This window comes from Mercurialis annua, linkage group LG8, assembly GCF_937616625.2.
Source record: "Mercurialis annua linkage group LG8, ddMerAnnu1.2, whole genome shotgun sequence".
In the NCBI taxonomy this organism is placed as follows: domain Eukaryota; kingdom Viridiplantae; phylum Streptophyta; class Magnoliopsida; order Malpighiales; family Euphorbiaceae; genus Mercurialis; species Mercurialis annua.
Genome location: NC_065577.1, coordinates 32,244,111 through 32,305,902, shown reverse-complemented (window position 1 = coordinate 32,305,902; position 61,792 = coordinate 32,244,111). Strand labels below are relative to the sequence as shown.

At 32.1% G+C, this 61,792-nt stretch overlaps 4 protein-coding genes and 2 long non-coding RNA genes across 7 annotated transcripts; 4 read left to right on the top strand and 2 right to left on the bottom strand.

Moving 5' to 3' along the window:
• Nucleotides 1–5,527: 5,527 nt before the first annotated feature.
• On the top strand, nucleotides 5,528–10,290 carry LOC126660614 (uncharacterized). The gene is made up of 9 exons (XM_050354186.2): nucleotides 5,528–5,923; nucleotides 6,560–6,746; nucleotides 6,846–6,979; nucleotides 7,372–7,484; nucleotides 8,116–8,362; nucleotides 8,903–9,058; nucleotides 9,354–9,433; nucleotides 9,518–9,567; nucleotides 10,007–10,290. Exons 1-9 carry the CDS (start codon nucleotides 5,531–5,533, stop codon nucleotides 10,141–10,143), a joined length of 1,497 nt encoding a protein of 498 aa, XP_050210143.1. The 5' UTR covers nucleotides 5,528–5,530; the 3' UTR covers nucleotides 10,144–10,290.
• A 3,273-nt stretch (nucleotides 10,291–13,563) lies between these two features.
• On the bottom strand, nucleotides 13,564–18,347 carry LOC126660616 (SEC12-like protein 1). Its single transcript, XM_050354187.1, has 10 exons — nucleotides 18,134–18,347; nucleotides 17,955–18,055; nucleotides 17,260–17,392; nucleotides 17,052–17,143; nucleotides 16,662–16,761; nucleotides 16,503–16,575; nucleotides 16,308–16,428; nucleotides 15,526–15,645; nucleotides 14,082–14,152; nucleotides 13,564–14,000 (listed from the first exon to the last, which is right to left on the bottom strand). Exons 1-10 carry the CDS (start codon nucleotides 18,293–18,295, stop codon nucleotides 13,813–13,815), a joined length of 1,161 nt encoding a protein of 386 aa, XP_050210144.1. The 5' UTR covers nucleotides 18,296–18,347; the 3' UTR covers nucleotides 13,564–13,812.
• Nucleotides 18,348–22,482: 4,135 nt separating this feature from the next.
• LOC126661908 (uncharacterized) lies at nucleotides 22,483–22,934 on the bottom strand. Its single transcript, XM_050355790.1, has 2 exons — nucleotides 22,727–22,934; nucleotides 22,483–22,682 (listed from the first exon to the last, which is right to left on the bottom strand). The coding sequence occupies exons 1-2, from the start codon at nucleotides 22,932–22,934 to the stop codon at nucleotides 22,483–22,485; spliced, it is 408 nt and encodes a 135-aa protein (XP_050211747.1).
• Nucleotides 22,935–29,134: 6,200 nt separating this feature from the next.
• On the top strand, nucleotides 29,135–29,853 carry LOC126660619 (uncharacterized). Its single transcript, XR_007635392.2, has 2 exons — nucleotides 29,135–29,166; nucleotides 29,614–29,853. It is a non-coding gene; the product is annotated as an uncharacterized LOC126660619 (long non-coding RNA).
• Nucleotides 29,854–37,432: 7,579 nt separating this feature from the next.
• LOC126660620 (uncharacterized) lies at nucleotides 37,433–38,151 on the top strand. The gene is made up of 2 exons (XR_007635393.1): nucleotides 37,433–37,464; nucleotides 37,912–38,151. It is a non-coding gene; the product is annotated as an uncharacterized LOC126660620 (long non-coding RNA).
• An 8,111-nt stretch (nucleotides 38,152–46,262) lies between these two features.
• LOC126660618 (probable phytol kinase 1, chloroplastic) lies at nucleotides 46,263–49,836 on the top strand. Of its 2 annotated transcripts, XM_050354189.2 has the most exons (6): nucleotides 46,267–46,605; nucleotides 46,721–46,788; nucleotides 48,172–48,303; nucleotides 49,024–49,139; nucleotides 49,225–49,339; nucleotides 49,438–49,836. In XM_050354189.2, exons 1-6 carry the CDS (start codon nucleotides 46,348–46,350, stop codon nucleotides 49,622–49,624), a joined length of 876 nt encoding a protein of 291 aa, XP_050210146.1. In that variant the 5' UTR covers nucleotides 46,267–46,347; the 3' UTR covers nucleotides 49,625–49,836. The 2 variants fall into 2 exon arrangements, with proteins under 2 accessions (XP_050210147.1, XP_050210146.1); XM_050354190.2 differs by lacking the exon at nucleotides 46,721–46,788 and having other exon boundaries at nucleotides 46,263–46,605; nucleotides 48,167–48,303.
• Nucleotides 49,837–61,792: the final 11,956 nt, after the last annotated feature.

The following is a 61,792-nucleotide window of genomic DNA, read 5'->3' as shown; positions in this document are numbered from 1 at the left end:
TTTATTTGTTCTCATTAAAAATCTAATAAAACGGTTTCAAACAGTTTCAAACACAGTTTCAAATGTAATTTCAAACAGTTTCAAACAACTTTTAAAAGACATATTTATTATCATTTAAAAAAAATTATACAATGGTTTCAAACAGTTTACAAACGTATCAAACAGTTTCAAAAAAGCAGCTTCAAACAGTTTACAAATGTTTCAAACAGTTTATAAAGGTTTCAAACAGTTTCATAAAACACAATTTATAACCTTTATCTAAAAACAGTTTCTATTAATTTAAAAATATTTCAAACAGTTTACAAAAGTTTCACCCTTTTCTAAAACAGTTTTTAAAAAACTCTTTCAAATAGTCTAAAAATAACAGTTTCAAATAGTTTCAAAAAACAAAAACAGTTTCAAACCGTTTACAAAGGTTGTAAACAGTATAAAACAGTTTCAAAAAAAAAAACCAGTTTCAAACAATTTCTAAAATTATATTTAAAAACGTTTGAAAACCAGGTCAAAACATCATTAATCATTGATGAAAAAAATGATAATTTCTTCAAAGAAAAAGAGAAAATACTAGAAAACGATATTACAATAATTTAAAACAACATAGAAAGAAGAAGAAGAAGCAGAAAAAGAAGAAGAAAATTTTGAAAAAAAGATCAATGATGGCAATGACGATGGCGGAAAAGTTCGTTATTTCTTGAGACGAATTAGGTTGAATTTTTCATATTAATTCTTTTATATTGTATTTATAGATATAATTTGTTAAGAAATTTCATTAAAATGGAAAAAACGTAAAAAAAAAAAAAGAGTTCCAAAGAAAGGAAAGAAGAAAAAGAAGAAGAAAGAACAAACAGAGAAAAGAGAAAAGAGAGAAAAGAACAAAGAGAAAAGGATGAAAAAAATAAGAGTCTACATATGTCTTATATGACTGGACTAAAAATGTTAATAAGTTAAAATTTCAATTGGAGTAGAGATACAAACATTACAAAAAAGAGTAAAAATATAAATTTTCAAAATTGAGATATTTTAAACAAGTGTTTTAAAAACCGAACCGGTGACTGAACCAGTAAAACTACCGGTTTCTGGTTTGACCGATTCAACCGGTTCAACCGCCAACTGAACCGGTTCGACCAACAGTCCTATTATTTAAATAAAAATAAAATTATATATATAATATTTAATTTAAGGCCAACTAATTTGTAATGGCAAGGAAACTGAAAAAAAAAACAGGCCATTATTATCATTGAAATGAAAAAATAAGTGTAATAGTGAGGTGTCTTTATTAAAGCCACAACATTTTAACATAAACAAGCTACTTACCACCTTATCCTGAGTCCTGACAATACAATCCCTATAGTCAGCCTTTTTTAATTCCTTTTTCATATTCTTAAAAGACCTAATTACTTAAAAAAAAACCACCTTGAAACAATTTTCCGTTTATACCCTGACCTAGGAAAAAGTTCATTTGTACCCTTTTTTTAATTTTTTCGTTTTCAATTGTACCCCAAAATTTTATTTTTTGACAATTTAATTAATTATAGGATGAAAATATTAAAAATAATTAAATAGAAGGGTTATATCATCTTTTTTCTATTTGAAAAAAATACAAATAAGTTAAAAAATGAAGGATTATTTTAAGCTTTTTCTAGATAAAAAAAGTTCAATTTAGTGCTTTAAGGTAGAGTTGAAAACAAAAAATCAAAAAAAGGGTATACATGAATTTTTTCCTTGGCCATGGTATAAACGAAAAAATATTACAAGGTGGAGGTTTTTTAAATAATTAAGCCTTCTTAAAACTTTCAAACCCATCTCTTTTTACCATTGAAATTAGAGTGAAGTTTTTACACAATTCTAAAACCTTCAATCTCCTCTTCTTGATCGTTGAACCAGTAAAAGTGACTGAATTTAGAGCTTCTCAGTTCAGTCAATGGTCGTCAAAGGTTACGAATCTAATTTTTGAAAGTTTAAAATCGAAAGAATTCATAAACCTTATTAAATTTTCCGACAAAAAATGAATTGCCTTCTCGAAATTTCCGACGTTTTACGCTCTCACCTTATAGATGTGATAATTGATAAGCTCAGGATGGAACTTATAACTGATGATTGAGATTTGAGATTATAATTTTATTGGAACTTTGAGAAAACTTGTTATTAATGAAAGGTAATTGTAAGAGAAAGAAAAAAGTTTAATATGCAAAATGAAGGAGACGGCTCACAGAGACAACAAAAATGAAAAAAACTCTAATTTTTTTTGTTAATTATGTATGAAAAGTAAAGAATCGGGCGGTTTATAAGAAATGAGTGGTTTAGCGGTTCAGTCCGGTTTTTCCGGTTCTATCCGGTCCAATCCGGTTGAACCAGATTTTCGGTTCGTAATGGTCATTTGGACTGGAGAGGCTTTCGATTCGCGGTTCAACCGATCAAACCGCCCGGTTAGATTTTTAAAACACTGTTTAAAACAACTAAATCTAAAAACGGTTATCTTGTGCAAATTCCTCATTTTTTTATAGCAATCTACAGAAGCTGAAAGGTTTTTAAGCTATCCTATAGTTGCATTTTTACAGAATATTACGAACTCACGGTGCTGATGCAGCATGCCACACATCAGCACCACATAAGTAAAATTGTGTAATTGGATATAATTGAAACGAAATCGTGCTTTTAAAGATAAATTTGATAAAATTAAAGATTTAAATTTTTGTGAAATTTTCATAAAAGGTTTGGCCCTTTTCAGTCATTTGGCCAAAAAAAATCATATACAATTATTTTAGAAAAAAAATATACTATACGACTCATTATGTAAAAAAAAAGGCCTAGCCACTCAAAATGCCCCCAACTTTAGCTCCTTTTGCAATTGCATTCTAACGTAGAAAAATCTTCAATTTTACCCCAATTTGTTTTTTTGTGTTTCAATTGCACCTTGAATTGAAAATTTCTGTCAATTTAATTACTTTAATGATGAAAAATTGAAAACAACTAAATATAAGGGCAATAGTATATTTTTTTCTATTTGAAAAAATACAAATAAGTCCTTAATCTTTAAAAACATTCAAATAAGTCTTAATGAAATAATAAATTAATTTTTCAAAATTTATTAAAAAATTTAATAAATAAAAAACCACTTTCGACCACCATCATCCACCATACTCCTCTGATATACGAACCCGCTGCCGTCCACCGGAAAAACCGCCGCCGTCCACCGAAAAACCACCATCATCTCGCCATTGGGTATGTTCTTCAATGGAAGAACATAAACAATTTGAGTATGTTCTTCCATTGAAGAGCATACCCTCATTTTCGTGGTCTGTTCTTCAATGGAAGAATAGACCAAGTTCTGTTCTTCAAGGAAAAACAGACCCATATCTGGGTCCGATCTTCCTCGAAGAACAAATTCAAATGTCGTTTTTTTTTCGGTAATGCGTTTCTAATTTTTTTTTTGTAAATCGACTTCATTTTATTTTGTGTAAAGGGTATTTTTTAACGGTTTTTGATTTTAAAAAGTTATTGATAATAAATATAAAATAATTAATATTTGCTGAGTTTAGTGATGAAGAAGGTTTTTTATATTATTAATAACATTAGCGTCAATTTGAAATATAAATTAAAAATGAAGGATTATATTTTTTCTAAGTAAAAAGAGGTTAATTTAATATGTTGGGTACAATTGAAACACAAAAAGACAAACTTAGAGTAAAATTGAAGAACTTTTATGTCAGAGTGCAATTATAGAAGGAGTTAAAGGTGCTTTTGAGTGATAGACTTAAAAAGAAATTACATGAGTAAACCACAAATTTTTTACCTCATACAAATCTCTCAATTTTTTTGAAAGTTTATATTTTTTTATTAATAAAAAGTCAATTGATTGAAATCAACTCTATGTAAATCAACCCCATGTCAATTTATAAATTAATTATGATGCATAAATGTAACTTTGATTTGTTTTTTTTTTAAAAAAAATTGTATAAAAAATAAAAGGTTTATTACATATAAAATTACCAATTTTTTATAAAATCTTAAAAATAATACGACTTTTAAAACATATCAATTTAAGGCACCACCTTTTGTATTTTTCAAAAACAACATCGATAATTTTTAGTGGCATTTTTGTTGACGTCGCATGACACGTGGCACTCCCATCGGATATCCAAGTCAGCAATATTTTAACTGAAAATATGCCCATGTTATTTTTGAAAAGAAATGAAAGGTGATTCCTTAACTTGACACGTTGTAAAGGTCGTGTTATTTTTGATATTTTTTTTAAAGGTGGTGATTTTATATGTAAATAACCAAAATAAATAAATAACTGTCTCTTAACTATAAATGGAATAAAAGGGTAATTGATTCTGTTGGTCACTCAACTTACCCAATTTATCAAAATGGTCACTGCACTAAAAAACGCTACAAACTGGTCATCAAATTTTGCTTTTTGTAACACAGGGAAGTCATTAATGAATTCCAGTCAAATTTATCCACTGTGGCAGCCGGACTTTATTTACATCACATATCACAAACCACATCACCTGGAAAAAAAATCAATTTACACCCTTCAATTTTTACATATAATTTTAAAATAGAAATTAAACCATTTTTTTAAAATTCCACCATCTCCTGTCACCTTCACCAGCCGCCCCTATCCCCACTCCAAGACCACCACTGCCATCGAGACCACCATCTCCCTCCGCGACAACCACCCGCCTCCTCCAGAAGAAGTACCTCTTCGTCTGGATCAAACCCAAACAAAATCGTCGTCTGGGTTTGGACCAGACGAAGATCTCTTCGTGTGACTCAAACCCAGACGAAAAGATGTCTCGGTTTGAAACAGACGAAGCTCCACTTCGTCTGGTTTAACCTAAATAAAAAATGGGGGCTTTGGCTAAGCATGGTGGCGGCAGTTAGGCATCCGGCGGCTGGTGGTGCGGAATGGAGGTGGTAGGAGGTAGGTAGAAAATGATGAAAATGTAAATAAAATTAATAATTTTTATTTTAAAATTATTTACAAAGCTGATAGATGAATTAAGTATTTTTTTCAGGTGATGCGGCCCAATAGATTGACAAGTCTGGTGTCCACCTATACAAAAACAGGACGGAAATGGACTAGTGACTTTCCTTTGTTACAAAAAGCAAAGTCCAATGATTAGTTTGTAGTGTTTTTTTTTTAATGCAGTGACTATTTTGATAAATTGGATAAGTTGAGTGATCTACAATTATCCGTAAAAAGCCAATATATTAGTTAACGGTATTTCTTTATAGCAATTTACAGAAGCTGAAAGGTATTTAAGCTATCCTATAGTTGTATTTTTACAGAATATTACGAACACAAGGAGTTTGTTATCATTATTATACATTTAGATCATCTATAAGAAGTTAAATACTACCACTACAATATAGTATATATATATATGCACGTATTTAGATAAGATTAAATATTTTCATAAAAAAAATATAACTAATTTTAGTTGGAATTAAACTCTAATTAATCACAATATAAATAAGAACAACTTTTAACCTAATTCGTGTATACTACAACATCAAAACAATGGCCATTCGAGTTTTCAGTTGGCTTCAATGCCTTCTAATTCTACTATTTTTGGCAAAATCAATTTCATGTTCACCAATAGGGAAAATACCAAGACTTGGAGTGATCAGCAAGCATGAAGCAGCAGCAGCTGCTAATAATTTTAGGGCATCGGAGGAATTGCAAACTTACTATTATAATCAAACACTTGATCATTTCAATTATCAACCGCAGGGTTATGAAACGTTTCAGCAAAAATATGTGATTAGCTATAAGCATTGGCGAGGCGGAGATGCCTCTGCGCCGATCTTTGCATATATGGGCGAAGAAGCTCCGTTGGATGAGGATATCGGCGGTATCGGTTTCCTTTATGAGAATGCACCTAGATTTGGTGCTTTAAATGTGTTTATTGAGGTTAGTATTATTTCATACGAGTGATTATTCCACGCAACAAATGTTTAATTATTCGTTTTGCAATATTGAAAAATGTAATGCTAGCTTGTTTAATTTTTATTATTAAATATCTTAATATTTTATTAATTTATTATACAAATAATATGGTACAACCGCATTAATTATTTGTACATTTTATTTTATGATGATATTTTATTTGGTTAACGAATCGGTTCTTATAGGTAAGAGGTAGTTTTAGGGCTTGAACTCCTAGAATAAAGGTATATACAATAATTATCTTTTAAAATATCAAGTATATTCTATATTATAAAGAATGTAAATACAAATCTTAATTCAAATAAGATTCTTTAATTTTTAACTTTTTTTTGTCTTCGATAAATATTAAATAACATTAGTTTATCTCTTTTTTTATCTTTTTATTTTCATTTTCATAAAGAACTTTTTATTTTCATAAACAAGTACTACGTACATTCATTTGAAATTAAAGTCTGGCAAAGTAATTTTATTGAGAGTAAAAACCAACTTTGATTTAAAATTTGTAAAATAAAAAGAGTATTAAACTCATAATTTATTAATAAACTCTCTAAATAAAGTGAGAAACATATAGTTATTGACATTAAATTTGGAATAATGTAGCACCGGTTCTATGGGGACTCAATCCCATTTGTATCAAGAGAAGAAGCATTAGCAAATGCAACTCTCCGAGGCTACTTCAGCTCTGCTCAAGCTTTAGCAGATTATGCAGAAATTCTTTTGCACATTAAGAAACAATTATCAGCCGATACTTCTCCGATTATCGTGGTCGGGGGATCTTACGGTGGAAGTATGTAATTCTTAAACTCGTCTACTAATCATTTATAGATATATTTAATATTACTCATAATTTTTAACTGATTAATTTGTTGTTGGTTTTATTTTTCAGTGCTTGCTTCTTGGTTTAGGCTGAAATACCCTCATATTGCCTTGGGGGCACTGGCTTCTTCTGCTCCAATTCTTTACTTCGATAACTTAACTCGTTCCGATGCATATTATTCCGTCGTCACTAAAGACTTTAGGGTAAATATATAATAGGCTTAATTGCTTTAAAAATCATGATTTTTAGTATATTTTGTAATTTTAACAATTTAATACATGAACTATCAGTTATTTCCAATTTCAAACACCGAGCAATTTTCCGTCAAAAAAATGTTGATATGGACATCGGAATTCCAACATCCACATCAGCATTTGTTTGACCGAAAATTGCTCAGTGTTTAAATAACAAAAACATAAAATAAAAGTTAGTTTCCGACGTTGTTAAATTGAGAATTCGTGTTAAAATTACAAAACACGCTAAAATTCAGGACTGTTAAGCAATTATGAGCTTATATAAATGGGCAATGTTTGGTAATTTATTCCATTTGCTTTGTGCAATTATTGCTTAAACCCATTTTTGGTTTGAAATGCAGGACACAAGCGAAAGCTGCCTAAATACCATACAGCAATCCTGGTCTGAACTTGCCCGAGTTGCTGATCAGCAAGATGGCCTCTCCATTCTTTCCAAAAAATTCAATACTTGCACGTAATTATCCTTCGCTTTACATCTTCTCTCTAAATTTAGACTGGGTTTATATTTTTTTTCTCTAACTTTTCAACTTTTTTCAGTTATAATTTGAAAAAGGGTTAATTTGGTCCCTGAACTTCTAACTTATTGTCAAAAAAGTCACTTTCGACCATTTTGAGTAGTTAAGGATAATATTATCTATATTTAGGTTAATTGAAGACAAAAGTGTGTAATATAAACAAGTCCATAGAATAATCTAATTTTATATTTAATTGACCTAAAAATATAGAATATTAATTGGCGTAAAAATAAATATTATTATCTTTAATTAATTAAAATGGCCGAGAACGAATTACTTGACCCCGAGTCACAAGTTTAGGTACTGGAATAACTCTTTACTTATTACAATCTACATGTTATGTTATATTCAAGTAGTTCACAACTTTAACTGATTTTATATTTATTATTTTATTCTCGATGTATATTTTGCTATAAATATATAATTTAGTTTGAATTTCATATAATAAAGTTGGATCAAGGTCAATTTGAACTGAAATTGTGATCGGAAACCATATTTTTTCTATGTATTGAGACAAATCATATGGCATTGTTGAGATGATAATGATCTTAATAATTTGTGATTGTTCAGGCCATTGGAGAATGCTTCAGATTTGGAAAATTATTTAATACAAATATTTTCGGCTGCGGCTCAATACGACAGGCCTCCGAGAAATCAAGTGAGTCAAATTTGCAAAGGAATCGACAACGCTGCGAATGGATCCGACATACTTGACAAGATATTCTCAGGAGTTGAATCTTACTTTTCGACAAAACGTCCTTGCTATAATCTTACTGAATTCTGGGCACCAGAAACCATCGAGGGCTGGAATTGGCAGGTACGTGTATATCGTATTTAAGGATGTGTATTCGATTCAAAACCAAATCAAAGCGGAATATATTTTGATTTTTCTTTTGTCGAACGAGCTGATTATATAAAAATTTATAATTGTTAAATCGAATTAATCAGCTTCAGTTTCTTTTCTTCATTCGATTTGTTTTTTTTTTAATTCTTTTATAAAAGTGAACTTTCTAATTTTTAAAATTGGACTGAGCCAAAAATTTGAAATTTCTAGCAAATTTGTCGCTTTTTTTTCTTCGATTTGTGCACATTCCTATTTAAAAATTGAAAAATAAAGTCTCAAAATTGAAGACTTGATTATTCAATGAAAGAATGTTGAATAATAAAGTCTAAAATTCCTATATAAATATAATATTAATTTTCTTGAGATAAAATTCTCTACAAATGCTAAAACAATTATTCCGTAATGATAAAAAAACATTATATTTATATTAATGCGAGTAATGTGTCATTAATGTCCTGTAGGAATAACTAATATTGAGAGATTTTTCAATTATTTTTTTCTTTTTTTTTGCAGGTATGTAGTGAACTAGTGATACCAATAGGGGCGGATGGGAACGATACAATATTTCCAGCGGCACCATTCGACATGAATCAGATGAACGACTACTGCTTTCAAGCTTATGGTGTTCTCCCCAGACCTCACTGGATCACTTCTTATTACGGCGGTTACGTACGTTTTTTATCTCTCATATTTTTTAAAATATTCTCTTTCTAATTGGTACGCTAGAACTCAATAATATGACAACTGATGTTCCGTACATTTTTTATCTCTCTATATTTTAAAAATATTCTCTTTCTAATTAGTACGCTACAACTCAATAATATAACAACTGATGTGATAATATATTTTTAAAATATAGTCCAACTGACTATTAAATTAATTTAATTTAGTCGGTCGCAAAATATGAAAATAATTTTAATTAAAGATATTGTACTAAAATATTACATTTTCCATTGACTTGCAGCACATACGCGAGGTGTTGAAAAGGTTTGGTAGCAATATTATCTTCTCTAATGGATTAAGGGACCCTTATAGCAGTGGAGGGTATGTTGCACTAATATTATTTATAAATATATTTTGGTTATTTTATCCATATTATTAATAATTTTGTTTTGCAATTATGTTCAGGGTATTGCAAGATATTTCAGACACTATAGTTTCCTTGAGCACAGTACAAGGTAATTCAATTTAAGAATGTAATTAGGGTCTTATTTTATTTAGATAACAAACGAAAAATTAAATAAAAATTAACGTATTTATAGGATAATTCATTTAATTTCTTTAAATCATCTATTGTCATTAAATCGAATCCGAAATAGTGTTATTTGTAAAAAGATTTGGGAAATTTCAAAAACTAAACGCAATATAACCTGACATAAAATAAACAATTTACGCTAAAATGTGCACTGTTTAATTCGCAAGTCTACTTACAAAAATAAAAATAAATTATCAAATTGTTTTACTAATAAATGCATCCTTGCCATCTCCCGCAAAGATGCGAGGAAATAAAATTAATGTATTTATAGGATAATTCATTTAAAATTGTAAAATAATTTGTGTATAATAATAATGTAAAGCTATATTATTTAATTGTATGATTATAATTTTTTTGCGTAGGCTCACATTGCATGGATTTATTGCCAACAAGAAAAGATGATCCAGAGTGGTTGGTCTTGCAAAGGAACACAGAAATTGAGATTATCAGTGGATGGATCCTTAAATATTATCAAGATCTTCTTCAAAATAATTTTTGAATTTCTTCTTCCAAATCCCAAAATTTTATCTTTATTTGTTTTTTCTTTTATTTTACATTTTATATTAAGAGAAGTTAACTGGTTGATTTTTTTTCATTAGTTTATTCTTTTTTATTATTTTGCAAAACCTAGCATTTCAACCACTAAATTAGTGCAATTTTAATATTTAACTCTCTAAACTTTTGATGTTCATGGATGCTCATTATTCTATTAAATCTTGATGTTATATACCGGATTGAACCAGAAACTTTGCTCGGGAGGTGTCAAATTATTGGCCAAGCGAGTTTTTTGAAAACAAAAAATTAGGTTATAAATAAATTATTTGGCTCCTTTAAAATTTTAAAATAAATTATTGGTAATTACAACTATTTTTTAAAATAAATAAATTATATGGCTCCTTTAAAATTTTAAAATAAAAAAAATTAAATATAAAATTTATTTATAAAATATTAAATATTAGTATATTAAATTGCTGATCAAATATCAGCTATTTCAGCATAAACACAAATTTCTTGGAGTTGTAGATCAAACAGGGAATAAAGATGATTATCAAAGTAATTTGATACTTATTATTAGAGGTTAATGCTACTTAAATTTTTTAGAGATTGAATAGATATTGCACAAAAGTAAGTTAGGTCTATTAATATAATATGTGTTGGTACAAAAATTGAATTTGAAAAGATAAGAAAAAGAAAAGTGCTAAGTGAGAGTAAAGAGAGTATTGTGGAAATCCCACATTGCTTAGGAGAGCTCATTTAATTGAGCTTATAAGGGTGATCTCTCACACTTGGGTTTGGGCCCCAAGGGGTACCCAATTTTGTGAACCGGCTAGGAGTTACATCCTACCCGATTTACCACACGCGCGCGCCGTCCGTCCGGTCCGGGCACTTAATAAATTTTTTATTTCTGAAATCTTTTTGTAACGGTTTTATTTTTGAATAAAACACAATCCCTGATTTTTCTCCCACGTTTTGACTGACTGCTTTAATAAAGGAAAACGTTTTGATTTAATTTTACCGTTTCAGTTTTATTATTGCTATAAAACTGCTGTCTTCCCCATCAGAAAAAATAACTTTCACAGAACAGCTATTTTCCTTACAAAAACAAAACTGAGTTCTTGAGCAATAGACAGAAAGGTGTAATTGACCGCTGAATACAGTGCAGTATTCATCGGAGTTCGGCTGTTTTATCCTGGGGGCGACGTGGTACGTACGACTGCTTGCACAATCAGAGGCAGAGCCGCGAAACGTCTTAAAGAGAGCGACCTAGTCCGCGACTCAGCCAGAAACATTGTTTGGTAATTTCGTTCCATTTCATAAACTGTTCCAACAATATGATTTGAGAAAAATGATAAATTTGATTTAAAATTTGTATACTTTATATATATTGTCATTTAAATTAAGTACATTTTATTATACAATAGCAAACATTATCGAATTATAACAATAAAACATCTTAACATTAGCACTAAAATTATAGGTCATCCTCAAAATCATAGACAAAACTTTAAGTACTAAACATACTTCGAATCTTCAAAGAAAACTATTTTCTTCGTCCTATAAACTTAATAGTACTTTTGTTTTATTATTAATTAAAAGATAAATGATTCATAAAAAAAAAGATAAATGAGAGAATCGATTCAAAAATTTGAATAGTAATGTTCCTCACATTATGCCAAATAACAATTGTTAATAAAATAACTTAAGCTAATTTTTATTGAATACGATAAAAAAGATTACGACATAAATTAAATTATGTCGTAATGTGTAAATCAACAAAAACAATGACAACGATGTTTATTTCCGACCATTTTGCAAGCGCCTCCTCTACACTCGTCACTGCAAAAATCGTTACATCTTTGATCATCTTCTCCACCCGGTATGCATATTCCGAAATCATTATTCTCCCGACAACACTTTCCGTCAAGATTAGCATTTGGCGTATCAGCTGAGCTAGCTGCTGCAACATTCATGTTGTTTGCACATAATAATAGTGCTAATATAAGAACAAATGAAATAAATTTAGCTTGTGCCATTATTTTTTATAAATCAACAAAATAAATAATGGTTAATTGTGTTTTTGGTTTACAAGTTCTTCTCATTATATAGGTGTCAAATTGTAACCCCTAATATGGAAATTCAATATAGTAATAAATAAAATTTCAATTGAGATTCACACTCAATTAAAAGATTTGACTTTTTAATTGGCATTCTCTTAGAGTTTATAAGGAAATTATAACAGTAAACTTTTATAAAGGAATGAAAATAACCAATTAATTAGGGAAAAGATCCTAACAATCACATTAAAATTTATGATATATTCTAAAGTATCAAACACATATTTCATTGAATTAATAAATTTTAATTCTTAAAAAAGTTAAACTTAATTATAATTAACCATATATCTTGTAATGTGAGGATCTTTGAATAATAAAATACTTTTTTTAGAATATAAAATATATATCTTTAGAATAAGGAAATACTTACAAATTTATAGCAAGACAATTGGCTAAAGAGACAATAATTTTATTTATGGAATTATATTTAGTTATTTACCTTAAGTATCGTTATTTTTAAACCTCAAACTTCTTAATGTTTTTGGTAATATTATGCTCTAACGTCCTTAAATTTTGGGAATGTATTGATTTGTTTTTAATTGCATTTCTTTCGTTTCTTAACTCTTTAACACATGGCTAATTAATAGTGCAACTATGAGTACTAATTTAGAGTCTGTGACATAATTTATTATTAAATGTTCATTAAGACAGTGAAAAACTTATGTTACGTTCGAATTTAAATTTTGATTTTCCTTATATTCTTATAAAACTAGTGTGGTTTTACGTGTTTCACACGTAACTCGTAGTGTGACTCGTCACATTATGATAATTATATTTATTATAAATTAGGGTAATTATTTTATATTTAATTAATTATTTATTTCTATAATTATAAATTGTATTTAAGTATAAAATATCAAATAATTATCAAAATAGTAGTTAATTAGTAATAAATTATTTATTTATAAAAAAAATAAATGAAAAAATATCAAATAGTAATTAAAATGGTAATCTATTAAAAATAGTTTACTTTAGTTAAAATTCTATATGATTAAATAATAATTAAAATAGTAATAATTAAATATTTAAGGTATTTTATTTTAATTAGTACTCTAAATAATTATCTTAATATAGTATTATAAGTAGTTTATTTTAATTAGTACTCTAACTATAATAACTATCTTAATAGTTTTTCAATTAACAATGATATTTTACAAACTATAACGAGCATTAAAGTAAATGTGCTTCTGTGCTTTTATATATAGTGTTGATAAACTCCTAAATTATATTTGAATTTGATTCATTTAATTAATTTTAAATAAATGAACTTGAACAAAAAAAATTAAAGTCGATTCCAAATAAAATAATTTACAAACATCATGAAAAGAATTCTCATTGCCAAGTTGAGTGTCTTTATAGCAAGTCTATGTTTGGTTAAATGTTTCCTGAGAAAACAAAAGGAAAAACAGCAACTACATGCTACACTTTATTTTCCTAAAACAAACTCAATCTGCAAAAACTAGCAAATGGGTAAAGCTTATGCTGAACCATGATGCAAATAGTATCTAGCACTTTCCACAACTTCTGGAGCGATTACGGAATCAAACAAATGCTCAGAGATCGACAGGCCCGAATACATCATCGGACTGCGGATCTTGGAAAACTGTCTCGAACTTTGGTCTTCCAGATTGATGTTTTCCCATAGGAAAGTTCCAAAATGAATCAGAATTCTGAAAGAAAATGTAAAACGCCACGGCAGATGCCAAAAATAGTCCTATAAGCAGCAAATAAATCTGCCACTCTGCACCAAGGATAATAAAAAAGACATCAGATGTGTTGCACGTAATGGGCGAAAGAGAGAGGGAGCGAGAAAGAGAGAAACCTTTCCAATCTGCAGGTACATTTAGCTTAGTGACTGCTGCCTCCCATTCATTAGAAGTAGTAAGCACAACTCTGAAAAAAGACGGCCACATTAAGAAATAACTTCTTCAGCACCAAAAGGTGGAAAACGTAATGATCAAACTTGGTTACAATCAGCCTATAATGTAGGTCCAAATAAGAAGCATGTCGCGGGAGTCGGTAAATTGCATCATATAGGAGTGTGTAAAAACCAAATCAAATCAAATAATGGAACCGACATTCAGTTCAGTTTGGGTTGACATTAAAAAAATTGAGTTTTCAGTTCGGTTTTAAAAGTAAAAAACTAAATTCTATTCACTCATAACTAGCTACGTTTTATGATGCAGGTGCCTGGTGCTAGTCAACTGTTTGGAGTAAACAGAAGTCGGGTATTGCAATGCAACGAGATGAGAAGAATTATTTCAGGATGTCTAATTCTTTTGGTGTAAAGCATTTAAAGTTAAAATGGGGAAAGTTTAATAAGTTGGCTGCACAAGTTGGTGGCGCAAAGAATGTATTTTGCAATCTGATTTGGGGATAATAATGCTGAAAAAACCTTTTGGTTGGAAGTTCCTCAATAGAAAAGGATTTTCTTTTAATGCTAGTCATCTATCAATAAATATTTCGTACCTTATCATACTTTCAGTATTTTAATGCCCGTAAGCAAGATTTTAAGTATTTTTTTCTTAAATTATACACGCATCTTGCGACCCTAACCAATTCTTACATTTTTTTGGCTTCTACTAAATGTTGTCTCCTATGATTAGACACCATGACTTCAGCATGGTAGGAACAATTACTTATAGTCATTACTTGGTCGAGTTGTACTCCTATCTTTCATTTGGCCCTTTATTTGTACTGAAACATGCGTGGATAGGCATATCTGAATGTGTAAATTCATGCGTGCAATGTGTTGATGAAATAGATTGAACGACTAAGAGATCGAGACAATATTGGGATAACCATACTCAAAGAGAATTGGCCCATAAACCTACGGACAAATGTCATCAAAAGAGAGGTTATTAAGAGGATAAAATGAGATTATTTCCACAAAGCTAACAAGAGGGATATGGATTTCCAAATTACAAGAGAAGAAAGGCTGCTGATTAAATAATTTTTCAAATAGCTTGCATCTCTAGATAATGGAACTTGGATGAAGAACATGAATACAGCTACAAAAAACTCGCAACTAGCAGAAAGCATATGATAAAGAAAATGCATTTCAACTAAGCTAGGAATCTGGTGTAAAATAACAGAACACTTTTTAAAAACAGTCAAGGAATCATTCTCTCTTTTCTGAAACATATCGAGGAAACTGTATTTCAGAATTCCTTGCAATAACTACGATGATTTAGCATAGAAGCACATTCATTCTAGACTATTATGAGTTATCTTTTTTAAGCAAGTATAAATTAGACTATCCTTACCTTTGATTAGGACAGAACTCTAGAGATGTAATGGCTGTACCAGGGTGTAGCCTCCTGCTCCAATGGCTAACAACCATTTTCTTTGTTTCAGCTACACAAATGTCTCCATCCTTGCTTCCTCTATAATTAAAAACATGCATGTTAATACATTCAATTGGTGAAATATCATGACCACACGATTTATTTGCTACCTTTCTCCCTATGTTGCATGGAAACTTCTCAATTCCTAAGTTTTAGCGTTTCGTTTCTCGAATGGAAACACTTCTAAACCTATAAACTCTACGTTTATAACTTATTCTTCTAAAAAATATTATATCCCCATTATTCAGTTCGGTGTTTTCTGTTTTCGTACTACATAAAGGATGTTGTCAGTCAACAAACACATTCTTTTGAAATGCTGCCAAGTGCCAACTATATTTAAAAGTTCAGATCTCATTCCGGATTTTGCAACAAAAAAATGGAAAAAAGATCAGCTGAATTCTAACTCTAAGAGGAAAGATAAAACAAATTCCTGCTGATATTAGAAACCCATGTGTTCACATATCAAATGCTCAATAGTGATAAAAACAAAGGCTTCTGAACCAAATTATATATTATACCTCAATATCAAACATAATAAACAAGTTGCAAATATTGATAATAGTGACAAAAAATTCAAAGAACCACATCAGAACAAGAGACTCATGCTTCGCTTAAATAACAGTAAAATAGCAGATTTTAAGCAGAACCCCAAATAACGATAAAAAAATTGAAAAGTGCAATCATCTATGTTAAGCGCTTACAGAGCAAGATATTTCCCATCCAAGCTGACTGACATTATACAAGCCGGTTTCCTAAGCAGCCTCTTATACCCAATTTTATTCCATGTACTTATGTCATATACAGCAGTGTAAGCTTTATCACCTGATTCAATAACAATATTTAAGTTTAGAGGAACTTATATTACGCTGTTTACTTAAACCAACAAACTAAAATACCTCTCTGAACAGCACAAAACAAAAATGGTTTTGTCCCATCTTTGGAGAATCGACATAATTCAATCTTTTCGTCCTGTATACAAAAAGTACCAAATCAGCCTCAAAATAGGAGAAATATCTATAGCACACCCTAAAAGTTGCATGATGAAGAAAGCATACCGAGGTGCGGGTCAAAGTAGTCAAAGGCAAACCATCTTCTAAATTCCATATTCTTGCAGTACCATCAGTAGATGTTGAAGCTAAAAATGCTGAATCTAGGCTAGAATATGATGGAAAGAAATGGTGAATTAATTCAAATACAAAATTGGAGGCAAGCAATCAGTACTGCACAATTTTAGTTCAGCCAAAAGGAGAACGAAAGCAATAAGAGCTGTGAATAATCATGCAATTTCACCCAATTTTATGAACAACCACATGACTTCAATTGTACAAATTGAATTTTTTAAAGTTATCAAACAAATTGCATTCATCCGCATATTCAGAGGAAAATGCGCAGTATTGCTGGGTCTGATTGTCATGCAATTTCATTAAAAAGGACAAGAAACCTACCTAACATCCATATCCCGAAAAGATTTATGTGCTTTTCGTTCATCAGAAATTATCCGTTGGCTTGGCCATTCCAAAATTCTGAGGCGTCCATCCTACAATTAATTGTATCACAACATCTAATAGTTAGCCATACAAAAACATTTTAGACTCAACCAAGGTAAAAGAAAACAAATAAAAAAGTAAATTTATTTCAAATGGTATTGCTTACCACTCCGCCAGTAACAAATCTTGATCCATCAACACTAAAAGCTAGACATTTTTGTGGACCGACATCTTGTAGAGGAGGTAATTTTTTAGCCGACAATGTTAAATTTGTTGCTTGACCATGCAACTCAAATAATCTGCAAATAAATCAAACTTCAATTTCAAAGATGTTTTTCAACAATACAAGGGGAGAAAGAAGCATCTTCAGTTAAGATATTAAAATTTGAATCTTTCAACTTATTCAACTGTGAAAAGCAAATCATTGAAGTTCATATAGAAATATTCTGAGACATCTTAAGGTCTCATTCACACAAAGCAACAATCTTTACTTAGCACCTAGGTAGCACGGACACTTCACTAAATCAACGATTCCTGTTTCGGAAACATGTCAGACACTCGCATTTCGGACACGAAACTTCAATTTTTAACATAAGAAATCTTAAAAATAACGTTGTTTCGCCTTGTTTGCATCCGAGTGCCCCGGTTTTCCGTTTTCCGTGTCCGTGCTACCTAGCTTAGCACTAATCCCAATATGAGAATCTCCTTAACAAGTGCATAAATTTTTCAATTTTTGGTTTCATTCCATTGAAATGGGTATTCATCAAACCCAATAAATTTTAACATTGTTTCAACCTTGGAATTCATTAAAAACTATAAAAATTGAAACTTTAGTATAAAAAAAGAAAAAAAGAAACTTACTTGCAACCACCTTTAGTAGTGGAACAAACAAAATAATCTCCACTAGGATGCACTGCAATTGTCTCAGGATCACCATCACTTTCTTCTAGCACATAACTACCCTACACCCAACAATTCAACACCAATAATAAACCAAACAATTCAAAAACAAAATCCAATGATACAAAACGACACCGTACCAGAGGAGAAGAAGACAGAGACGTGGTAATGGAATCAAACGAGAAAATCTGAAGAACTGGAGAAGAAGATTTTGCTGACTTGCCCAGAACAACCCAATTGACATTTTCGGGTCTTTTGATCCATGACCCGCATGTAACCTTTCCGTTATTTGCAGGCTCCATTGAAAATTCTCAACTTTTTCTATGAATTTGGTGTTGGATTAACAGAGATATATATAAAAAAATTTGAAATTTTTGACAAAAACAATGTTATTGTTTTAAGGCCTGGAAGAATAACTAACTAAACCCTTTATAATATTCAGATCTCAATTAACCACCTAATGTTTTTTAAATTTGACCAATTAGACCCGTATTGGTAACAGAGTTAATATTTAACATTGTCCCGTTAGATCTGTCCACCACAAATTTAACGGAGCTATAGGTTCTTTAAACAACGTTAAAACGGAGACTTTAATTGTTTTTAATAATTTTAAAATATCATAAAGGGCTTAGTTGTTTCCTTCTATATACTATAAGGGCATATTTGCACCATTTTCTCGTTACTATTTGTCAACTCTCTTGTTGTTGTTTTTTTAATTATTGTTATTGTTATTTTTTGTGGATATTCCATCAAAATTCCCACGTCTGCCTATAACTTTGAAACGCTTCGTGGACTATGGGATCCAATAAACTATAATACTTTAAAATATTAAAGTATAATACTTTATTTTTATAATTGTTAAAATAAATATAAATATAATATTTTAAAATAAATATAAATATAATATTTTAAAATAAATATAATAATTTAATTTATTAATTCTTAAAATTAATTGACATCAATAACATTTATTTAAAATTTAATTAACTAATTTATTATAATTATAATAATATATTTTAAAATTTATAAAATATATAAATTAATTGGGGATTTGTTGGATTAAATTTTTTTTATTATGAGATAATGCCGCTTTACGTGTTTTACACGTGACTCGCAATGTGGAACGCGTCAATAGTAATATAAAGAGTCACCACCATGCCTCTACACAGAAAACAATTTTAAAGGTAATTTCATCATTTTTAAAGGATAAATTCGAATTTTTTTCTTCAAAAAAGTTATAGGTATTCGAGTTATATTTCAAAGATCATTTAAATCTTTTAAATAAGACATTGTGAAAAAGTATTATGCCACAATGGTCAGACATAGGTGGATATAAATTTGGTGAAGAGTTGCCCTATCTCTACACATGCAGGAAGTTTAAAGGCGATTTTATCCTTTTTAAAGGATGAATCTGAATTTCGTATCTTGATAAAAGATGCAGGTATCTGAGTTAACTTTTTCAGGGCATTTGAATCGATTAAATCGGATATAGAAAAAAAGTTATGCTATAAATAGTCATAATGCACATGTGCGAAGAAGAAATATTTAGTCGGGGTGTAGGCTCAAATTGGCCTTTTTGGGGAAGTTAAGCTCCTCCTTTCTTTTTTGGCGCAGACGTTTCAAGTCCTCGTCTTCTTTCCTGATCATTGTTATGTGTCTGCTTCTCCTCCGTTCCTCTCTATTCAGCTGATTCTCTAGTCAATCCCACTAAATGATCGTGGAAGTCGTGAATACTTTTCATCACCGCTTCGTGGTAGAGCGGAGGTAAAGGTGTTCCTTGAGGTATGTACGGAGGAACATGCGTGGTGGATGTTACTGTTTCTTCTATGTCTATGGAGGGATAGGATGAGTCCACGGGCAGTACACTGGATACCATCCCCTTCCTGGTTGCTAATACACCATGGGCATTTCGTACAAGGGTGTGTAGTAACCCCAGGGTGAAGCTGTGTTTCCTGGAAAATTCCCTCCATGAATACCTTTAAGAGTCTATGGTGGTGTGATATCGTATGCGACTCTGCTGGTTGCTGGTAATGCCCCGCCCGTTACTGGTGCAATTACTCTAATTCCTCCGGTGAGACAGGTGGAAGGATCCGGCCGGTACTCACGGGTAACCCTCCGGTTGTCACGACCACTCCTGGAAACGGCGGTTGTTCTTTGCTATCCATTCTGACAAGGAAATCAAAATTGAATTTTTATTTCAAAAATGAATAATAGTTTCCTACAGACGGTGCCAAATGATGGTTTTTCCGTGGCCTAGATGATCTTATTCCAACTTATCAAGAAAGAGTTGGTTAGAAGGATTCGTGACGGTCATGGCTCGAACACGCTCCGATGCCTAAGTCAGATTATTTGATAGATTAAAGTGAATAGTAGTAGTTGAATTAATGAATTAAAGTTCGTTTACCTGATCTAAGCTCTTCTTTATATATATCATTCTGTTTAGTTCTTATTAAACACTTCTTCTTCGTGTTGATCTTTTATTAAGGGTGGATACGCTTCATCATGATCCCTCCTTTATCGAAATTTTGTTAAGCTAATCTTATTTGAGTCTGCTGAAAAGCTTGTTGAATTTAGTCTGTGATCGTTGACTAAGTCTAGTTTATGGGCTTTGGCTATAGGTTTTATTGGGGCCGCTGTAAGACTGACAGCTAAGTCTCGTTCATGGCGTATTTATTAGCGTATTTGTTCTATGTCCACCTTATATATATATATATATATATATATATATATATATACACACACACACACATATATTGACATGTTGAAAAATTCATAAATAAATTAAAAACAAAGCATTTCAATGATAAAAAAATCACGGAACAATTGAATACATGTGTATTTAATAGGAAAAGATAATTAATAAAATGCATCATTTTATCTATAAATTTAACAAAAATAACATATTATAAATTTTAAAAATATAATAATTTATAAGTAATTATTTAGTTAACAAATCTGTTTTATGACTAATACCACTGGACCATAATTTAACCTTATTAGAGCATCCACAATGGATTCTTTATAGATTAAAATTCTTTAATTTAAAGAGTTTAATTGAAAAATACCGCTCCATTAAACTTTTTATTTCTATAAAAAAAGTCAGTTTGGCTCTCCACATCTTGAGAACCAAACCAACTCTCTAAATTTAAAAAGAACGTGCTTTTTATCGCTCATCTCCCCTTTTCCTTAATTTTAGGAAAATAATATTCTCTTGTTTTCATCGTGTTATCAACAACAATTCTACTTGAACCAGTTCGTGCCCACTGTTTCCATACTTCTATTTTCATTTTAAATGGATTTTCAAGGTTCTATAAATCAAAACATGAATAATTTCAATTTAAATTCTGAATTTTCAACCCAACTATCAAATCTAGATAATAGTTCTGTTTTTACAAATAATTCAGAGTTTGGTTTTTCTATTCCAGCTGAAACCAATTCTACCAATTCGAAAAGAGCGCATAGCTGTAATTTTACGGTAGAAGAAGATCTACATATCGTGTCATCGTGGCTTAATATCAGTATAGATGCTTTGCACGGGAACGAACAAAAACATAGAATGTATTGGACAAGATTATGGGAGTATTTTCATAAATATAGAGGTTTTGAATCCGAGCGTACATAAATTTCTTTGATGATCCGTTGGTCAATAATTCAGTTAGCTACAAACAAGTTTTGCAAATGTTATGCTCAAATTGAATCAAGAAACCAAAGTGGAACCAATGAGCAAGACAAGGTATATATCATTTCATATTGTGAATTGAAAATACAAAGACACCAAGTTCACATAAATAAATTTTTAAAAAAGAAAACACACACTTGCATCAAATTATCAAGAGTAGTTCTAAAGTTGTTCTAAAGTCATCATTAAACTTTAAGCAATTGTATCAATACTCGCATCAAATTACCAAGGGTAGCCATGAAACTATTCAATTCAATCAATCCAAGAAATTCTTGCATCATTGTGATTTAGATGATATATAAACTAATTACTCTAGAGCTGCAAAAGGATAGTATGGAATAATGCTTAACAAAGTTTAAATATTAAATCACTCAAAATTTGAAGTGTTCAAGTTAAACAAACACAAACAAATCGATAACCAAATTCTCAAGGAGTAGAAAGTAATAAACATGCCGAATTCGAATACTAACTTCAAGTTGGGAAGTCAGTGATCCAGCGTGTCCTTTTCTAACACGTTAATATAAAATACATGATGTGAGGATTAGCCCATCTTTCTGTTTAGAACACAAAAACTCCATACAGTCTGCACAAATTAAAAATATAGATCTAGAGGTTGGAATTGTAATGGTTCCAACAATACAAAAGAAATCATGAATATGTACCGTTATGCTAGAAAGACCAATACTGAACTTTAAACTTCTTAGTGCATAATAAAAATCATAACATAATAATTATAATGAAAATCATAATACTAAGTTACCTGCAAGTTCCAAGCTGAAAGCAATATTCAGAAATATTGCCATTTAGTTATCAACTTCCATGTGTTTTCCATATATGCTCTATTAGATCTTGTTGTAGTTGAAAGTGAGTATCTCTATCCCTAATCCGACGATGACATTGAACAAATTCTAAAAGCTCCGTTGAACGCTCTGGTGAGACTGATATTTCAGGAATGACATCAAATGAATCATAATTATAATCTATATTTTGAACATCTCTTTCATCTTCAACTATCATATTATGTAATGTAATATAATACAAGCTTTCATAATACTTTTGAGAGTTTTGCGATGGAAAAAACGTGCTAGTCCACGAATGATGGATAATCTTCCTTGCAACACTCCAAATGCTCGTTCAACGTCTTTTCTTGCCGACTCTTGAGTTGTAGCAAACTGTTTGTGCTTATTAGTTTGAGGCGATGGAATTGTTTTTATAAATATTGACCATGAAGGATATATACCATCAACAAGGTAATATCCCATTGTATATTCATGGCCATTGATCGAATAGTTTACCGGGGGGCTCGTCCTTCAGCAAGTTCTGTGAATAAGAAAGATCGCTCTAATATCATTGTGTGATCCTGGTAGTCCAAAAAATGGATGCCATATCCAAAGATTATACGAAGCGATAGCTTCAAGAACAAGTGTTGGCTCACGAACATGACCAACATACATCCCTTTTCAAGCAACTGGACAATTTTTCCATTTCCAATGCATACAGTCAATACATCCTAACATTCCGGGAAATCCACAACTATCCCCTTCTTTTAATAATCTATCTGTATCAGTTTTGGTAGGCGATCTCATGTATCTTTTTGAAAATATAAAGACTATTGCCTCAACAAATTTTTTGAGACTTTCAATCGCAGTGCTTTCACCAATTCTTACATATTCATCAACATAATCAGCTGCAACACCATATGCAAGCAGCAATGATTTTTTGAAGAGAAGACAAGCCCATAAAACCAACAGCATCCCTTTTATGAATAAAATATGGGTCATAAGACTATGGCAGATTGTATACGAAGAAAAAGAGACCGACTCATTCGAAATATATAAACTTGGCAAATAAACGTGATTTTCTCCAAAGTAGTCATGATAAAGCTTATAATGGCCATGTACCCTATTACGCCATATTTAGTTACGAACATAAACCGACGTGCAATATAAAGACGCCCGTCTATTTTTATTGGCCGACTCTCTTATAGTAGATACTGTGATTTCCAAATCATCGTCAGAATCAAAATCATAAAAAAAATTGATTAAGCTTCCAGAGAGCATGTCGAATGGAAAAAATATTCAGAAAAGTTTAAAGATGATACTGGATATGAAATCTATGATTTAATCTAAACAGAAAACAAAGTAGAGAACTGATATGTTTGTCAATTTGAATGAGTTTTAAAGATTTTGAGTTTCATACCGGTTGTCATCTATAAAGAGAAGAAAAGAGGAAAGTATTGGAATATGTCTAGAATTCTAATTCTAATTTGTATTAGGATTCTAATTAGTGAAGTATTTGGGAGAAGTATAACTTTATTATCATTGGCTAATTAGGAAGTATAAATCCAATTTGGATTAATAATCCTAAGAGCATCTCTAATGGTGCTCTTTATTTTAAAGAGCATCATTAATAATAGAGAGTAAAAAATTTATTTGTATTCAATGGAATCTTTAAATTTATTATTTTTTATTATTTGTTTTTTTTTAATCATCACTTGTTCTCTTTTTTTTTTCTATCTATTACATTTTCTTTTGTTCGATGCATCTTAATTTCTAGATGGATTGTACCTCATTAATTTGTCACTACTTACTATTTATTTAAGGTTTGATGGTAATTTTATTTAAGAACAAAATAAAACAAATTAAAGGTTCAGTGTTAAACTTTTATCCTTTTATATTAATTGAATAATTCAAAATTAGCATTGCGATGCAAATGAATTAAAGGAATCTACTACTGTAGAATGTTGTGGAACAAACGCCACATACGATGCTAATCTTTTCCCTTTTTGTTGATGCTAACAATTAAATTGTGGTCATTCATTATGCAGAAATTAAAAATTAGACCCATAATTATCTGCAGCAAAATAAGAAACTTTAGATTTTAAATTAGACCCAGAAGTTGGACCCAGAAATAATACCCAGATCTAACCTTGTCTCTTTAAAATCTCATCATATTAAGAAATTTGAAACAACGCTTTGAGCATTATTAATTTGGTTTTATCAACAATGAGATTAAGAAAGAAATCAGGGCTTTTTTGAAAAGCTCCCGCAAAAAGTATTAAACGCACAGAAATATTGAGACTATATTTTTAAACAGCCACATCACCATCAAATTAATTGAGGTAAACATAAACAATCTGATGAAGATTGTTATCTTTTTTGAAGAAAAAGAGAGAAAAATAATGGCTGAACAGAGATGAGAAAAAAGTGGAAAGAGAGATGAAAATGATAAGCCACGTTGTGTTTTTGAAAAATAAAGAGTGAGTTTGACTCTCCAAATGTGGAGAGCCAAACAAACTCTCTATTTTTATTTTTAAAAGTAGAGAGTCCATTGGACCAGTTTTTAATAATTATGCTCTTTATAATAAAGAGTTTTGAATTATAAAGAGCTCATTGTGGATGCTCTAATACCATATAGATTAATTATTCTCTACATATAGCCTACCTTATTCACCTTTTAAAATACACAAAAAAACCGAACACACAATGTAGACATTTATGTGAATAAGGGGAAAAAGAAATATGTCATGTGAGGAATATAAGTTAATTCTTACCCTTTCAGGTTACTTCTTGTAAAGAGTGAAACATTTTGTTGATTTTTCTTCCGAGGGCATATTTACTAGAGATGTTCTCTATTTGGTGATTCTCCACCAATTTTGTACTCCATTTGATGATTAGTGGATGGCTTGATTCTTTTGCCCGTGGATGTACACTTTAATGCAGAAACACGTAAATCTCTTGTGTTATTATTATTTGCTATATTATTATTTGTTGATCAAACTCATAATTTATTACATACCAAATGGTTTCGATTACGCTGCGCATACCAATCCGGTCACGAACCGGTAACGACAATTGGTACCAAAGATTCAACAATCGGTATCAATGTTACAACAATTGGTATCAGAGCCAATTTGGTTTTCAGATTTAATATGGATTATGATTATTAAGGCAAAAATATTATTTGGAGGATTTCACAATTCGAAAGTGAAATTACTTGACACAAAAAAGATGTTTTGGAGATAGAGAAGCCACCAAATTTGAAGTGCCGAAAGACGTCGATTCAGATTTAAGACAGACTTGGGTATTAAAATTCTTAAAGAGATTTTTTGTGACAAAGATCAATATGCAACTTTAAACTACAAAGAAGAAAGGTACGTCTTTTCTAAACACACGACTATTTGAGGATTTTATAGAGCATTTGTAAGATGAATGATTGGGGTAATCTTTTTATACTCTCATGAAATTCTATTAGTGATTTGAATTTAAAAATTGCTTTTAAGAGTTTGTTGAATAAAGAGTTTGTTTGGGCATAACCAGATTTTGATAAAATTATGATATTGCAAAAGAGATTTTGTTTTGAATAAGTAGCAATCTTAGACACATGTTGGATTAACAATATTTGTAATTTGAAACGGCGTCACTATTAGACCACTCATAAGTCAATTTGTTTAAAGATAATCAGATGAGAACTAATACTAGCAGTTAGAGGCGAATCGGGTCAGAGAACCAGTCTATGCTTAAATTGCAGCATAATTGTTTTTGATTCGAAATGTATGCAGATTCAGGTTGTTCATATCACATATGTGCCAATTTTGATTGGTTTTACAACTACAACTGAGTTGATAGTGGAGTGTAGTTATAGGCAACAGTCAATACATGCAGTATTTTTGGATATTGGTTCAGTCAAGGGCAAGATGCATAATGAGACGGTTAGAACAATAATGTATGTTCAATATGATTTCTAAGCACACGTCTGGTATCTCAATATATAATACTATGCGTTTTATGGATTATTTGGCGATGAATTTAGAATGGATGTTGCACTTGTGATGTATGCTCATTGCGTTGGTCGACTTATGAAGATTAAGAGATCTGCTACGACCTCAACATTTGTTTTTTGATTTAATCATTATATGCTACTAATGACGTTTGTTTATGGTATCAGTTTTAAGACCCACAAAATTCGAAACTTCGTGAAATTTTGATTGAGACACCTGAAGATAATAAATCTTCAAGTCATTTTGATTTCAGCAAGTTCAAGATGTTCTTGAAGCTTGTATGATCCTCCTCAAAGAAACTCTTTTAAAATAAGTTCAGTATGGACTTAAATGGAGAAAATGGAGCACAACAGTAATCACAATTTATTAGAGAATTCAAGTCAAGGTGGAGATTGTTGAAATATGTCTAGAATTTTAATTCTAATTTGTATTAGAATTCTAATTAGTGAAGTATTTGGGAGAAGTATAACTTTATTATTATTGGCAAATTAGGAAGTATAAATCCAATTAGGATTAATACTCCTAATACCATATAGATCTATTATTCCCTACATATAGCCTACCTTATTCACCTTTTAGAGTACACTAAAAAACCAAACACACAATGTAGACATTGATGTGAATAAGGAGAAAAAAAGGTGTGTGATGTGACGAATATAACTTAATTCTTACCCTTTTGGGTTACTTCTTGTAGAGAGAGAAACACTTTGTGGGTTTGTAATATCCCGTATTTTTAAATTATTTTTTTCATCAAATTTTAAATAATTTATTATTATTATTATATATTTTTATTTAATTTTTATTTTAGTCGCTCGTTAATTCGATCGTGATTCGATTCGTGTTTAGTGTGTATTATTAAATTTTAAAAGGAAAAAAAAAAGGCAAAGAAAAAGAGAAATTAAATTAAAATATAAATATGCATAGTAAGCCATTACGTTGGCTTTCAATTTAAATGCATGATAAGCCCATATATTTTATCAAGCCCACCACTTTTCTATTGCATGAATACATCATATTTTTGTTGCATTTTAATGCAGCAGATGAAGCCTTTCCTTTCCCCCTATATATTGTATTCTGCATCACGTTTCTTCTATTCCTAACCTAATATATTTCTCATCAAATTACAAAACTCAGCCGCCATTACTCCTTAAACAAAAACAGAAACTTCATCATTAAACATTTACCTTCGTGCGTCTTTAACCTGGTAAGCAATTCCCTAAGTTTTTCATTGTTGTCGATATCGTAAGTTTACGGTTCTTGATTCTAGCTTTTTGTTTTAGCTTCAAATCCGAAAATTCTTTGACGATTCACATCGACTCGACGTTCTCTTCGATCCCTACGTTTCGGAATCACAAAACGGTACGTATTCGACCTCGTTTCAATCGCCGCCGTTTCTTCGTATTTGTACGCTATATTGATTCAATTCCTTATTAATGTTACTGCCGAAAGTTTGATTGTTTAGTTAATGTTATTTCATGATCTTCTTGGCCTAAACTATTCCTAGGATTCCTCGATTAATTGAATTGTTCGAACGATGATGTTCCGTCGTGTTATCACTGTCCGTTTCATCGCCGTCTAAGTTACTTTCTGCCGTCTCCTTTTGTTTTGTTTACTGCTAAGCTATAGGGAATGAATCATTAAATTGTTATTGAATATTATGATTAACAGCTTGCTTAGAATTAGGTAGAATTCATGATTTAGGCTTAAGTCATGATCAGTAGCTTTTAAATTGGTTAATGGTGAGTTGTTCATATGTGGCGGGTTTGTTTGCTTAGTTCAAATTGTGGAAGATGGCCTAGTAGTCACATTGGTCATCAATTTTTGGTGGTTTAAATCAATTAGGTACTTCAAGATTAGTTTTATTCACTTAAATTATTTTGATAATAACTTGAACCATTTGATTTTAACTAGACAATTAGAATACGTTAATATTTTATAACTTTAATTAATATAATTACTCGGGTAATTATATCTAATTCAAATCGATATGCCAATTTGGCAAATTTACAATTTAGCCCCTAAAAGTTTCTAAAAGCTTCTTTAAGCTAAGCTATAACTTTTGAACTTCTAATTGATTTATTAATTTGTAAATTAAGAATGAGAAATTAAATTGATTTTATAATTGACTAAAGTACCATTTAGTCCTTAGTGGCTAAAGTACAGTTTAGTCCCTATTTGGCTAAAGTACAATTTAGTCCCTAAACTTTTATGACTTATCTAATTAAGTTTTTGGGTTGTAACTTGGGTTACTTGAATTATAAGATATTTAATTCTATTTTAATATAGATAATTGTTTTACCAAGTATTTTTTAAATTATAAACTCGGGTTTATAAAATTAATAAGTTTTGTTTGAGTTAGACTATGGTCGCTCAACAAGTGGGAAGAAGCTTGGTAGTTTTTAATAACTCGGCTGACTCACTAATATGGATTTTAACTCGGATTTATTTAATTATTTTATGTACCATTTTAAATATGTTTATATGATTTGTATTTTATAACTTGGGTTATAATTGGAATGCATTTAATATACGTGTTTATTAAATGTGACTTGGTTTTGCGTGGTGCTAGTCCTATGTGGTGTCTAGTACTCTTTAGAGTTAGGGTCTGATTTTAATTATGATTTTAATATTTTATTTAGACCCGTCGACTGTTCGTACTTCAGAGGCGAACCAGAGTTAGGTTGCTTGTCAGGATCACGTGGATTTAGCAAGCAGTGAGTTTATATCTCTATTTACCTCTTTATTAAGCAAATGTTATATTTTGTATATATATATATGTATAAACAGCTTTTGAACTGTTTTTCGGCATTGTGGATTTGATTTGGAACGTGCTACTCGATGGGCATCATCGGGACTGCGTGCGCACCGGTAATGATTATGGTATTGAGGTAGGTTCGAGATACGTCTCACCTTAGTGAGGGCACCGGTGGAAGATACGTCTCCTGGGCTCACTATTTATTAAGTGATAGTCGGGGATCGGTTATTGAGATACGTCTCACCGACACGACAATGGATTTAGAATTGTGGTTTAGGGTTTCATTGATAATCCATAATGAAAATGTTTTATTAAACGTTTTAAAGGTTTTTAACTTAATAAATGTAAATGGTTATATAAACTCTACTCAGTAAATCTGACCCCGTTGTTTTCCCAAATTTTCCAGGTTTATGATTTGAGCGTTGGTCTATCTCCGTTTCTTCATTCTCGGAGGTTTTATTTTATTTTCAGAATAAAAGAGTCGAACTGTTTTAAACTCTTAGACCGCAGTAGTAGTATCAGTTATTCATGTCTTAGTCTTTTATTTATATTTTTTTTGACTATTGTTGTTGGATTTGTCCAACTATTACTTTATCGCTTTTGGCATGATAATTACAGTGTTTATGGTATTTATATTATATTGCCATACTGTTGGAGATTTTTCTGAGATAAGCGTAATTTAAATATATATTGTTTTATGTACTGCTAGACTAGGCTGAAGTCTCGGTTGCCCCCGAGCATGTGGTTTTATGCAGGTACATTGTTTAAATGTTATAAATTGATTATCCGCAAGGCTAGCTACGGGTTTTGGTACAACCATACCCATACCCTAGCGCCGGTCGCGATTCATGAAAATGGGTCGTGACAAACTTGGTATCAGAGCTTTGGTTTCAAACCAAGGCCTTTAAATGTTAAGTGTTAATTTATTTGGCATGTTAAGTGATTAATTTACCCTAGGAACTACTGCAGAATTAGGATTCGAGTCTTGTCTTTGAAACGTCATCTTTTGTTTTCAAAAACTTTCTGCCTACTCCTATAGGAATGTCGTGAGTCAGTCGTGTGGATTTAATTGCTTATTGCTTATTATGTGGTTGTTTTCACTTGGGTGAATAAAATTTTTATCGTTGTTGATTTCTCGGGAAATCTTAATTGGTGCTTGTTCTATTTCATGCTTGGGTATGAAATTTGCTGTGTTATTTAAAATTGTTCTTGTTTCATTCTTAGGAATGAATACTCGTACTCGTGCTGCGGCTCAGCAAAATGCTGAGGCTGATGACGCGATCTCCATGGAGGTGGATCAGAATGAACCAGAGGTTCATGCTGGTAGAGGACTAGCAGGCAGAGGCCCAGTTGGTCGGGGTCGAGCTGGTCGAGGTCGTGGTGGCCGAGGCCAAGCTGTCAGAGGTAGAGGCAGAGGCATAGGACGCGGTGCTGCAGGGGGTGCTCAAGCACCAGGTGCGGCACAACCTGAGTTGGAGGACTTCGACTTCAACACGTTTTTGGCTGGAGTCGCGGCGTTACAACTCAACCAGGTTCAGCTGCAAGCGGGACAGGTCGCTTTGCAGGATCAGTATGCGGTTTTGGGTCAGATTGCCCAGCAACAGCAACCACAGGCTGGTGGTGCAGTAGTTGGTGGTGTTGGAACCACTGACAGGGATCTGGTATTGGCTTACATGAGGCTAAAGCCAACGGAGTTTGACGGTTCCGGAGACGCGCTGGATTTTCTCGAGGAGGTTGAGCAGAATGCTCGGCGACTTCAGGCTACTGAGCGTCAGACCGTCGTTCTAGTCGAGATATCCATGAAGGGTTCAGCTGGTGACTGGTTTCGTGGCTATGTTCATGCTGACATGGCTACCATCTCTTGGGCTCAGTTTGTGGCGAGATTCAGAGCTTTCTTCTTGCCGTTTTCAGTGACAGAGGGTCACAGAGACAGGTTACTCTCACTTACTAGGGATGATAGGTCTGTATCCGAGTATACGACAGAGTTCGTGAGGTTGGGTCGGTTCGCGCCGGATTTGCAGACAGATCAGGAAAGGGTGAACAACAGATACGTAAAAGGCTTAGGGCGCGATTTTGTGAGTTTGCTGACCGAGACACGCAGAGATTTTACAGACGTAGTAGACAGTGCTCGGCGTATGGAGAGCTCGTTACTGCAGTTTGGGGATATTTCTTGTCCTTCTCAGACCAAGAAGTCTTCTGGCCCTGGACAGCAGAGTGGTGGTGGTAGCTACCAATCGGCACCTTCTCAGTACAAGAACAAGAAGAGGGGTGTCAAGAAGAGTTATCAGCCGTACACTTACAGTTTAGGCAACAGCGGTAGCAGCCGCAGTTTTGGGCGCGGTAACAGCGGAGGCGCTAGTTTTCCCTTCTGTCAGAACTGCAGACGTCGACATCCAGGCGAGTGTCGTTTAGCACCAGGGGGTTGTTTTACTTGTGGCCAGCCGGGTCACTTCGCCAGAGAGTGTCAGGCATCTGGACAGCAGATGTCGGCAGCTAGTGTCGCTCAGCCATCCTATCAGAGTCAGAGACCAGTGTTCTCTGCACCAGCAGGGTTTTCTCAACCTGCTGCTTCTTTTGGTGGCCAGCGGGGCCGAGGTTCTGGAGGGCGTGGTTTTGGAGGCCGTGGCAACGGCGGAAGAGGTTCTAGCAGCCATGGTACCGGGCAGAGCTCTCAGCAGCAGAGTCAGGGTCAGGCCAGAGTCTTCGCCTTGACTCCTCAGGATGCTCATGCATCTAACGCAGTGGTGCAAGGTACTCTTCAGATCTCTTTCGTAGATGCACTTGTTTTATTCGATGCGGGTGCAACCCATTCTTTTGTGTCTACGTGTTTTGCTGCTAAGTTGGGTGTAACACCAACAAGTCTGGGTGAACCTTTATCTGTTTCTACTCCTTTGTCTGACTGTGTGGTGGTGGATGTTGTGTATCCATCGTGTTCCGTGGTTATCCATGGAAGGGATTTGCGTGCTGACTTAGTTGTTTTAGATGTTCTTTCATTTGACGTGATTTTGGGGATGGATTGGCTGGCACGCCATTATGCTTCGATCGACTGTCGAGGGAAGTCGGTTGAGTTTCGGATTCCAGGTGATCTACCCTTTTCTTTTCAAGGGGAAAAGGCGGAGACACCGAAGAATCTGATTTCTGCGATCAAGGCAAAGCGGATGATGAGTAAGGGTTGTCAAGCTTTCTTAGCTGTGGTTCGAGACATGGATGCTGAGGTGGGCAGTATGAACACTGTCCCTATAGTGAACGAGTTCACTGACGTATTTCCAGAGGAGTTGCCTGGATTACCACCTGATCGGGATATCGAGTTCTGCATTGACGTTGTTCCTGGAACTGGTCCTATTTCGATACCGCCGTATCGGATGGCTCCTGCTGAGCTGAAGGAGTTAAAGGAGCAGTTACAAGAACTTCTGGACAGTGGCTTCATCAGACCGAGTACTTCTCCGTGGGGTGCTCCAGTTCTGTTTGTTAAGAAGAAGGATGGTTCCTTTCGGCTTTGTATCGACTACAGGCAGTTGAATAAGGCTACCATCAAGAACAGATATCCTCTTCCTCGCATCGACGATTTGTTTGATCAGTTGCAAGGTGCGAAGTGCTTTTCCAAGATTGACTTGAGATCCGGGTATCATCAACTTCGGATTCGAGATGTCGATGTGCCTAAGACTGCTTTCAGAACGCGTTATGGGCATTTCGAGTTTCTAGTCATGTCGTTTGGGTTGACTAACGCACCAGCAGCGTTTATGGACATGATGAATCGGGTTTTCAAGCCGTTTTTGGATCAGTTTGTTATCGTCTTCATTGATGACATCCTGATTTATTCTCGGAGTGAGGAGGAGCATGCTTATCACTTGAGGACTATACTACAGACCTTGCGAGAGCATCAGTTGTATGCTAAGTTCTCAAAGTGCGAGTTTTGGCTGGAACAGGTTACCTTCTTAGGACACGTGGTGTCGAAGGATGGGATCAAGGTAGATCCGAAGAAGATTGAGGCGGTTATGGATTGGCAGAGGCCGAGGTCAGTTACCGAGATCAGGAGTTTTCTTGGGTTAGCTGGCTACTACCGTCGGTTCGTGCAGGATTTTTCTCGAATATCTGCACCTTTGACTAAGCTGACACAGAAGGGTGTTAAGTTTGAGTGGACCGACAAGTGTGAGGCAAGTTTCGAGAAGCTGAAGGAGATTCTGACTACAGCTCCTGTTTTGGCGTTGCCTTCTGGCATAGAGGGTTTTACTGTGTACTGCGATGCTTCTCGGATTGGCTTAGGTTGCGTGTTGATGCAACATGGACAGGTGATCGCCTATGCTTCTCGTCAGCTGAAGAAGCATGAGGTGAATTACCCTACACATGACCTGGAGTTAGCTGCTGTAGTTTTTGCTCTGAAGATCTGGAGGCACTACTTGTACGGTGCGACTTGCGAGATCTTCACTGATCACAAGAGTCTGAAGTACATCTTTGATCAGCGAGAGTTGAATCTGAGACAGAGGAGGTGGCTAGAGTTGCTGAAAGACTACGACTGTACTATTCAGTATCATCCTGGTAAGGCTAATGTGGTGGCCGATGCTTTGAGTCGCAAGTCTTCGGGCAGCTTAGCCCATATTTCTGAGGTTGGACGTAGACCCATGGTTCGAGAGTGGCATGGTTTGATAGCTTCGGGCTACGGTTTTCAGGTTTCTCAGAACGGGAGTTTGTTGGCACATCTGCAAGTGCAGCCGGTTTTGATTGATAGGATTAAAGCTTTACAAGCTGAGGATCCACAATTGAAACGAATTATGGACGAGATCCATCTGGATGGGAATTCCGAGTTTGTTTTTGTTGACGGAGTCCTCAGGTTTGGTTCGAGACTGTGCGTTCCGGATTCAGATGGTTTGAGAGACCAGATTCTGGGGGAAGCGCATAGATCAGCTTACAGTGTGCATCCGGGATCTACCAAGATGTACCATGACCTCAAGGGTACGTATTGGTGGAGCGGAATGAAGAAGGATGTTGCAGAGTACGTTTCCAAGTGTCTGACTTGCCAGCAGGTGAAGCTGGAACATCAGAGACCTTTTGGCTATCTACAACCACTACCTATTCCAGAGTGGAAGTGGGAGCGGATTGCCATGGACTTTGTTGTTGGTTTACCACGTACTCGACAGGGGTACGATTCCATCTGGGTGATAGTTGACCGTATGACTAAGTCAGCTCATTTCCTTCCGATTAAGGTTTCGTATCCTGCTTCGAAGTTGGCTCAGTTGTACATCGACAGGATTGTCAGTTTGCATGGTGTACCGGTTTCGATTGTTTCTGACAGAGGTTCTATTTTCACTTCGAGGTTCTGGAAAGCGTTACAGGAGTCCTTGGGTTCTCGATTGGACTTCAGTACAGCTTTTCATCCTCAGACTGACGGTCAGTCTGAGAGGACTATTCAGACGTTGGAGGATATGCTCAGGATGTGCATTCTTGATTTTCAGGGTAGCTGGGATACTCATTTGCCGTTGATTGAGTTTTCCTACAACAACAGTTACCATGCGAGCATTGAGATGGCACCTTATGAGGCTCTGTACGGACGCAAGTGTCGATCTCCTATCTGCTGGGAAGAGGTCGGCGAGCGGAAGTTGTCTGGTGCTGAGATTATTCAGATTACCTAAGAGAAGGTACCATTGATAAAACGGAGGTTGGAGACAGCTTTTAGTCGGCATAAGAGTTATGCTGATCCGAAGAGAAAAGACATCGAGTTTCAGGTGGGAGACTTTGTGTTTCTTCGGGTTTCGCCTATGAAAGGCGTGGTTCGTTTTGGTGTCAAGGGAAAGTTGGCACCGAGGTACATTGGTCCCTATGAGATTTCAGAGAGGATTGGAGCTGTGGCTTATCGTCTGGTTCTGCCGCCAGACATGTCGTTAGTACATCCTGTTTTTCATGTTTCTATGCTGAGGAAGTGCATCTCAGATCCTTCACATGTGATTGTGCCTCAGAGCGTTGAGATTGACCAGGAGATGTCCTATGAGGAACAACCAATTGAGGTTGTTGATACGCAAGTGCGTAAGTTACGGAACAAGGAGATTCCGATGGTCAAAGTTCTGTGGCGAAATCATTCTGTTGAGGAGTGCACTTGGGAGACGGAGTCCGATATGCGGAAACGTTATCCTTTCCTCTTTCCTTAAGGTATGTGTATCGTTGCTTATGTGATTTAATTGATTGTTTCTGTGCGTGTTGTGCCATCAAGTTTTGATAATTGCATTTTAAATTCGAGGGCGAATTTCTATTAAGTTGGGGAGAATGTAATATCCCGTATTTTTAAATTATTTTTTTCATCAAATTTTAAATAATTTATTATTATTATTATATATTTTTATTTAATTTTTATTTTAGTCGCTCGTTAATTCGATCGTGATTCGATTCGTGTTTAGTGTGTATTATTAAATTTTAAAAGGAAAAAAAAAAAAAGGCAAAGAAAAAGAGAAATTAAATTAAAATATAAATATGCATAGTAAGCCATTACGTTGGCTTTCAATTTAAATGCATGATAAGCCCATATATTTTATCAAGCCCACCACTTTTCTATTGCATGAATACATCATATTTTTGTTGCATTTTAATGCAGCAGATGAAGCCTTTCCTTTCCCCCTATATATTGTATTCTGCATCACGTTTCTTCTATTCCTAACCTAATATATTTCTCATCAAATTACAAAACTCAGCCGCCATTACTCCTTAAACAAAAACAGAAACTTCATCATTAAACATTTACCTTCGTGCGTCTTTAACCTGGTAAGCAATTCCCTAAGTTTTTCATTGTTGTCGATATCGTAAGTTTACGGTTCTTGATTCTAGCTTTTTGTTTTAGCTTCAAATCCGAAAATTCTTTGACGATTCACATCGACTCGACGTTCTCTTCGATCCCTACGTTTCGGAATCACAAAACGGTACGTATTCGACCTCGTTTCAATCGCCGCCGTTTCTTCGTATTTGTACGCTATATTGATTCAATTCCTTATTAATGTTACTGCCGAAAGTTTGATTGTTTAGTTAATGTTATTTCATGATCTTCTTGGCCTAAACTATTCCTAGGATTCCTCGATTAATTGAATTGTTCGAACGATGATGTTCCGTCGTGTTATCACTGTCCGTTTCATCGCCGTCTAAGTTACTTTCTGCCGTCTCCTTTTGTTTTGTTTACTGCTAAGCTATAGGGAATGAATCATTAAATTGTTATTGAATATTATGATTAACAGCTTGCTTAGAATTAGGTAGAATTCATGATTTAGGCTTAAGTCATGATCAGTAGCTTTTAAATTGGTTAATGGTGAGTTGTTCATATGTGGCGGGTTTGTTTGCTTAGTTCAAATTGTGGAAGATGGCCTAGTAGTCACATTGGTCATCAATTTTTGGTGGTTTAAATCAATTAGGTACTTCAAGATTAGTTTTATTCACTTAAATTATTTTGATAATAACTTGAACCATTTGATTTTAACTAGACAATTAGAATACGTTAATATTTTATAACTTTAATTAATATAATTACTCGGGTAATTATATCTAATTCAAATCGATATGCCAATTTGGCAAATTTACAATTTAGCCCCTAAAAGTTTCTAAAAGCTTCTTTAAGCTAAGCTATAACTTTTGAACTTCTAATTGATTTATTAATTTGTAAATTAAGAATGAGAAATTAAATTGATTTTATAATTGACTAAAGTACCATTTAGTCCTTAGTGGCTAAAGTACAGTTTAGTCCCTATTTGGCTAAAGTACAATTTAGTCCCTAAACTTTTATGACTTATCTAATTAAGTTTTTGGGTTGTAACTTGGGTTACTTGAATTATAAGATATTTAATTCTATTTTAATATAGATAATTGTTTTACCAAGTATTTTTTAAATTATAAACTCGGGTTTATAAAATTAATAAGTTTTGTTTGAGTTAGACTATGGTCGCTCAACAAGTGGGAAGAAGCTTGGTAGTTTTTAATAACTCGGCTGACTCACTAATATGGATTTTAACTCGGATTTATTTAATTATTTTATGTACTATTTTAAATATGTTTATATGATTTGTATTTTATAACTTGGGTTATAATTGGAATGCATTTAATATACGTGTTTATTAAATGTGACTTGGTTTTGCGTGGTGCTAGTCCTATGTGGTGTCTAGTACTCTTTAGAGTTAGGGTCTGATTTTAATTATGATTTTAATATTTTATTTAGACCCGTCGGCTGTTCGTACTTCAGAGGCGAACCAGAGTTAGGTTGCTTGTCAGGATCACGTGGATTTAGCAAGCAGTGAGTTTATATCTCTATTTACCTCTTTATTAAGCAAATGTTATATTTTGTATATATATATATGTATAAACAGCTTTTGAACTGTTTTTCGGCATTGTGGATTTGATTTGGAACGTGCTACTCGATGGGCATCATCGGGACTGCGTGCGCACCGGTAATGATTATGGTATTGAGGTAGGTTCGAGATACGTCTCACCTTAGTGAGGGCACCGGTGGAAGATACGTCTCCTGGGCTCACTATTTATTAAGTGATAGTCGGGGATCGGTTATTGAGATACGTCTCACCGACACGACAATGGATTTAGAATTGTGGTTTAGGGTTTCATTGATAATCCATAATGAAAATGTTTTATTAAACGTTTTAAAGGTTTTTAACTTAATAAATGTAAATGGTTATATAAACTCTACTCAGTAAATCTGACCCCGTTGTTTTCCCAAATTTTCCAGGTTTATGATTTGAGCGTTGGTCTATCTCCGTTTCTTCATTCTCGGAGGTTTTATTTTATTTTCAGAATAAAAGAGTCGAACTGTTTTAAACTCTTAGACCGCAGTAGTAGTATCAGTTATTCATGTCTTAGTCTTTTATTTATATTTTTTTTGACTATTGTTGTTGGATTTGTCCAACTATTACTTTATCGCTTTTGGCATGATAATTACAGTGTTTATGGTATTTATATTATATTGCCATACTGTTGGAGATTTTTCTGAGATAAGCGTAATTTAAATATATATTGTTTTATGTACTGCTAGACTAGGCTGAAGTCTCGGTTGCCCCCGAGCATGTGGTTTTATGCAGGTACATTGTTTAAATGTTATAAATTGATTATCCGCAAGGCTAGCTACGGGTTTTGGTACAACCATACCCATACCCTAGCGCCGGTCGCGATTCATGAAAATGGGTCGTGACAGGGTTCTTTTTCTTCTAAGGGCATATTTACTATAGATGTTCTCTATTTGGTGATTCTCCACCAATTTTATACTCCTTTTGATGATTAGTGGATGACTCGATTCTTTTGCCCGTGGATGTACGCTTTAATGTAGAACCACATAAATCTTTTGTGTTATTTATTATTTTTCTATATTATTATTTGTTGATCAAACCCATAATTAATTACCTACCGAATGGTTTCGACTCCGCTAAGCATACCAATTTGGTCACGAACCGGTCACGACAACTGGTACCCAAGATTCAACAATCGGTATCAATGTTGCAACAATTGGTATCAGAGCCAATTTGGTTTTCAGATTTAATATGGATTATGATTATTATGGCAAAAATATTATTTGGAGGATTTCACAATTCGAAAGTGAAATTACTTGACACAAATAAGATGTTTTGGAGATAGAGAAGCCACCAAATTTGAAGTGCCGAATGTCGTTGATTCAGATTTAAGACAGATTTGGGTATTAAAATTCTTAAGAAGATTTTTTGTGATGAAGATAAATATGCTACTTTAAACTACAAAGAAAAAAGGTACGACTTTTCTAAACACACAACTATTTGAGGATTTTATAGAGCCTTTGTAATATGAATGATTGGGGTAATCTTTTTATACTCATGAAATTCTATTAGTGATTTGAATTTAAAAATTGATTTTAAGAGTTTGTTGAATGAAGAGTTTGTTTGGGCATAGTCAGATTTTGATAAAATCATGATATTGCAAAAGAGATTTTGTTTTGAATAAGTAGCAATCTTAGACACAAGATGGATTTACAATGTTTCTAATTTGAAACGGCGTCACTATTAGATCAATCATAAGTCAATTTGTTTGGAGATAATTAGATGAGAACCGAATGCTAGCAGTTATAGGCCAATCCGGTCAGAGAACCGGTCTACGCTTAAATTGCAGCATAATTATTTTTGATCTGAAATTTATGCAGATTCAGGTTGTTTATATCACATATGTGCCAATTTTGATCTGTTTTCCGACTACAACTGAGTTGATAGTGGAGTGTAGTTATAGGAAACAGTCAATACATGCAGTATTTTTGGATATTGGTTCAGTCAAGGACAAGATGCATAATGAGACGGTTAGAACAATAATGTATGTTCAACATGATTTCTAAGCACATATCTGGTATCTCAATATATAAAACTACGAGTTTTATGGATTATTTGGCGATAAATCGAGAGTGGATGCTGCACTTGTGATGTATGCTCATTGGGTTGGTCGACTTATGAAGATTAAGGAATATGCTACTACCTCAATATTTACTTTTTTATTTAATCATTATAGGCTACTAATGACATTTGTTTCTGGTATCAGTTTTAAGAACAACAAAATTTGAAGTTTCGTGAAATTTTGATTGATACACCTGAATATAATAAATCTTCAAGTCATTTTGGTTTCAACAAGTTCAAGATGTTCTTGAAGCTTGTATGGTCCTCAAAGAACCTTTTTTGGAATAAGTTCAGTATGGCCTTAAATGAAGAAGGTGGAGCGCAACAGTACTCACAGTTTATTAGGAAATTCAAGTTAAGGTAGAGATTGTGTCTAAAATTCTAATTCTAATTTGTATTAGAATTCTAATTAGTGAAGTATTTGGGAGAAGTATAACTTTATTATTATTGGCTAATTAGGAAATATAAATCCAATTAGGATTAATACTCCTAATACCATATATATTAATTATTCCCTACATATAGCCTACCTTATTCACCTTTTAGAGTACACTAAAAAACCGAACACACGATGTAGACATTTATGTGAATAAGGAGGAAAAAGGATGTGTGATGTGAGGAATATAAGTTAATTCTTACCCTTTCGGGTTACTTCTTATAGAGAGAAACACTTTGTAGGGTTTTCTTCTAAGAGCATATTTACTAGAGATGTTCTCTATTTGGTGATTATCTACCAATTTTGTACTCCTTTTGATGATTTGTGGATGGCTCGATTCTTTTCGCTCGTGGATGTATGCTTTAATGTAGAACCACGTAAATCTTTTATGTTATTTATTATTTATTGATCAAACTCTTGATAAATTACCTACCGAATGGTTTCGATTCCGCTGCGCAGGTCTCGACAATTGCTAACAAAGATTCAACAATCGGTATCAATGTTACAACAGAAAGAAATCTTGAAGAAGCGTAACTCAATCAACACCAGTAAATCAAAGAGCATCAGGTGCTGCTACGTGCGTCCGCAGCAATCTGGTATATGATTAAGAGAGGTTTGAGGCGGCAACAATTTTCTATCAAATTAATGATTATTTTGTTAATCAAATAATTCATTTTTTAAGAAATGGTGTTCCTGGTATGTGAAGCAAATGGAGGATAATGGAAATTAGGAACAAACGTATACAAATTGAGAGGGAAAAGTAAAATAAAAAAAGAGGGAAAACTAAATAACTACAAAAGATTAATAATTATAAAGAATCTATTAAGTGCAGTTAATTTTTTTACTCTTTATTTTTAGGGTTAATATCATAAAAATTCACCAACTTTACACGTTTTCTCATTTTAATCACGAAGTTTAAATTTTCTCATTTTCATGTACGAACTACCACTTTTTCTCAAATTCATGCACGGTGCTGAGTTGTCACAGCTCAATTGGTGTAATTTGCTAAGATGGAGGTCATTTTACACCAATGAATGAGTGCCACCTCAGCACCGTGCATGAATTTGAGAAAAAGTGGTAGTTCTTGCATGAAAATGAGAAAATTTAAACTGCGTGATTAAAATGAGAAAACGTGTAACGTTCGTGATTTTTTTTGACATTAGCCCTTAATTTTAACGATATTTTTTATTGGGAAAAGGTACAAAAATGACCATAGTGTTTCTACCCTGGCTCAAATATGACCCAATGTAAATCGAGGAGCAAAAATGACCCTAACGTTGCCAAAACCTACTACTTTGGCACTTCGCTGAAACGGTGTTAATTAAACACGTTAATGTTGCTGACCTGGACTAAACTGTTATCAGCTTTAAAGTCCAAAATATTACCGTTGCTCCTTCTTCTTTCTAATAAAAGAATCCCCAATTATTTGTAACCCTAATTTTTCAATTCCAAATTCCTCTTTCCACTTTTACACCTTATTTTTTTCAATTTGTTCCAATAAACGTTGGGCATTCGCGGAGGCAAAATGAAATGGAGCTTGATTTTGATTATGAAGGGCCACCTATGTATTGCTACTGTTAGTTTAGAGGAAGCAGAGTTAACGCACCTATGAGGACAGCATGGACAGAAGAAAATGCTGGGAGGAGAATTTTTAACTGTCGTTTTTTTCTTCAGATGTAAGTGTTGGACTATTGTCCTTTCAAACTCCTTTGTTTTGACTTTGACAATCAACTGTGAGTGTTCTAATCTTGTTTATTAGTGTATAGGAACTCACAGGAACAATTGGAAGTCAATTCGGAGCTATCTAGCGAAAATCGAATTTTTGAGATTTAGTCTGTCCAGGAGGTTTTCGCGGGCGCGACCCAATCTAGTAGCGAGCGCGAAAAATCTGGTAGCGAGCGCGACCCATTCCATAATCAAAACCCTTACTTCTGAAGTAAAGTAGCGGGCGCGAAATCAGAGGTAGCGGGCGCGACATACACGATCGTTGGTTGCCCAACGGATATATTTGAAGTTCCCCCATTGAGAAGATGACATGTGGCACTAGCCGTTGAAGAAATGTCATGATGGCATGTGTCGCGGGCGCGACTCCATTGGTAGCGGGCGCGAAAAATTGACAGACTGCAAAAGTATTTTTGTTTGTTTATGCTTTTGTTGTAGATTGCTTTGGGTATAAATATAATCCCATTTGCAATGTTTCAAGTTTAATGATTTACACACCTTGAAACAACAAACACACATTTTCAAATCACTTAGTTTTGTTGTAGTTTTGGAGTAATCTTGGAAACTCCTAATCATTATGAGTTAGAGTTTAGCTTTGGAAAAACTCAACCCTTGTAGGTTCTTGATTATCCTTGAAAAATCAATTGTGAGTTTGAGATTATCTCTAAGAAATCTCTTTCTAAAGTTGGTGCTTATCTATAAAGCACAATCCCATTTAGTGGATTCTAAAATCTCAATCTTAGATTGAGTAGTGGAGTAGGATCGATTTGTGATCCGAACCACTCTAAATCTCTTGTGTCTTTTAAATTCTCTTTTCCGATTCACAACTCAAAAACCGGTTTGCCTTATAACCCATAGAGACTTTCAGTAAGGGAATCCTAAATTTACTTCTTTGATTTTGTCCATCTTTGGCTCTTCCATATTTGATGTGTGCTCTCTGTTTTCCAGGAATCCAAGAAGTGCAGTTTTTTTTCGATGGCATGATGACCCAATTAATGAGAGAGCTGCCATGGTGATTACGAAGCTAAAAGATGATAATAAAAGGTTAAAGGCTAAAATAAGGTCCTTGAATAAGGAAGGATGGAAACAGCTTGGAGGTGTACAAAAAGAATTTCATTATGAAGTGGATGAATTTTGGACTGAGATGAGGAGGCTCAAGAATGATTACATAAATCAAATGGAAGAATTACATAGAACAAGAAGGATGAAGAGATTGAGATTTTTTATTGCCTTAGTTTTTTGGATGTTTTTGATAATCAACTTGTTTAGGGAGTAGGATTTTAAGGTTTATTGTCATTGTGGATTATATTTAGGCTGTGTTTAGACTCTTTTGATCATCTATGTAGGCAGTTTATAAGCTTTAAATTTCCATATATTGTGATTTTGTGTAGTAATGCAGTTTGTGTAGTAATGCAGTGATTAAGCCTCAAGGTTCCCTGTTATTTTGCTGTGATTTAAAGCTATTTTATAGATATATTGATTCACCTTCCACTTCATAATAACCTAAACATTCAACATAAAAAACTAAACATTCAACAATGCATGATCACAGAAGAATTCATAAACCAAAATTACATGCATTGATTGACCTGTTTAAAACAGAAGAATTCAAAATGCAACAAAAAGAGTAGTTGGTTACACATCATTGTACCATCCCAAAATTAACACAAAATAGCAAAAAGACTAGTCTATTACACATTACACCAACAATAAAAAAAGCAACATGGTGCATAATGCTAGTCTGATCAAAATAGCTTTACTCTCTAAATTGCATGGCCTTTACCCTTGTCCAATTGCCCAGCACGACGGTCTCTTTCTGCTTCAAGCTGTGTTGTAGTTGTTCAAGGTCCACCATTCCATTGCAAACCCCTTGGTGAAAATGACAAGTTAGTTGCATATCTCAATTCTGCACCATCACTAGTGTATGCAATTGTTCTTTTGTATGATTTGCTTGTTGATCCACGAGCTTGATTCCGCCTTCTAGTATTTCTCAGCTCCCTTTCATTTGGTATAGGGAACCTGGTCTGTGGATCAGGTTTCACCACAGGAGATGTGAACACTGATGGATTAGTTATAACTTCCTCACTTGTGGTTCCAGGCTACATACATGTACTCAACCATCACCCAACCACACATTCAAATAAACAAACAAATTAACAAACACTGGTATACTTACATGTAAAGTAGTTCTTCCTTCATCATCCACAAAAGTACCATAGCCATTTGTTGGTCTTCTTGAAGCAGCAGCTGCTTGCATTCTCAGTCCCTCTCTAGTCCTTGCAGTAGAGGTCCTAGGAGAGATGAATGAAGGAGGGGTACTCACTGAAGGAGGGGCACTCACTGGAGCAGGGACTGGTGGAGGTGCTTATAACACATGGTCTCATATTAGCAACCAAAGCTAAAAAATCCAAAATATTAACTTGAAATAAATTAGGGAGAAGAATTATACCTGTTCTGGCATTGGAATATTTTGACAGTTCTTTCTATTATGGCCCATGTTTCCACATTTTCCACATTTTTGTTGCTTTCCTCTCTTAGAAAGTCTAGTTGTTGACTGGCTTTGAGACTGACTCTCATTGAAACCTCTGATTCTTTTCTTTCTAGGTCTCCCAGTCATCTTAGGTACTTGGGGTGGTTCAATTGGTTGAAACTGATCTATCCTATAAAATTTTCTCCCTGGAACAGGCTACAAACTATACTGATAAGTAGCAATGTACTTGGACTTGTGATACCAGTACGATATCTGATTCTTTGTGTCTATCTTCAAATTGTCCATTGCACAGATGGCATGAGGACATGGGATTCCTGTGAGCTCCCATGCCCTACATGTACACTGCTTGTTATTCAGCAGTACAGTATGCTTATCTTCCCCCTCTCCAACCTCAAAGCCATCATCACCATTGAACACTGTTTCACAAGAAGCTTCTGCAAACTCTTTATTATCTTGAACAATTCCACTATGGCTTATGTAATCAGGGTCAAAGTTATATATGGTCTCAACTTCTCCATTTATATACTGCAGATTAGGGTCAGATAGCCACTCTCCACCATAATTGAAACTAATATTAACAGGATCAGGATTATACATTCTGCAATTTAAACCAAATTTCACAAACAAATCAAAAGGTATATATAACACATTTAAATCAGATGAAAATTATTTTGCAGACAAACCATAAATCAATTGCAGACTACAAGTGCAAATAAACCCTAAATCAATTGAATTACTGTGCAAAAAAAAAAAACCTAAATCAATTGAAAATTACTAGTGCAAAAAAAACCCTAAATCAATTGAAAATTACTAGCGCAAAAAAAACCCTAAATCAATTGAAAACTACAAGTCCAAAAAATCCTAATTCAATTAAAAACTACAATTGCAGCAAAACCCCTAATTCAATTGCAAATTACCAAATCAATTTCGTGGACCACCAAATCAACTGAAAGTACAAATGAACAAATGAAAAATATCTTAATCAGTCTTCAATGCATTTATGACTCGGTACTCCTCTGTTTTTTGCCACTTTCCCGTGTCCTTTTGCTTTCCTATCACTATCACTATCTTTTTTATAGTTTTTTGTCACTTGAAAGGGTAGTAAAAGATGGAGAAATTAATGAGGACAGAAGGGTTTAGGGTTTGCACATCAGAAGTAAATGAGAGAGGTTAGTGAGAATTAAAAACGATGTTGTAAGGTTTTAGGTTTCATTGATTTCAAAATCTGATTTCTTTCCTTGTTGCAGGCACGATGTTTAGGGTTCTGGCGTCAAGAAAGTACACCTGTGCTATCCCAAACGGCTATTTTAGTCCAGGTCAGCAACGTTAACGTGTTTAATTAACACCGTTTCAGCGAAGTGCCAAAGTATTAGGTTTTTGCAACGTTAGGGTCATTTTTGCTCCTTGATTTACATTGGAGTCATATGTGAGCCAGGGTAGAAACATTAGGGTCATTTTTGTACCTTTTCCCTTTTTTTATTTAAGGCTTATCCCCTTAAAAATCCCTCACCTTTTACCCCCAATTCATTTGCACCCTCACGTTGTAAAACCACCAAATATACCAAATTACGACGTTTCACTTTCAATTGCACCCTCAAGCATTAAATTGATCTCTTTTCACTTGAAAAAATAGGTTTATTTTTGTTTTAAATAAAATATTAAGTCCTATTTTAAAATATATGCTAAAATTTAAAGTATTGATTTGAACTTTTTTTAAGTGAAAAGATGTCAATTTAATGCTTGAGGGTGCAATTGAAAGTGAAAGGTCGTAATTTAGGTATATTTGGTGGTTTTACAACGTGAGGGTGCAAATAAATTGGAGATAAAAGGTGGGGGGATTTTAAAGAGATAAGCCTTTATTTAATGAAGATGTTTTTTATTTTAAAGATCACATTGGAGATGCTCTTAATTATTAGAAAGTTTACTATAATTGAAATAAATTCAAAGTACTACAAAAAGGTCTTTACTTGTTTACCTAAAAACAACCGAGACAAAAGTACAACACAACAAAAACATGTGCATTCAATTAACCATCAATTCATCCACGTCATCATCACCACCATCATCTTCTTAAGAGTTGGTGCCAGCCACTGATTATTTCTGGTAACCAAAATGAACTCTTTTCCCTTCCATCTAACGGCCACTCCCATTCCTACTCTCTCTCACCGCCACCTCCACATTTCTCATCAGATTCTCCGCCGCCGCCAATATGCTCTCACAACTCCCCGCTGCTTCTCCACCGCCGCCGCCATGACCGCCGGAAGTACAACTTTTCTTCAAGACGCCGGAGCTACTGCTGCTGTACTCACCGGCGCTTATGGCCTTGTTCTCACCTTCGATACTCTCACTCAGCGTAACATTATCCATCAGGTACCTATTATGAACTGTAGTTGATTCATTAGATTATAAAAAAATGTATTTCTAATTTAAATTGAATTGATTTATTGTTGTTTAAAAGCTAATATTTGTTCAGTAATGGCGACAGAAATTGAGTAGAAAACTTGTTCATATACTATCCGGAGTGCTTTTCGCAATTTCTTGGCCTATTTTCAGGTATGATATAATTATAATCAAAAATTTGCTAAGTAATTAGTTTAGGCAAAATAATTTTTTTATATATATAATTTTGATCAGTGACGGAGTCTGGATTTCTATACCGGGAGGGCCAAATCGTAATATGCACTATATATTGGAGATAATATTTAAAAGTTGAGGAGTGCCAAATTGCATAATAAAAAAAGATTCCATGCTAATTTAGCTATTTTTCAAAATTCAGGGAGGGCCAAGGCCATCCCCGTTCCCCATCATACCCCTCCCTCCGTCATTGATTTTGTTCATTTTATCAAAGCTTAATTGTTTAAAAAAATTACTCACTCCGTCCCATTTAAGAAGGGACGAATGGATTTTGCACCAAGATTAATAAAATAAGACAACTTTATTTTATTCCATATCTACCCTTATTAATTATTGATTTTGCTAAAGAAAATGCACGTTAATATGATCAATTGCTATAAACTAGCAAGTGGATATTAATTGGAGAATTTGATTAATTGTGCCATGCACAAAAAATCATTGCACAATTCTAAATATAGGAATTTATATTATCCAAACAAAGGATATTTATCTTTCCAAAAAGAAGCAAATTAGTCTATCATATTTGTCAAGTAGGAAAATTAATTATAGAGTTGCATAGTGCGTTGGAACCACAATTGCACTGTAAATTAAATTTTTATTTAATGTAATTGATGATTTCTAAAAGGGTAAAAATGGAAGTTTAATATAAATTTACACGGAAAACACGAGTTGGCCTTCTTATATGGGACAACAAAAAATATGATATGTCCCTTCTTAAACGAGACGGAGAGAGTACAAACTTTCAATTTCGGCAATATCAGACACCAACTTTCGAATTTTTGCAATTTTAGATCCTGATTAAATTTTTCATAAGAATAGGTTAAGTGGACGCGAAATTGTGTTTATTCCAACATGCACATCAATATATTTTTGACGGAATATTGTTCGGTGAAATGACAGTTCATGTATTAAATTGCCAATATTGAAAATTCGTGTTAATACACCCTAAAATTCATCATTTTTAGAGCAACTAAGCCTTTTTTAAATATATTCCAAAAAAATAATTAAAACATGCTGATTCGTCAATTTTATAATTTAGATAATAATATCCAATTGTACCTATTCTCGGAATTTATTTCTATAAATTTTTGATTACGCAATAGATTTTTTTATTTCAATCTAGGACGAGTTAGGTGTATCTAAAATGAAGATAATATGTTCGGAAATAGGTTTAAATTGAGGACTTGATATATTTGTCTCAGTTTTTAAAGTTGACAGACCAAAATGTTTAAAATTGTGGATTTAAGAGATTAAATCGCCATAAGTTTAATTCTGATGTGGTTATTTTGAATCCTAGAATAGCAACTCGCCGGAGGCTCGCTACTTTGCTTCTATAGTCCCACTTATTAATGGCTCAAGGCTTGTAATTCATGGACTTTCTTTGGCTACCGATGAAGGGCTTATCAAATCCGTCACTCGAGAAGGAAACCCAGAGTAATTATTCCCTTCAGTTTATCAATACTGTCTCCTGGTTATGGTAGAGCTTAAATGTCAATTTGAATCATATCATATATTTCAGTTTTAGCTTTTTGGCCTAATAAGAGATGAATTTACAATGTAGCTGATTAGCTATTTTATAATAGTTGTGGGCTATGTAGTACCGAAACAAAAATGTGGAAATGCAAATACCGATATAGGATATGCTGAAATATATTTTCCTTTAACAATACATGAAGCTTTTGAAGGGTTTTACTTTTAGAAGTAGAATTGAAATGTCGAAACATAGGATTGGAGAAGTTTTCGTGCAACTTAAAGTATAGGCTAAGTAGGCAACAAGTTAAATAGAATGGACTGACCCTCATAAATTACGAGAAAATTGATATCTAAGCTTTCCTTTTGTAGTTGGCGGTAGGACCGTGCAAAACTAAATCAAAATTAAAGATTGAACTGAATTCAATTTGGTATAATAGGTTTAATTTTTTTAGTTTTTCGGTGCAGTTTGGTTCCTTTGATTAAAATCTAGTGTACAATATTTAATTTAAAATTAACCAAACCAAGTTACTGAACCCAATCATGTATTTTGGTTTGGTCGTTACAAATTTGATTTTGTTGATTTTGACTATTCTCCAACCGAACTGACCATACTGAATTGGTGCATAATCCTAGTTTACAGTTTTTTTTGTAGAATTAAAGCTGCATATTTTGTTTTTGCAGGGAATTGCTAAAAGGTCCATTATATTATGTCATTGTATTAATTGTATGTTCTTTGGTCTTTTGGCGTGAATCTCCTGTTGGGTTGATATCTCTGGCGATGATGTGTGGTGGGGATGGTAAAAATAATCTTACTCACTTAGAAGTTCAATTTCTAGCTTTAGTTTTCTAATGACAGACTTTAGTTTAGTCGGCTCTGTTTAGGTGTGGCCGATATAATGGGAAGAAAATTTGGATCAATGAAACTTCCGTATAATCAAAACAAGAGCTGGGTGGGAAGCATATCCATGTTCATTTCCGGATTCTTGATTTCGATCGGGTACACTTTATCTCGAATCTTTGTAAAGACCTGTTTAATTGATTCTGCTCGTTAATATTTATCTTTTGGTTGGCATAACATTTTTGTTTTCGACGTAGGATGTTGTACTACTATTCAGCTTTGGGATATTTCGAGTTGGAATGGATATCGACTGTTCTAAGGGTTGCTTGGGTTGCTTTAGTGTCAACATTAGTAGAGTCCCTTCCAACTACCGAGACTGTTGATGACAATATATCCGTTCCTTTAACAAGCATGCTAGCAGCATCTCTATGTTTCGGCTTCTAGCGTATCGAATTAAGGTAGAATCATATGTAAGTTCGGCTTCTAGCTTATGGTAATTTTAGTTTTTTAGTTTCTTCATGGTTAGAATAGTTATAGGTACTTGTGTTGAATTTTCTAGTTTAATACTGTAGCCCCTCTGTATGTGCTGTAATTTTAGTTTTCATCTTTGTTCTATATTTTACTGGGTTTTAAATCAAATAAGTGTTGTTGGCTGATTGGACTGGTTAAACCGGAAACAGATGGCTGTTTCGGTCTGAAAGGAGCCGAGAATCAAAAATCAAGTCAGACCAGAGTCTGATTTGTCTGAGTGGAGTTTGGAATAATTACACCGGTAAATTATCAGTCTGTTAATAATAAATAAAAAGAAACAAACCATTTTTCACTAATCAATTGAACAAGCCAGTTGAATTAAATTTTATTGCTTGAACCATGAGATGCCATCTCATCTGGTTCAGGTAGCGGTTCGGTTTTTAAAAGAGTGGTATTGTAATGCTTGATTTTCTAGATTGAAAATTTATATCATGGCTCTTTTACAATTGTTTTTTTCGTTCTTAATTTTATCTATTTTACAATTGAATGAAAATGATTATTATTCATTCAATGATAATAACTGAACAAAACAAGATTTATTTTGTAAAAGAATAAAGTAAAATATATGATTGATTTCATAGCATTGTTACATTTGTTGTTGTATAAACCATCCCAAACTTATCTCAATTGGTTTAAAATCAAAAATACAAGTTACTGATTGAAATGCATTTTTGGGGGTTTATTTTAAAGGCTCCTTATTTTATTTTTTGGGGTTTTAGATATTAATAATTTAAGCAAGTTACACTCCTTGCAATTTTTTAAAAAGATTTTTCTGATTTTTTTTTTAAAATATGTTTTTTTTTTAATTATTAAAATCTTTATCAAGAATCCACCAAAAAGAGCAGCTAATATAAAGCTACTACAGAGCGTATTTTAATACAAAATAGAAAACATATTTATGCAGAAAAATAGATAACCTATTTTTATAGACAATTTAAGAAATAGAGGTATTACAAAAGAGAAATACAATACAAAAATGAAACCTTAATTTTTAGATCATCATGGTACTATGGTAGTTGTTTTGAAAGGAAAAAGAATGCAGTCACTCATGCAAGTATTGGACTCAGATTTATCTAAATTTAGGACCAAACCGTTCACTTTGTTTTGAATCTGGTTAAAAGGCCCAAAAGCTCCATTATATAAATGGGCTTTTTATATAAAATATAGGAAATCAGCCACTATTTTTTTTATACGGCCCAACCCAAATCTTTATTTTACCTGCCTCATTTTCTTACTTTGATAACTTGTACTTCAAATTCCTTTCTTTTATACGATTTTTCTTATTTCTCTCAATCATTCTTCTTCTCCACGATTTCTTTTGAGCTGTGAAAGAAAATTTTCACGATTTCTACTCCTTCGCTTCCGCCGTTCCGCCTCCTCCGTTCCGCCGTTCTGCCTTCGCCGTTCCGCCTTCGCCGTTTCGCCTCCCTCGTCCCGCCTTTGTCTCGCCGCGCCATCTTTCTTTTATCTTTTTAATTTTAGATCTGAAATTTTTTGTTCTTTTTTTTTATTTTCAGATCTGTAATTTGTTTATCTTTTACTGTTGATTCACCATTAAACATGTAAAAAGAGTATTTTTAAATAATCTAATACTTATTTCATGTTATATAAAATAATTTTGTGATTTTATATAATAAAATTCTGTCATTTCTGTATTTTTTTATGTTTTGTTGTATTTCTGCTTTTTTTTATTCTGCAGAACGATTTGTTGATGATGATTGATTGCTGAATTATTGTAATGTTACAGTGTTGTTGATTTTATGTTGATTTTATGTTGATATTATGTTGATATCTACTGATTCTTTTTATTTTAACATTGACAAATAAGATAATATTGTATGTGAAATAAATTTTTGTTGGATGAAATGAAACTGTATCATAACCGTCTTTGTCGAAATTTAATTAGGTGTGAGAGGTGGAACGCAAAACAATTATACAAGTGATTTTGAAGAAACTGTGCAGCTGCAAAGAGAATTGAGGAAAAAAAAAATATTGAAATAAATTTCTTTAATTTGGGAACTGTTGTGTTGGTGTATATTTAATATTTTTTTATTTTTATATGTAAGAATAATTTTATTTTTTCATTTGAATTATTATTGTTGTTTTTTCATATTGTTTTGATTACTTACTCTGCTAATGTCTTTATCTGATTCATTTATTTTAAACATTTTGTACCTTTGTTGTTCTTTAGTAGAATTACTACTATCATATTAACAAGTTATCAATATAATGTCAACATGATATCAACAATTAATGCTAATTTAGTCAAGATGTTTGTAAAACAAGAACATCGATTGATTTAAGTCAAAAACAATCAACATATTATCAAAAACATGTCAACAGCTCATCAATACAATAATTTAAGACTAACTTTACTTTTGTTTTAATGATTGAAAAATCAACATGTTATCAACAGTATATCAACAACATGTCAACATAAAATTGAAAATCAAAAAAAGTTAAAATACTTATCAACATAATGTCAACAATAAATCAACAACGAATCAACAATTAATGCTAATTTAATCAAAATGTTTGTAAAATGAGAACATTGATTGATTTAAGTCAAAAACAATCAACATATAATCAAAAACATATCAATAGTTCATTAATACATCAATTTAAGACTAACTTTATTTTTCTTTCAATGATTGAGAAATCAACATGTTATCAACAGTATATCAACAACATGTCAACATAAAATTGAAAATCAAAAAAAGTTGAAATACATATCAACATAATGTCAACAATAAATCAACAACGAATCAACATAAGGAATAAAATAAAACATAATTTTTTGAAAAATTGTAATAATCGATAAAATATTAACAAGAAATCAACAACATGTCAACATGATAATGCTAACATATCCTTATCTAATCTCATTTAAATTTTGTTTTTTTTAGTTATTTCACGCACAAAATTATCTAATTTACTAATATATTTTTTTTAGAATAAATTTTTCAATGTTAAAATTAAGAAAATACCAACTGATTATCAACATAAAATCAACATAAAATCAACAACACTGTAATATTATAATATTTCAGCAATCAACCATCATCAATAAATCGAACTGCAGAATAAAAAAACACAGGAATATAACCAAACACAAAAAAAATGCAGAAATAACAAAAATTTATTCCATATAACCATTAATTTACATTACATAACATGAAATTAGCATTATATTCTTAAAATATAATCTCTATACATGTTTAATGGTGAAAAAACAGTAAAAAAATTGTAGATCTGAAAATAAAAAAGAAGAAGAAGAAGAAGAAGAATGAATAAATTATAGATCTGAAATCAAATAGATGACGACGATGAGCAGAGGAGATGATGGCGTTGACGAAGATGACAACAGAGACGGTGATGAGAACGATGGCGGAGGAGCGGAGGAATAGAGGACGGCTCAGCGGAAGACGGCGAACGGTAAAAAAAAGAGAGGAAGATGAACTGAGAGGAAGAGAGAATTGAATGATGAGGAGAGAGAAAATAATTGAAATTATGATTTGTATGCTGTTAGGGTTTAATATATAGAGTCCGTATAAAAGTTATAATTCAGTCCGCACATGATAGTTTAGAAAAACCAAACCTGCATCTCTACAAAAGTTAAAAATTTGGGAAAGTAGGTTGTTTGTGTAAAAAGCCCTATATAAATCTCATTTTTTCACAAGATACATGTCTAACGCTATAAGAACATCTCCAATGACACTCTTTATAATAGAGAGTATCTTTTGCAAAATAGAATGCATCTCAAAAATAAAAAATATAATTTTTAGTTTTAGTTCAATAGACTCTTCATTTCATAATTTTTTAATTTATTTTATTTTTATAGATATTAAATAATGTTAATCTATTAATTTATTTATTTGTAATTTGTTTATTTTATTACTTTTAAATATTGAAAATAAGATAAAATTATATTTTCAAAAGCAAAAATCATCAAAATCATTTTAAAATTTGAATTTTTGTTAATAAAACTTGAAGTAGAGAGTGAATTTGGCTCTCTACATGTGGAGAGCTAAATTCACTCTCTACTCTAAATTTTAAATATAGTGAGTCCATTGAAATTTATATTTTGCATCAAATTCTTTAAATTATAGAGTTTTATATTTTTAAAGAGTGCATTTGGGATGTTCTAAAACGATATTTTTACCTTTCATATTTAGCATAATTTTCACTGGACCGCAGAAAATTGAAATTAAATTGTCCATCTTATGTTCCCTTCATATTGTTAAAAATGGATTTTTATAAAAAAAAGGTTAAAATATGTAATTATTTATATTTTTAAATTTCTACTCTCTCAACTGATTTTTATATTTTATTGTACGTCTTAAAAGTTTATCTTTTTGTTTTTTTTCTTACTCCACATTTGACTTCCACGTGTTTTACTCTAAAACAGTTTCAATGGTTTTTAGCAGATTCTAAAAATAATTTCTAGTCATTTTCATAAATATTTTCTAAAACAACTTTTGAAACTGTTTCAAACGATTTCAAATATTTTATATAAATAATTTTTCAACGGTTTTAAAAAAAATAGTTCCATTATTTTCTAAAACCACTTCAAGATTTTCTAAATACAGTTTTTAAAATAGTTCAAAAGATTTTCAAATTATTTTCTAATAGTTTTTAAAACACTCTGCCCGTTTTTATTAGGTTCTAAGACATATTATAAGAGGTTTCATAAATAGTTCAAACTAAAATAGTTTCACGAAATTTCAACTACATTGGAAATAGTTTTAGATACATTTGGTATGTTTCAAATATGTATAATAAAGTTCAAAAAAATAAAAATAAACTATCAATGAATTAAACATAAGAACGAATAAATATCCAAAATAAAATAAATGAAATTCATCATGAAGAGGGGGAATCTGTTGAAAGACTATATATGTTGAAAATTGCAAAATAAAAAAACCGTCGATAAAAAACTCTTTTGGAGAAAAATCAACTTAGAGGAGAAAACAAAATCGCAAAATTAGAATATGAAATAAAGAAATAGTTAAAAAAAACTAAAAGAAAGTAATGATGAGTAGTTTTAAAAACATTACATTAAAAGAGTAAGAACATAAAATTTTAAAACATGAACTACAAATAAAATTTTAAAAGGTGTTTTTTTATTATAAAATTTCCCTTGCTTAAAGGCCTAATCTGACTTAAGAATTCATCAAAATCAGTTTTTGATGTATCCGAGGATGGAAGTCCTAAATTTAGGATGATTTGGATCTCTTAGATATTTGAAATGAATAGAGAAAAGGGTTTTTTACACAAATCCCTCAAAAGTGTTTAGTGTTTCATTTTTCCCTCACCATTTTGATTTTGGCAAAAATCTCCCAAAAAAAAAAAGTTTTTAAGAATCCCTCATAATCTAAAATTAAAAAAAAAAGACAATATTATCCTCACTATTTGGCAACATCTCATTGGTCTATATTTTAGTTAATAAAATGTTGACACGTGGCAAATATGGGTTTGGTTAGACCAACCAACCAACCACAACCGACAACCGGTCAAATTCCGGCCCGACCGACCGGCAAACGCCCGGTCAACGGCGGTCAACGCTCGGTCAGCTCGGTCAACGGACGGTCAGCGGTGGTCAACTGTAGTGGTGAGATTTTAAAAGAATTAATAAAATATATTTTTGCTTTTAATGGGATTCGAACCCATGACCTCTCATTATTTATCCATGTGCTTAACCACCAAGGCAAGATATGCTTGTTGTCTTTATTTACTTTTTAATATAAATACATGTACTCTTTAATAATGTATAAAAAAGCATATAAACTAAATATAACCTATTAAAATGGTTGATTATAAATGATATATATTACAAAACACTAATAAGATATTACTCTTGTCAAAATTTAAATTAAATTACTCTAATTAAATTAATAGTTGTGTAAATTAAATATTAACTTAAAATAAATTAAGTTAAATAGATTTTATAAATTATGTATTACAAACACAATTAACTTAATATCAACTCGACAAAAATTCAAAATAGATTATATAAGTTAATTGAGTTGATAGTAAGTTAATTTTTAAAATTATAATAATTTATTAAAAAAATTACCTTGCATTGACATATAATTTACAATGAGTTGACATTGAGTTTACATTAGTTTGACATTGAGTCAACGTTGAGTTACTAAGTTTATATTGAGTTGATATTAATTTACATTTCAAAATTAAAATAATTTACTAAAGATTACTTCAGATTGACAATAAGTTTACATTGAGTTAATATTATAATTATATTGAGTTGACATTAGGATTATATTGAATTGACGTTAGGTTTATATTGAGTCGTCATTAAGTAGACATTGAGTCGACCTTGAGTTGATATTAAGTTAATTTTTAAAAATATAATATTTTACTAAAAAAATTACTTTGGATTGACATGTAGTTTATATTAAGTTTACATTGAGTTGACATTGAGTGAACATTAGGTTCACATTGAGTTGACATTTAGTGAACATTAGGTTCACATTGAGTTGACATTGATTCAATGTTGAGTTATTAAGTTTACATTGAGTTGACATTGAGTGAAAATTAGGTTCACATTGAGTTGACATTGATTCAACGTTGAGTTATTAAGTTTACATTGAGTTGATATTATAATTATATTGAATTGACATTAAGATTATATTGAATTGACGTTAGGTTTACATTGAGTCGTCATTAAGTAGACATTGAGTCGACCTTGAGTTGATATTAAGTTAATTTTTAAAATTATAATATTTTACTAAAAAGATTATTTTGAATTGACACGTAGTTTATATCAAGTCTACATTGAGTAGACATTAGGTTCACATTCAGTCAACATTGAGTTATTAAGTTTACATTGAGTTAATATTAGTTTACATTTTAAAATTAAAACAATTTACTAAAAAACTACTTCATATTGATATTAAATTTACATTGAGTTGACATTAGGTTTATATGGAGTTGACATTAGGTTTATATGGAGTTGACATTAGGTTTACATTGAGTTGACATTACGTTTACATTGCGTTAACATTGAGTCGACGTTGAGTTAATGTTAAATTTACATTGCGCTGATATTAAGTTGACATTAAATTTATATTGAGTTCAAATTAAGTTTACATTGAGTTCACATTGAGTTGATATTGAGTTGATATTCAGTTCACTTATTTTAAATTTACTTTTTGTTCATTTTAATAAAACCTTAGATAGTTTAATTCAAATTACTATTAATTTATGTCTCATTTCATAAATTATTTTTAGTAGTATAAATAATGAAGTTGACATTGAGTTGATATTGAGTTTACGCATACCACGACGGGTACCACTACCACGTATCCGACCATGACCACTTCGGTCCGACCACCGAACCACCATATTTATTAATTTTAACAAACAAAATATATTTTTCAATTTTAACAAGTGAAAAATCTTACTAGTTTTACTCATGTATTAATAAAAAGTGAAATATAAATAATTTTATTTTTTTATTATGTAATTTTTTAATAAATAAATTAAATTAGACTAATTTAATATTATATTTATAGTAAATTTAATTTAAGTAGATATTTATATTTTATTTAATTTGTACTGTAGAACTAATTTCATTTTAATAAATTAAATTAAATTTATAATCAGTTATATATATATTATATAGAGCAAACATTGAAAACAATAAGGCATTGCCTTGATGGCAAAGTACAAAATCTTTCATTGAAGAGGGCAAGGGTTCAAATCCCCTTATCCATAAAATGGTGTTTTATTTAATTTTTAATTATCTAACCAACATTGGTTCAACCATTAAAAATGGTTAGACCACAAACTATTGTTGATCCGACCAGCAATGGTCCTACCTGATGTCGACCGGCCGTTGACTTCCGTTGACCGCAACGTTGACCGGTCGTTGACTTCTGTTGACCGGCAATGGTCCGGTCAATAATATTTCGATCAATGGTTTGATTTATAAAAAATGGGGAAATTATTGAGTGTAACAAAAACACAATAGGTAAAATACACCATAGGGATAAAATAGGAAGAGTAATTATAAAAAGGTAGGCATGGAAAGTTTTTTTAAAATTTGAGAGATTTTTGCAAAAAATGAAATCATGGGCCACTAACATAAACTTTTCAATTTTTGAGGGATTTCATGACATTTTCTCTAGAGAAAATGGATTTTAGGCCTTGTATCCACTCTGGTACTAAAGTTAGTAAAGGTGAAATAGGTAAATCCAATATATATTTAAGTAAGAAATTGTATTCCTTCTGAATGATCACTGTTCGATTTTTATAGGTCCTTGTTTTCCTTGGTGATATGAAATTTTATAGCATTCCATCGTTTAATACTTAGGTGATACGAATTTGTGGAAACAAGTTGTGTTTTGGGTCGGATTATTTCCCTCTTTTTTTGTAGGGTTAAGCACATAAATAACCCAAATGGTCCATTTGCTTTCATAAATACATCACTAATTGGAAATATGCAGAAATCTCTCAATAAAAAAATTAAGTTTTCATAACTACCTAAAAACCAAAATCACGGAGATTCATTATTGAAATAGGACAATTTTGTCCTTCTTTACAAAGTGTCACTTTTCTCCCAACTTAAATATAAAATAAAATGAACAACTCTTCCTTTCTTCTTCCTTCTTTTTCTTCAAATCATCACCGTTTTCTCTCATCGCCGTCACATCATTCTCGTCATTCATTCGTTCTTCCATTCCGTCGTTACTCTGTGCCGCTGTTACTCCGTTTTCTAGGCAAAAAGCGTGTCGGGCGACGGAAATTACAGCAGCGACGGAAAATACAGCAATGATGGAGCCACAAAGGAAGGTGGAGGAATCGAGAGCTATTATTGTGTGTATAAGCGGTGAATCCTCTGAAGATCGGGTGGAAAATAGATTTCACAAATAATACTTTCAAGATCTAAAACCCCAGATCTAATTATGTTGTGATTTTCTAAAGTGGTAGGCAACAAAATTGAAAGAGACCTGTGTTACTTTTTTGAAAAGAAGCATCTATGTATTTTATCTTTGAATTTGCCATTGTCATGTTGATTGAGTAGAAAAATGGATTAATCGTTAGTAATTACTTTCCCATTTCTTTATTATCTAGTTATAGTTTTTATTGTTATTTGAAATAATTATTTACTATTATAATGTGTTCAGTTTTTTATTTTATAATTTTTTAAGTACTATAAACTTTTAATAAAAAAAATTATTACTTGAAATTTATAATAGACTAGTAGAACTCCTTTTCTTATAAACACCAGCAACAATTAACATCAATATAAGCATCATACTACTTTTGACGTTTGTGTTGTCCTTACGAACTGCTATTTAAAATTCAGAGTTGACAATGAGTTGATATATAATTACAACAATATATAATAAACTAATAAAAAATTAATTTCCGCAGGAGTCTCATTATTACTAGTCATATTGCATTGGTTTTTCCTTCCAAAAATCATATGTATATATAAATGAAGCATAACAAGCACCATACTATTATTTCGACGTAAGTTTTATCATAAACAAATCATATGTATATATTTTTTTAGCATCATAAAATTCAAATAAATTATTTTAAATAATTTAATTTATTTTTAAATTTATAATCAACTAATAAAAAAGTTGAGTTGACATTAAGTTTCTTTCATCAAAATGTCAAACATTTTTCACTTAATATTTTTTTTTATCATCATAAAATTCAAATAAATTATTTTTAATAGTCTAATTTATTTAAAAATTTATAATCAACTAATTGAAAAACTTGAGTTGACATTCAGTTGATATTAAGTTTATTTCATCAAAATGTCAATTATTTTTCATTTAATATGTTTCTTTTAACATCATAAAATTCAAATAAATTATTTGAAATTATCTAATTTATTTTTAAATTTATAATCAACTAATTAAAAAACTTGAGTTAACGTTCAGTTGATATCAAGTCGACATTGAATTTATATAAAATTTACGCATTCTAAAAATCTTGAAAATTTATGTTCAATCTACTATTAGTTTATTTTTGACGGTATATTTTTTTTAAGATAATTTACTAACATAATAAAAAAAATTGAAAATTATAATAATTTATTAAAAAGTTACTTCAGATTGACATTAGGATTACATTGAGTTGACATTGAGTGGACGTTGAGTTGACATTGAGTTAACATTAAATTTACATAAATCGCCACAAAAATCTTAAATAATTTACTTTCAATCTATTATTAGTTTATTTGTAATGGTATAAATTAGATATAAAAAAATTTAGTATAATAATAAAAAATAAGTTCATTTAAATTTATAATAATTTATCAAAATATTTATTTTGAGTTGACATTTAGTTGATATTTAATTTACATTGAGTTGACTTTGAGTTGACATTGCGTTGACTTTGAGTAATTATATAAACACATAATAAACTAAACAAATGTATTTTTAAATTGATAAAGAGTTGACTCATGATTATATAAACACATGATAAATTAATAAATGCATATTTAAAATTTAAAGTTGACAATGAATTGATTCGTGATTATATAAATACACGATAAACTAATAAATATATATTTAAAAATGAAGTTGACAACGAGTTGATTTATGATTATATGAACACACAATAAATTAATAAATATATATTTAAAAATGAAGTTGACAACGAGTTGATTTATGATTATATAAACACACAATAAATTAATAAATGTATATTTTAAATTGAAGTTGACAACGAGTGATTCAGCTACATATGATAAACTAAAACATGTATATTTAAAATTTAAAGTTAATAACGAGTTAATTCATGTTTAATTAAACACATGATAATTTAATTAAAAAACTATTATAATTTAAAATCTGTTTTGAAATTAGTTTATTATATTTTCATTTAAAATATAATATAATAATAAAAATTATTAATTAGTTATAAATATTAAATAATTAAGAGTTGATTTGAAGTTAACATAAGGTTGATATTAAGTTTCTAACAACTGCTAAATATAATTTTTTTTAGTAATATCCACTTTATAAGTTTATTCTTAATATTATAGCTATTTGATAGAATGTTGGAAATGAGGGGTCTATTTCAGCTTAAGTATTGAAGAAAGAGCTGCAAAAAAAGGAGGCAAGTCAATATTGAAGGACTCTTTACAAAATATACAGGTCTATTTTTTGAAGTCAAGTATACAAATCTTTTCAAAGATGATGATGGAGCTAAACTTGTACTAATATCTAATTTTGATTTTGCGAATAACATTTTAATGAAATTATAAAACAAATACAAGCTTTAATTTTAAATGTTCTATTCAACTGGACACAAACACAAACCTAGTAGAATCACCTTCTCCTTTGTCTCTGCAATTACAAATAGAAAATTATTAACAATTCAGCAATTCTATTTTACAAATAAATCATGATCACTACAAATCTGCTTGTATAGTAGGAGTGCGTGATCAAATTATTCCACCAGAAATTCCGGGCAACAATCCACGGCAATTCCCAAGAAACCCCAGTTATTCTTCTACCCCTTGAATGTTACCTAAAGTATCTGAATTTCCAACAGTGAGACTACCCCATCTGAGATCATAACGCAACCTCCAATTACTCCAGAGATACCAATTCCTAGACCGCAACCGAACTATCTAGTCGCACTGCCTCCACCTCCTCCGTCCGATGTTCCACCACCACCGTGAGGAACATCGCCGCCTCCGCCTAATCCTGATATTTTACCACTGCCAAATTATCTACCTTCTGATATTCCGCCACCACTTGATCTTTCGCCGGAAACAAGGCCGTCGCCTCTATTTTCCCCTTTCTATGACCGCAGCACTGCACCACGAATTGATGATGTAGAGCAGATACTTTAATACACGCTATTTTCAGTGTTAGCAGATAGAAGGGGTAAAAGGGGAATAAATGTTTTTTTGAGGTATAAACGATAACTTTTAAAAACTAATGAGAGATTATTGCACATAATTTTTTGTTGAGTCACTAATGTATAATTTTAGGAAAGTTGAGGTATAGAGTGTAATTTCCTCTTTTTTGTACTCGCCTCGTTGACAGCCTGTCATGTCACATTTAATACTCTTAGCACACTTTCGGC

Bases quoted from the DNA above. Each gene is read 5' to 3' on its own strand.
- LOC126661908 (XM_050355790.1), bottom strand. From the start codon at position 22,934: ATGGGATATTACCTTGTTGATGGTATATATCCTTCATGGTCAATATTT. The intron at 22,683-22,726 runs GTATTATGAAAG...ATAATATGATAG, and splicing joins CCATCGCAAAACTCTCAAAA to TTGAAGATGAAAGAGATGTT.
- LOC126660614 (XM_050354186.2), top strand. From the start codon at position 5,531: ATGGCCATTCGAGTTTTCAGTTGGCTTCAATGCCTTCTAATTCTACTA. The intron at 5,924-6,559 runs GTTAGTATTATT...GGAATAATGTAG, and splicing joins CTTTAAATGTGTTTATTGAG to CACCGGTTCTATGGGGACTC. The intron at 7,485-8,115 runs GTAATTATCCTT...GTGATTGTTCAG, and splicing joins AAAAAATTCAATACTTGCAC to GCCATTGGAGAATGCTTCAG.
- LOC126660616 (XM_050354187.1), bottom strand. From the start codon at position 18,295: ATGGAGCCTGCAAATAACGGAAAGGTTACATGCGGGTCATGGATCAAA. The intron at 16,762-17,051 runs GTAGGTTTCTTG...ATCATATTCTAG, and splicing joins TTTCGGGATATGGATGTTAG to CCTAGATTCAGCATTTTTAG. The intron at 16,576-16,661 runs GTATGCTTTCTT...TTTTGTATACAG, and splicing joins CTACTTTGACCCGCACCTCG to GACGAAAAGATTGAATTATG.
- LOC126660618 (XM_050354189.2), top strand. From the start codon at position 46,348: ATGAACTCTTTTCCCTTCCATCTAACGGCCACTCCCATTCCTACTCTC. The intron at 46,789-48,171 runs GTATGATATAAT...ATCCTAGAATAG, and splicing joins ATTTCTTGGCCTATTTTCAG to CAACTCGCCGGAGGCTCGCT. The intron at 48,304-49,023 runs GTAATTATTCCC...TTGTTTTTGCAG, and splicing joins ACTCGAGAAGGAAACCCAGA to GGAATTGCTAAAAGGTCCAT.